Source organism: Podarcis pityusensis (genome assembly GCF_964106645.2).
Source record: "Podarcis pityusensis genome assembly, chromosome: 11".
Classification (NCBI taxonomy): domain Eukaryota; kingdom Metazoa; phylum Chordata; class Lepidosauria; order Squamata; family Lacertidae; genus Podarcis; species Podarcis pityusensis.
Window position 1 is genome coordinate 11,344,426 of NC_138036.1, and position 72,089 is coordinate 11,416,514.

Here is a 72,089-nt window from a genome sequence, read left to right on the forward strand (position 1 = left end):
GCTCCAATGACACCACTGGAGAGACCCATCAATTTAACGACACCACCATTAATCGTGATGGAGTGATGTGAGAAAGTGTTGCTGAAAAAGGAATTGCTTGTGCATTGACAAAATAACTTGCCTTTCTCTCTTTTTTTAAAAAAAGCTAATTGTGTAACAGATGCCCAGAAGCACCTTGGGAGAATGCATTAGGAATCGAGAGCTGTCATTGCAATCAAGCTTGTTTATCTATTCATGTGGTGCGCAGCTGCGATTTCATTGGCAAAGGTGGGTCTGGGGTGGCTGTCGTCGCTGCAGAGTGGGAGTCTCATAAGTTCAAAGCCCTCCACTGTTATTCTCCAGCGTGAGGTTCCTGGAGAGTTCAGCAGGCCTCAACTAGAGGTGGCTGGAGGAGAGAGAGAGAGAGAGAGAGAGAGAGAGAGAGAGAAAGAACTGGCTTGCATATATTACTGCTCCTGTTCCCTTAATGCCCAGGGTGGATCATTTCTGGAACCGCAGGCATCTAACTGACAAAAGGCAGCAGAGTTGACCTGGGGCCCTTCCACACTATCGGAACTTTGCAGGAGTGATTCAGTTGCATACCAAAAATTTAGGACCAGGCATTTAAAGCAGGTTAAAGGGATCTGTCATAGGGACGTGGGTAGCGCTGTGGGTTAAACCACAGAGCCTAGGACTTGCCGATCAGAAGGTCGGCAGTTCGAATCCCCGTGAAGGGGTGAGCTCCCGTTGCTCGGTCCATGCTCCTGTCCACCTAGCAGTTTGAAAGCATGTCAAAGTGCAAGTAGATAAATAGGTACCACTCTGGCAGGAAGGTAAATGGCATTTCCATGCGCTGCTCTGGTTAGCCAGAAGCGGATTAGTCATGCTGGCCACATGCCCCGGAAGCTGTACGCCGGCTCCCTCAGCCAATAAAGTGAGATGAGCACCGCAACCCCAGAGTCATCCGCGACTGGACCTAATGGTAAGGGGTCCCTTTACCTTTACCTAAAGGGATCTGTCACCTTTGCACAGGGGTGCTGAACCTGTGGTCCTCCATATGTTGTTAGACTCTAGCTCTCATCCACACCAGCCAGCATGGCCATTGGCCAGGGATGATGGAAGTTACAGTGCAGTGATATCTGGAGATCCGCAGTTCCCCCATTCCTGCTTGAACACAACAAACCCTCTTTAAAAACAAAAGCAGCCTGTAAGTTGGAAAGTGACAGGGGAGTGCATTGAAAAGTGTGGGATGGATGAATGACTAACAGGAAGATGTGTAAACAGCCTGCAAGGAAGAATTCAGGATGAATGTTCTGCAGAGTGGCTTTCTATCTCATGGAAGACAAGCACAGAAGTAAACTGCAAACCAAATCTTTACTTAGAATCATCAGCCATTACTTGCAGCAACGGAAGAAAAGAGTGAAGGTGAAATTAAAACCGAAACCCACAACTCAGGCAAGCTTTCTGGGCCTAAATAAATAAGCCCTTCTCAGAGTATGCCCATTGAAATGAATGGGCCTTGGCTAGTCGTGTTCATTAATTTCAATGGGTCTTTTCTGAGTAGAACTAGCATTGGATGCAACCCATTCTCATTCATCAAGCATTTTCAGAAGACCAGTTAACTCACCCGATTTTCTTGCGTCGTCTTTGGGTGCTAACAGGCTGCTGCCCTTTTGTGAGGATCTCTCACTGCCATACTCCCATCCCAAAACACAACGAGAGCAGCTCTTGCCTGAGAATAGGGAAAATGTATTTATGCAGGTTAATAGTGGTATAGCCATGCTTCCAAGGTTCACGAGCAAGGCAAGAGACGCAGAACAGAAGCAATGAAGATATCTCAACAATTGCCACACCCTTTCTACCCAGCTTGTAAAGGTGAGTTGAGGGTGAGCTCACTCATGAGATTCTCTCACCTTACAAGACCTATATGTGTTCTCTGCCTGAATGGGTGCATCTGATCTGATCTATGAAGGCAGCGACTGCTTCTCAGTGACAAGACTCTGTCCTGACCCCACTGCCTCCTGGTCATTCCCTCTCACTGGCTGGCCAAAATCTTCCACCTCTCCTATGAGGCTCTGTGCTCATCTGTGTTCCTCAGGAGGGGTGATGGAGAGAGCTGGTGCATCTCCTTCCCTCTCTCTGACATCTGGAATCGAAAGGTCCACCATGTTCCATCCCTGGATGCCAGATTTCAAGCCCACACCCCTGGTTCTTTCCAGTTGATATTTTTATTAAAGTTTTCTTGGTTTACAAAGGTAGGCGCAATGTCTCTTTTTTCAAGTTACATTTTCCATAGGTCAGTTTCATTTGTTGAGACATTAGGGTTACATTAGGAAGAAAAGGGGGGAAGAGGTGGGGTTGGGAGGTGATGTTTCTATTCTACTTAATGTATGTGTGGGGTTTTGCGTCAGCGTCACTTGTGCGGGTTCTCTTTACTATTCACTTGTGTTCCTTTGGTGGTGAGAGAGGTTGGGGTTGGTCTAGGGTGTGGTTGCTTGTTTGTGATTGGCTGTGGTGAACTTTGTTTTCATGTGTGAATGGGGTGGGTGGGTGTTTTTGGATCAGGTTAGCCATATTGATTTGTATGCAGTTGGTGGATTCTTGTCGTTGTCTTGTTGGGCTTTGTATGTGACAAAGGGGAGCCATACCGGGGTGAAGGCGTCTTCTTCTATTTGTCCCCATGTCAGTTTCAGTTTATTGGTTAATCTTTCTAGTAGGGCTGTTTCCCATACTATTTGGTACCATTGGTCCATGCTTACTCCTGACAGGTCTCTCCAGAGTCTGGTTATGATGTTTCTGGTTGCTGAGAGTAGGTGGGTTATGACACACCCCTGATTCTTCTCCTTCCTCTTCCAACTGAGGCTGCCAAATTCTGCCAGATCCTGATGGAACCAAAAGGCCCATGGCACTCACCTCATTCAAGTAGATGTGCATCTTCCGAACCTGCCGCATAGAAAGCAGGTGTGTGGTGTGTAGCAGTAATGGCTACATAGCACTCTTGTGCGACAAAATTGTTTCCTCCCCCATGGACTTTGTGCAGTAAGAAAATTGTGACAAGGGCAGATTAACAACCACTTGAAAGCAAAGTCATATGACCTCCACACAAATGTGAAACCAAATCAGCACAATTGTTCCATATGTCTGGAAGTGACTGTTGCCATCTCATATATCTCCTGTGTTGATATGTTGGATGACATCCAATATTAATCATAGTTGGTTATGAGTAGACTGGTTGAAATCATTGGACTTAAATGGCTTAAGTTGCTTTCAATGGATCTACTGCTCTGAGTATGACTTAGTTTTACACCTTCCATGCTTTTTTAACCTACTGCTTTTTTAAAAAAATCACTTTTTTTGCATGAAAAAGTATATTGAGCAAAGTCACCAATTACCCAAATAACCCATTCTCACTGTATCATCCCTGGAGTGTACCTGTCATTACCTTCTCCTTTCCCACCACAGCCATTTAAAATATTGCAGAATAGGATCTTTTGTGCATTAATTCAAGAAATCTGTTATCTCCAAAAAGCAGTGCCCCGGTAGTCATTGAAAATTGCTCTTGTATTTACAGTGTGTCATTGACAACAGGATAACGATTTAGGCTTCAATATTATAAATGATCCCTGAACTGAACCCGCACAAAGGAAGGAAGAAAACCTCTTACAATATACAGTGCCTAACTGCAATTGTATCCTAACCCTTGAATGGGGGGGGGGGGCGTCCTCTGTGCTGCCGTGATACCTTCAATTTTCAGAATGCTTTGCCATGGCAATCATAAGCACATCGGGCTGCCTTTGCACTGCCGATAGCTTTGTGCCATTTCCAGGATGGCCGCCCATCATTCTGCTCTTGTCTCCAAAGGAAATTCAATGCTAGAGACGATTTTATCATCAACTGACTGTTCAGTTCATTCCCAGATATTAGCTCTTGTCAGGGGTAGCAGTACATATGAACTGAATGGACTAGGAAAGGTGGGGGCTGCACCTGCTGGCCACACCTCCATTGTTGTGTCCCTAATGACCCAGCTCTGCCACCATCCATGCACTGGGAAAGAGTCACGGCTCAATGGTAGAACAGGTGCCTTGCCTGCAAAAGGATCCATGTTCAGTCCCCAGAGTCTCCAAGTAGGACTGGGAATGAATGAAATCCTTGAGAGCCACTGTCATTCAGTGAAGACATTGCTGAGCTAGAAGAACATTTGATCTGTAAGCCTTCCTGTGTTTCTATATTTAGGTAAGATCCTTAGCTCAGTGGATGAGCAACTGATTTCCATGCAGAAGGTCCAATATTCAGTCTCCAGCATCTCCAGCTAGGACTTGGTATATCTCCCAGCTGGAATCCTGGAGAGCTAAATGGATCAATGGCACAAAGGCATCTTCCTTTATGCCCATATTCCTAAGGTCTGAAGCAGGGAACTTGCTCTACATCAGCTTCCCTGCACCAGACCTTCAGATCCAGTGTGTGGATGGTGATGGGACTGGGTTGCTCAGGACATGATGGAGGGGTAGGTTCAGCAATCCTGGAATGCTCTTGGAGCCTTTATGGCAGCAAGGAGCTCACCTGGAGCTGTCCAGGGAGCTGCAGCTACTGGCCTGCCTTGCCTTGTTGTGCCACTTGGCATCTTCTTGTGGCCAGGTCACTGGCATTTATTTTTGTCCTCTTGCAATACTGCAAGTTGGGATCTTTTAAATAAACTGATGGGCTAGTAAGGTCAGGACTGCCAAAAGGAGGCACCCACACTTGGGAACTCCCCACCTTTTGACATTAGGGTAGGTCCTTCACTGTACTAGGACCTTGTGGTCCTGGGCCCTAAGGAAGTTAGATTGGCTTCAACCAGAGCCAGGGCCTTTTCAACACTGGCTCCAGCCTGGTGGAACGCTCTGTCTCATGAGACCAGGGCCCTGCAGGATCAGATTTCTTTCTGCAGGGCCTGTAAGACAGAGTTGTTCCACCTGGCCTTTGGCTTGGAGCCAATTTGATTCCTTCCACCTCTTTCTTTCCTTTCTCCTCCTGTGATGAGGCTGCATTTTAACATTTTAATATTTTACTGTTTCAGTATTTTAATGTTGTATTTTAATCTTGTTTTTAAGTTGTATTCATTCAACTTGTTTTATTATTGCTTGTTAGCCACCCTGAGCCTGACCTTGGCTGGGGAGGGTGGGGTATAAATAAAAAATTATTATTATTATTATTATTATTATTATTATTATTATTATTACTAAACATTTTTGTTCAGGGACGTCTACCCAGATATGTTGACATGTGTTTTAACCTTCTTTTAACTTACTGTTGATTTTGATTATTTTTGAATGCTTTACATAGCTGTCTTTCACTGCATTTACTGATCATTTTATTGTTTTGTTCTCTTTGTAAACCACTTTGAGGTTGTTGTTTTTAAAAATGATCAAGCAGTATATAAATTTTATGAAATAAATAACTATGTTCTTCTTCACACAACTAGCAATGCTCTTAAGTTTAAAATTAGGGAGTTCAGAGTATACATTTCTTCGGAACTTCCAGGCTGATTATGGGAAGAGTCCAAATCAATCCATATTTCAATCCAACCCCAGCTCTTCAACAGCTGCCCCTTCCGTTCCCCCAAAATGCTCCTGTGGCATTAATTAGGTGAAAACAGCATTCTGGTGTGCTGAAACCTCTGGAAAATAGGACTTCTGAGGGCTTCTGGGTTCTCAGTACGTCCTGTTAAATTCCCAAGGATCCTAGTATCCATGGGCATGCTGAACAGCTTTCTAGGAATTACTATCTGTGTGAATTATAATTTCCCAAGGCTCCTGGGTTCTTATGAAGGGCCCAGAAAGCTCGGGAAATGAAAATTTCCAGGGATCCTGGTGCCTGGGAGGCTGTCCAATCTGACAGCCACCACTTTTTTTTTGGAGTAAATTCCAGAGTTAACAAATCTACACGAAAGACAAGAGAAGATGGCAGAATAATACAGTAGCATTGATAAAGGTGATGCAAATAAATTCACATGCCAGCAAACTTGGATATCTAAGTAGGAATTTGCAGACAGATGGATCGAGTAAGTCATAAGGAGAGTCAAAAGGGATGGATGGAAAAATATAAAGATGACCTCAAGGTGAAAACCTACCGAGATGCTATTTCTCTTTCTTCGGTGAATGTTGTGTACCTTTTTAAAACAGCAAATTGACAATCTGGAAACTGACACCATCCATTTGTCTAGAGATTAGAAACTGCACATTGGATGATGGCAGAGATTTCACACCTGCTGCCAGGGCCACTGCCGGAGTTAACCATGTGATCTTTGGCCACTGAACTTGCGAAGGTTCAGGGCTGCTTCCCAGGTTATTTTCCATTGGCATGAAATAACAAAGTCGGAAGGAAACAAAAGGCCAGATCATCGAATGTTTGGCTGCAAGGCAAGACCTCACCCAGCCACTAATATTTCACACATGAGTCTATACAAATCCAAGTCATACTTTACCCTAGGTTTTCTTGTAAATGTCCTAAATAATTGGCCCTAGGTTATCTCAGACGGGGTAGGCCACACCTCTTACCAAACCTGATCCACAACCTCCTTTAATGCTTTTGTCATTTAGTCCAGAAAAGGTCCATCTAGTCAGAGAATCAGAGAACCTTAGAGGTGGAAGGGACCCAAGGGAAGGGACCCTGCAATGCAATCTAGTCCAGCACCTTCTTCTCAATGGCCAGAAACCTTGCAAACAGGACCTGAGTGCAACAGCGCACTTCCCAGTTGCTGTTCCCTATTTAGAAATATACATGGAATCCCTGGGACATATCTCTTTCCCAAAAAGCACAGCGATGTAAGAAGTTTATAAACAAGGCAGGCTATGTGCCCATCTGGCTCAGTATTGTCTTTATTTTTTATTATTATATTTTTATTGATTTTTACATATAATTTCCAAAAATCATATAACACATTTTCTTATCTTATACAATGTTTTGGACTGCCATCAACCACATTTGAAGATTTTTCAGTCTTTATCACTTAATCTACATTTCATTCATTTTATTCATTTCATTATTACTTTTAATAATCCTTAACTAATAATTCTCTTCATAATTTTCTCTGCAATATTTCGCATAGTCCTCCTTACAAAACTTCTTGCAGCCGTACTAGCGTAATCTGTTTATTACAATTGCTTTTCAAATAGTTCACATATTTGCTCCAGTCCTTTGAGAATCTCTGGTCCCGCAGGTTTTGAATCCTTCCTGTCATCTAATTCTGCATAGTCCATTAATTTCGTCTGCCATTCTTCTTTCGTCAATAGTTCTTCTTGTTTACATTTCTGTGCCAATAATACTCTTGCTGCCGTTGTTGCATATAAAAACGATTTACTATCCTGTCTGTTAATATCCTCCCCTACAATGCCAAGTAAAAATGCTTCTGGTTTTTTTTTTTTATTATAAATGTATCAGTATTTTCAACTCTGACCAGCAGCTGCTCTCCAGGGTCTCAGGCTCACTGTAGTTGTCCCCTGATAGCAGGAATGAGGCATCAATCCCTACCCAAGACATCCGTTGAAACAATGAATTGCAACCCATTCCTTGTGTCGTGGACAAATGACAGTGATTCCTGCTCTTAAAAGCAAGATCATGAATGTGAAGATGGCATTTGAAAGGCAAAAGCAGGGCGCCTCATTTGGCTATATAAAAAGGCAGGTTGAAAAAGATATGCAGTCAGCCAACTAAAATAAAATTTGAGACTAAGGAGAGGCCATTGGGATAAATTGGCACCGGGTGCATTTTGTTCTGAAGAATTGCGAGCATTTTTCATGAGTCCTTTTTTGTGCAGAAATTATAGAAGTTACAGACAACAAAAGCCAGACATCTGGTAACTGACAGCTACCATAAGATACCAGCAGGTAGCGGCTTTCTTTTGAAAGCCATTCAGATTAATCTAACCCAACAGGACAATAGGCATCTGATGAAGCCTTTGATATAATCTGCTTGGTTTTTCTCTTTCTCTCTTTTCCGAACCAGAAGGATGAAACAGAGACCTGAAGAGATTTTGTCTGAAAGATATCCATTGCGGCTCATTCTTCGTGGTATTACAAACAGCTCTGTGAACGGAATGTGAAATGCCGTTAATAAAAAAATAAAACACAGCCAGGCGCAAAGCTTTAAAGGACAGGGTGCCTTTAACCTGAGGAAATGACGGATTCACAGCACGGGCTGAGGTTAGACCAAGGGATGAACAGAAGGGACCACCTGCCAGGTGAGAGTTCAGATGTCCATGTGGAAAGTTTTATTTGATTTTTTTTTTAAGCAATGGCAACAACCCAGCAATGATGGTAAATTTCTGCAGGAAGCTAGTGGCCACACATCCTCTCTCACACACCCATCTTGCATCCAGGCTAAGAAGAAGCATGTTTCAGCCAAAGGAGAGTGCACATAACTACAGAGAGGGGTATGGCCTAGGCACAGTCCCCAGGGTCAGATGGAGAGACCTGGGTGGGGTGGGGGTTGCATTTGACTAATGAATCAAATAAATAATAATAAAACTATCAATAAAATTATAGATTCACTCAACAGTGCTAAAAACCAAATGTACGATATAAAATTATAAGTATGGGTAGACTTGCCTAAATGAGAAAGGTTTTAGCAGGGTCAAAACCAGTCACACAAAGTTGCCTGCCTATATTAATAGCAGCAGAGAGTTCCAGTGATCATCGGTGCCATTACTTCATCTCAAATACTTCCAGTAAAGGAGAGAGCATCCATGGCAGTCTGTACCCTGTTTGCTGTCAAACAGCTTCTCCTGTGGTCTGCTTTCTATGTGACATCTTGGTGATCGGAAGGTCGGATGGTCGAATCTCCGTAATGGGGTGAGCGCCCGTTGCTCGGTCCCTGCTCCTGCCAACCTAGCAGTTCGAAAGCACCCCCAAAAGTGCAAGTAGATAAATAGGTACCACTTTGGCGGGAAGGTAAACAGTGTTTCCATGTGCTGCTCTGGTTTTGCCAGAAGCGGCTTAGTCATGCTGGCCACATGACCCGGAAAACTGCCTGCAGACAAACGTCAACTCCCTTGGCCAGTAAAGCGAGATGAGCTCCGCAACCCCAGAGTCGTTCGCAACTGGACTTAACTGTCAGGGGTCCTTTACCTTTACCTTTTCATGTCTTCTCTTAAAATATATATTTGTTCATTTATTTTAGATATTGATATCTCACCGCTTTAGTTCAAGAGGTCCCCAAAGCAGTTTACAAATAGGTTAAAACAACAAAATATTCCTCTCCCCCCAAAACTCCAGGAAGTGATCCCAGTTACAATACAGCAAAGCCGGAGCGACTGAACAGCTGCTGAATGAAAAACAGAAGGATTAAAATAAATCAGTCCATTTCAATGGGGATTACGCCATAGGCTCCAACAGGCTACAGGTGAGTCTGGAGACACACTTGAGTAGTTAGAACATCTCCATATTCATGCCAGAGTCTTTCCCCAGCACTATTTTCTTCTTGGCTTCCATTGTATTTATTTGCTCTTTATTTTTTATTTTTTATAATAATTTTTATTGGAATTTTATTTGCAATGTAACATAACCCCCCACCCCCCCAATACACAATCCACCCTCACTAAACGTGAACATAACATACAGTGAGCATAACATGCAACCATGCAAACAACGAAATAAAAGACTTCCTTTATTCTGTATCTGGCCTCCTTATTTACTTCTTATAAACTGTTTCCTTTATTAAGATTTTTCTAATTATAACTTAAATATCCACAAAGTCTCCTGCAGACATTAATCGAAACAAGTCCAGGTATGTATGTTAAGACACTGTTTTGTGAAGTATTCGCAGCATTTCCCCCATGCTTTTTGAAACTCTTTTCTAGTGTGATCTCTAATTGCCATGCATTTGCTTTTCAGAGATCTGTCCTACACTGGCTTCGGGAGGAGAGTTTCTTAGCAAACTGACCATAAGCACTGATTTTAAAAAGAAGAAAGCTTAATAATAATAATAATAATAATAATAATAATAATAATAATAATAATAATATCTTTATTGTCATTGCCCCCTTCGGGGACAACGAAATTACTTGACTGCTCCATAAAAACGCTAATTAATCAATACAGTAAAATACAGCAAGGGAGATTAGATGACTTTCAAAGTCCGGGCTTCCCATTCAGGGCCGAGATCGCTCTGGAGAAGAAGCTGTTCTTAAGACGGCTCGTTCTTGTCTTCATCGTCCTGTATCTCCGTCCCGACGGCAAGAGCTCGAAGAGACAGTGACCAGGATGCAATGGATCTTTTACTATGTCCAGTGCCTTCCTATGGCACCTTGTGGCATAAATCTGCTCTAAGGTAGAGAGTGGGCAGCCAACAATGCTCTCTGCTGCCTTAACAACCCTGCACAACCCCATCCTGTCCTGGGAAGGTCTAATAGGGTGTTTCATTTCATGGTGACTCTGACTGCACAGCTACAGTTTACAGACCATTCAGAAACAAGAGCCTGCAACAAAATGTCACAGCATGGGATTGCAGTGTTGAAAATTCACACTTCCCCAAATTTTGCAATACAGTTCTCTGGGCTCCAGCTAAGTAAATTGTACAAATTGCATATGCTATGTTAAAACCTGCATATAAAGTTATGGAGTATAAATAACACTCCAAATGCATTATATTAGGGGAAACTGCTTTGTAGAAATGTGCATATTAGACAAATTTGCATATAAAATGTGTGCATTAGGAGAAAAACATAGCCAATTTTTCACAAGGACTTTTTAAATTATTATTATTTTAAAAAAACCCACAAACTAATGTGGAGAACTGAATTTAATATTGAAAAAAAATGAGAAGAAGAGAGAAAATGAAATTAACAGATTTGCCCATCCACACCAAGAGGTTCTTTTGGACGGAGTGAATCTAGGCCTTAGCTCCTGTTCCAAAACTGCCAACCAGCAGGATTTGACCTCTTAAAAAAGGCCTGCTGTTGAATCCAGAAGGAAAAAGGAGTCTTCAGCACCCATTTACATTTTTGCTTCACCACCTCTGCAGAGAAGTGCACTCAGAAACCAATTTCTATATACATGTTACCCCTAGCTGGATTTTGCAGGTAATCAGGAAACATTCTTAAATCTGCTCCAAAGCTCATAATATTTACTTTGCAAGCAAAACACCATCACAGTATAATGAGACTCCCAGCCGCCTCTTTTGTGTAGCCATTTGGAATGCTTTGTAAAAATAAACTTTCCCTGCAGATCACATATTCTTTCCTTCCATTCTGTTTATTCTGGATTAATGTGGAGGGGGAGGGAAAAAAACAACACTGTTTTTCTTTCTTTTTTAAGATGATGAAATGTTCTCTTTTGGCATCATCAAGGTGCGCAGGAGTGGGTTTTTAAAGCCTGAAGGGAAATGACAACATAGCGATGTGTCAGATGATGAGTAAATTGAAACTCCCTATTATTTATTGAAAACAGCGACTCAAGCCTACGCAGATTTCTTCAGCCTGACGGGGCACATTTATTTCATATTTTAAACATTAAAAAAACAGCAGTGGGGAGAAGCTGTCGTTAAGATATCAAGTCAATCGAGCCAATGAGTGAGATAATTGCTCAGCAAAGTAGAGGCACGTTCAATTTTTAATGCTTTGTTCTCTGGCCTAAGGAGAGAGAAGGTTGATGGAGTTCACGAGGCTGGTGAACTGGAAGATCTCGTGAACTTCAGGATGGATGCTTGTGATGGAATAAGATGAGAAAGGGTGGCTTGGAAATGTATCAAATCAGTAAATAAGACAACACAGTATCAAGGGAACAAATAGACTCTAGACCAGGCTTCCTCAACCTCGACCCTCCGGATGTTTTGAGACTACAATTCCCATCATCCCTGACCACTGGTCCTGGTAGCTAGGGATCATGGGAGTTGTAAGCCAAAAACGTCTGGAGGGCCGAGGTTGAGGAAGCCTGGTCTAGACCAAGGGTAGACGACTTCTTCTTCTTCTTCTTCTTCTTCTTCTTCTTCTTCTTCTACCACACCTTTTCCCCTGATGGGACTCAAGGCAGCTTACAGAATTAAAATAAGGCCCACTAAAAACATAGAAAAAATTAATTAAACATTGATAGAGTTAAAACTATATACACATATAAAATCTATTTAAAACCAATTGTAAAACAGAAAACTAAATAAAATGATAATATACAAAATTCCAGACAACCTCTCCTTGCACATTCGTGTAAATGTTAAATAGCATGGGAGAAGGAACAGAATCCCAAGCGACCCCGTGGGCAAGAGGCCAAGATGTAGAACAGAAGTCTTCCAACACTACCTTCTTGGTTCACCCCTCCAAGAAGGAACAGAGCTACTGTAAACTGTGACTCCAAGTCCCATCCCAGCAAGGTGGTCAAGAATCGGGTCCCATGGTTGACGGTATCAAAAGTTTCAAGAAAGGAGATTCCGCCTAAACATCAGGAAGAACTTTCTGACAGTAAAAGCTGTTTGACAGTGGAATGAATGCCCTCAGGAGGTTGTGGACTCTCCTTCCTTGGAGGATTTTAAGAAGAGGTTGGATGGCCATCTGTCATGGATACTTTAGTTGAGATTCCTGCCTTTCAGGGGGTTGAGCTAGATGACCCCTGGGGTCCATTCCAAGTCTACAATTCTATGATCCTGTGAAAGCTGACAAGGGGTCCAACAGAACCAATGTGGGGACACTCCCCCTGTCCAATTCCCAGCATAGGTCATCCACCAAGGTGACCAAAGCTGTCTCTGTCTCATAACTAGGCATGAGACCAGGCTGAAAAGGATCTAGCTATTCCTTCCCAGATTTTGTTGGACTACAACTCCCATCATTCTTGACCTTTGTACATCCTGGTGGAAATTAAGGGAAAATACTTTTCCAAGTGTGGTTTAGTGGTTAAGAGCAGTAGACTCATAATCTGGTGAATCGGGTTCGTATCTCCGCTCCTCCACATGCAGCTGCTGGGTGACCTTGGGTTAATCACACTTCTTTGAAGTCTGTCAGCCTCACTCACCTCACAGGGTGTTTGTTGTGGGGGAGGAAGGGAAAGGAGAATGTTAGCCGCTTTGAGACTCCTTTGGGTAGTGATAAAGCGGGATATCAAATCCAAACTCTTCTTCTTCTTCTTTTCAAAATTGTTGGGCAGAGCTGCATACAACACAGTGGTACCTCGGTTTAAGAACAGTCCTGTTTACGAGTGATTTGGTTTAGGAACTCCACAAAACCGGAAGTAGTGTCCCGGTTTGAGAACTTTACCTCAGTCTAAGAACGGAATCTGAACGGCAGAAGGGCACCGGCGGCAGGAGGCCTCATTAGGGAAAGTGTGCCTCAGTTTAAGAACAGTTTCGGTTTAAGAACGGACTTCCGGAACGGATTAAGTTTGTAAACGAGGTACCACTGTAATGGACGTATTAGGAGAAATTGACACTATATGATGATGAATTTTCTAACTGATGTCAAAATGTGGAGATCTGGAGAAATGTGAAATGAAGAAACCAAGATAAACAGATTTGGCCACTGCCCAGCCCTTTCTTCAGTGGTGCTCAGGAATTTTTGGCTTTTGACTTGCATGAGCAATAATGAGGTGATCTCCACTGGAGAAACAGCTTGCATTAGAGCATCACCTGCGTGACAAAGAGTCTGTGCTTGGCTTGCTGGAAACACCCCTGGGATGCAATTAGCTAATGACCGTGACAATAGCCACGCTTGAACATTAGCGCTGCAGCCAGCAAGCAGGTTCAAGGCTATGAGGTCACTTTCAGTTTTCTTTCCCAGCAGGGAGCTGTTGTCCCTCTCAGGGATGGCTCGTTCTCCTGCCCCTGAGCTACTGTCTGGCGTCTTCACCACCTCGGCAAAGTAAAGCTTCCAAATGACACTGTTGTTACTGCCGGCGCTGCCAATCTCTCTCCGAAAACAGAGCAATTCGCTAACGACAGACGCAGCTCACTTCTGTGGGTGGAAGTGCTAATCTGGGTTTTCCAACCAACCTCACAAGCTGCCTCCGTTCCAATTGCCAGCAATCGTTGAAGGATTTTGCTGGCTGAAGGATCTGCGAGGCAGATTTTTGGTTTGCACATCAAGGGGTTTCGTGACACCTTAAGGGAGAGCAGATTTGCTGTGGTATAGCATCCAAGAAAGTGAGGGTCTAGTCAACGAAGCCTTATGCCGCAGTAAGTCTGCTAGCCTTGAAATCTGCCAGTCTACCACAGGATTCCTTTTTGGCTTTTGCTGGAGCAAGCTTAACACGTCTATCCCTCTGAAAGGTACTCCAGGGGTTGCCAAACCTTTTTGGGCCACTGAGCAGATATAGAATTTAGAGAAAGTGTTGCGAGCATAGCACAAAATGGCTGCCATGGGGCATGACAAACACAAAATGGCTGCTGTGGGGTGTGGCGTGTTGACATGCCTAAAAGAGCAGCAAAAGAGAGAGGGAAACCAAGTCTCTTGGGCTTGCCGATCAGAAGGTCGGTGGTTTGAATCCCTGCGATGGGGTGAGCTCCTGTTGCTCTGCCCCAGCTGCTGCCAACCTAGCAGTTCAAAAGCATGTAGATAAATAACAAGTAGATAAATAGGTACCACTGCAGTGGGAAGGTAAACAGTGTTTCTGTGCACTCTGGTTTCTGTCATGGTGTTCTGTTGCGTCAGAAGCAGTATAGTCATGTTGCCGCATGACCTGGAAAGCTGTCTGTGGACAAACGCCGGCTCCCTCGGCCTGAAAGCGAGATGAGCGCCGCACCCCATAGTCGCCTTTGACTGGACTCAACCATCCAGGGGTCCTTTACCTTTTTAAAAAATGCCTCTATAGTTTCTGGGAATTGCAAATGGGGAGAGTCCTGTTGCACTCAGGGCTTGCTTGTGAGCTTCCCATAGTATCTGATTAGCCAGAGGGGACAGGATCCTGGACTCGATGGGCCTCTGGCCTGTTCGAGCAAAGCTCTTCTCATGTTAGCTAATCTCACCCAACTTGTTTCGGCTGTTCTCAACTTTCTGAAGGTGCCTTGTCAGTTTAAGACCCTCCAAATTAACTTTGACTTAGTTGCTGGCAGCTCCAGGTTTGCACATGATCTCCTGCAGCTGTCTGCATGCGGAGGGGAGCCCAACCCACGCTGTGTCCTCGGATCTGACAATCTTTGTGTTCTACCTTTGATTTTGTGCCAATTAAGTTTTTGCTTTAAGTAAAAGAGTAAGAAAAACCAAGCTTGCTATTCTGGGAGGAGAGAGAGTGTTATGCATGGAAAACTTTCATAGCTTTTGATCTATGTAGGCACAGCCTTATTCACAGTGGCAGGTCATGGATGTAGAGAAAGGAGGTGAACAATTTGCTTTTGTTGCAAACCATCAAGTTGGTTCGCATGTGCATGTTCACCATTAGCTTAGAACTGATTGGATGATACATTTCCCCTTATCTAGCCCAACACATGGTGAGGAAAGAGCAGGCATGTTGTAATGTAAGAACATAAGGGGTGTTTGCAGGATCAGGCCAATGGAACAGATGTGTGGAACAGGTCTCGGTGTTTCGATTTCTGGGGATGGAGTTGAGAGATGACCTAACCTGGGGAGAAAACAGCAAAGACCTGATGAAGAAAGCACAGCAGAGGCTGTATTTTTTGAGAATCCCCCAGAAAAACAATCTCTCAAAGGACCTGTTGATGGCATTTTACCATTGTACTGCTGAGAGTGTATTAACTTATGGTCTGTGTGTGTGGTTTGGGAGCTGCACGGTCAGGGAAAAAACAATGCTGTCCAGGGTTGTAAAGACTGCGGAGAGAATAATTGGGTGCACTCTTCCCACCTTGGATCAAATCTACGCTTCCAGGTGTCATAAGAAAGCTGCAGAGATAGTGTAGGATAGTGCGCACCCCGGAAATGATCTCTTCCAGCTTCTGCCTTCTGGAAGAAGGTACAGGGTTATAAAGACTAGGACTAGCTGCCTGAGAAACAGTTTCTATCCAAATGCGATTTTAGTTTTAAACACAGTGTAAGGTAGTCTCTATGGGAGTATATTTGCCCTTTTTTCAGTAAAGGAAGTTATGGGGAGAATGCATTGCAAAATGTGGGAAAACACTGGGCTGATGCCACATCATATAACCTCTCTGCAAGCAAATCAGGATGAATGCTCAATAAACAGATCTTCTGGAAGTAGGGATGGAAGGATCTGCCAGTTTTGCTTCTCTTACTTTCTCATTTCCCCCGATCGTAAATTCAGTTATTAACATCATCACTTTATTTGCGCTTGCACTTAAACAGTTTCATAAATACAATACATGAATACAACTGAAAAACACATAATTATAATACTAAATTATAAATTGCAATGTGAAACAATAGTTATGGATTCATGTGCGTGCGTGCACGCGCACATACACACAACACACACACACACACACACACACACACACACACACAGAATATAACATTTCTGCAACAATCTGCAATTCTTTTTTCTTAAGCCTCATGAATATTCACCAGCATTTTAGTGTGGATTTCTTCTAATAAAACACCCTTTAATGCAGTTTTGACTAATATATACATTTTTGCAAGCAATTTCTCCTAGGAGATTGCATTTTGCATGTTATTTTCCCCAATGTATTAATTTTTACCGTCATTTTTCAATAATACACACATTTTTGGTAAACATTGTTTTGTTGGAGAACTGCACCACAAAATTCAGATAAACGCGAATTTCGAACGCTGACTGTGTCTTGGTTCTCGTATTGTTTGGGAAAGCGTGAATTTGATATCTTCTCCTTTAAATGTGAACTGAATCAAATTTCTTCCCCCATCCCTTATCTGGAAGTTACCTTATTGCTGAAAATGGAGGGGGGCTGTGAGAGAGAGAGACACCATGGATTTGGGTCCAAAATTGCAGCTCTAAATCCCAACATTCTGGTGATAATTCTGATAATTCTATAATGTGAATGAATGCACTTATAATCCATGCTTAAATGAGCAAGCACTATACATAGTCTTCTAATACCTACCTCCGCGCAACATTTTAATCTTTTCGCACCAAACCATGCATACAATACATCTTTTGCAAGTTTCTTTTAAATGAAAGTACAAAAGCAAAGCTACATGATACACTACACTTAGAAATTAACCAGTATGATTATATCAATGGATATTCCGGTAAATCCATTATTATCACAATATCTTACACAAGGAAGAGCTACATCTTTAAGAACTGAAACAGAGAATGCATAACAATGTCAGTCTTGATTCATGGAATATCATAAGGAACATTTTGTTGAACATGCCTGTTTCAATACATTATGAACTGATTGCAGGTTACAATGAAAAAGCAACAACCCTGTGTAATTCTTCTCTCTTTCCCTTTTACCTGACTAGGTGGGCTACTTTGACCATAGGCACCCATGATGGCCCTCCAGATGTTGTTCTTGGACTCTGACTCCCATCAACCCCAGCTGACATGGCCAATGGTCAGGAATGATGGCAGTTGTAGTCCAACAACCTCTGGAGAGCCAATGGTTCTGCTAAGACGAAAGTCCCCTTGAATTCAATGGGGTTTGCTCCCAGGTCAGTGGAGTTAGGGTTGCAGTCTTAGTCAGGATCCAGCCAGTGGACTCTGGCCCAAGTATGGAATTTCAGCAAGGTATTTGTTCTAGGACTTGGCTTGGGGCATTACAGCCCATGTGATTGTGACAATAGTGTGTCTTAAAAACTCAACTGTGCAGATCAGTTTATTTTGCATGGCTGCAAAAGCAAATCAACAGGAAACTGCACTATTGATACCTAGCTTGTGTTGACACATTTGGATGTTGTTTGGCTGAGATGATCACTGGTGATGTAGCTCCATGGTGGACCATATGCTTTGCATGCAGAAGGTCTGGGAGTCTGGGAATGCCCATTGTCTGAAATCCTGGAGAGCCACTGCCAGCCAGTGTAGACAAAACTGAGTTGGATGGACAAATAGCATGATTCAATATAAGGCAACTTCTTATATTCCCGTATACTATAAAGAGGTACCTTCTGTAAATAATAATAATAATAATAATAATAATAATAATAATAATAATACATTTATTGTCAATGTACAACTTGTGTACAATGAAATTAACCAAGTCTCCCCCCCCCACAAACACTCAATCTCATTGCACTCTGTGTGTTTGTCGCACAACACACCAACCCCGAAAGTCAGTTGCACTATATTATTTTCCGTTCAGCAGCCTAACAGCCCACAGAAAGAAACTGTTTTTTAGCCTGTTGGTACGACTCATTATACTTCTATATCTCCTGCCCGAGGGTAGAAGATTAAAGAGCTGCTGGCCGGGGTGTGAATCCTCCCTGAGATTTTTTCTTGCTCTCCTAAGGCAACGATCCCTTGCGATGTCATCTAGTGGGCTCAGGGGACAGCCCATGATATCATGTGCTGTGTTCACCACCCTCTGTAAAGACTTTCTGTCCGTGGCTGTCAAGCCAACGTACCACAGTGTGATACAATATGAGATGACACTTTCTATTGTGGACCGGTAGAAGGAGGTCATCAATTGTTGTTTAACATTGTTCTTTCGCAAGACCCTGAGAAAATGGAGTCTCTGTTGGGCCTTCCTAACCACCTGAGTTACATTGTTTTTCCAAGTGAGGTCTTCACTAAGGTAAACTCCCAGGAATTTAAAGGAAGAGACTCTCTCCACACACACCCCCGATATACAACGGGGCTAGTTCCCCTCTCTTTCTCCGAAAGTCCAACACCATCTCCTTTGTCTTGCTAATATTTAGGTGCAAGTTATTCTCTAAGCATCATGTAGATACTTTTTGAACCTCTCCCCTGTACGCTGATTCATCTCCACCTGTAATTTGACCCATTATGGTAGCATCATCTGCAAACTTAATAATTACAGTGGATGGATCAGATGAAATACTGTCATATGTATACAACGAGTACATCAATTTGTCCTGTTGTCCACCACTTTGGAAACATTGCTTAGAATGCAGTTTAGAAATCCTTATAGAAAAGAACACTTTCCCTATATGGAACTGAAATAGATCAGTATTTCAAGCTACGTTAAGATGCTTCAGGAACTTAGGAAGTTGCCTTGTACTGAGTCAGACCATTGGTCTACCAAGCCCACTATCATCCACATTGATTGGCAGTGGCTCTCCAGCAGGGAATATTTCCCAGCCTTACCTGGAGATTCTGGGGACTGAACCCATGACCTTCTTCATGCAAAGCCGGTGCTCTACCACTGAGCTACAGCCCTGGATGGCTTTCAAAGAGGACTGGGCAAATTCCTGCAAGCTAAGGTTGTCAGTGGCTACTAACCACTATTGCTATGCTGTACCTTCCTTGTCAGATGCCATACACCAGTTGTGGGAAACCACAGGAGGGGAGAGTGCTGCTGTGCTTGCTCCTCACAGCCTAGGACCCACGTCCCTACGGGACCGCCTCTCCTGGTATGCCCCGTGGAGGACCTTAAGGTCCACAAATAACAACACTTTGGATGGCCCAAGCCTCAAGGAGATTAGATTGGTCTCAACTAGGGCCAGGGCCTTTTCAGCACTGGCCCCGACATGGCGGAATGCAAGAGACTAGGGCCCTGCGGGACTTGACATCTTTCCGCAGGGCCTACAAGACAGAGCTATTCTGCCTGGCCTTTGGTTTGGACTCGGTCTGACCCTTATGTTTCCCTCCCCTTATGGTCTTGAGGCTGCATTTTAAATAGCATTTTGACCTGCATTTTAAATTGCTTCCCCCCCCTTCTCTTTTTCCCCTATAATGTTTTTACTGTGATTTTACTGATGTTAGCCGCCCTGAGCCCAAATCTGGCCAGGGAGGGCGGGGTATAAATAAAATTTATTATTATTATTATTATTATTATTATTATTATTATTATTATTATCATCTGGTTGGCCACTGTGAGAACAGGATGATGGGCTGTTGGACGGACCGTTGACCTGATCCACAAGGCTCGCCTTCTGTTCCTATGTTCTTATACTTCTGCTCGTCTTGCAATAAATCAGTGGGTTATGATCTCTGGTTAAGTAAGTTTAAAACCAGAATCTTCGACGTCTTTCACATCTGTAAGAGAACTGTCTTTTAAATAAATTCAAATAATGCATGCAATATTTCCCAACCATTGAAAAGCAGGAGTAACATTTCCTCTGTGGCTGTCATGCTTGATTCCATTTCATACTTTGATGTATTAATGGATGTCTCTTTAATGCACTGAAGATGTCCCGAGATTGTCGTTAATCATTGCTTTGGAGAAGGAATTGGCTTTGATTGCACCTGCCCTCGTGATAATGTTTTGACTCATACTGCGTGTTCTGCAATGTCTCTTGAACAATGCACAAAAGCCGTTCTTAGAGGGAGGTTAAGAATTTAAACGTTTTAACTATAGATTTTTTGGGTGATGATATAATTGGAGGCATCAGGTCCTCTGCAGTGAAATTGCTTGCTTTGTCTCCGATGCTTTCCTCTTCACTTCCCTCTGTGAGTTACCTTTTACAAAACTGAAGCCGTAGGAGCAACTCCTTGGGGGAAAGCTAGTTGACTTCGAGGGGTAATTTTGGATGTTAAGAAAACCTTAAGGGACCCCATTGAAACATTTGTCATGAACACAACACAAGTCTCTTTTAGATGACATCATAATGGCTATTATAGATGAGCACCAGCACCCATGGAATTGTTGATACTGAAGACAATAGATGCATGGAGAGCAAGCACCACAAAGAGAAGAAAAAACATACAGTTTTGGAGTTAGGTTAGTAGTTTTCAGCTTAGGAACACAGGAAAGTGCCTTATGCAATACAGTTATGGCAACGAGCTCTATGTGGGGCTGCCATTGAAGATGACTTGGGAACTTCAACCGGTCCAAAGTGCAGCAACCAGCTGAGGCTGCCTTTAGAACTCCTGTAACCCCTGTTCCAAAACAGCTGTATTGGCTGCCATTTTGTTTCCAGGTCCAGTCCAAGGTGCTCATGTTAAGTCACTAGAGCCTTAAATGACTTAGGCTCCCAATACCTGAAAGACCACCTCCTTCCCTCCCGGGTGTTAAGATCAGCAGAAGGGTTCCTCTTTGTTATGTACTGAGTTGAATAGGATCCAAACTGCAGCAGTCTGATTAGTCCTAGAACAATAGGATCCAAAATGCAGCAGTCTGATTGGTCCTAGAACAATAGGATTCAGAATGCAGCAGTCTGATTGGTCCTAGAACAATGCAGCAGTATGATTGGTTGGCAGGAACCACCCAATCATGCTTCAGATATAAGTGAATCCACAACCTGATTGGCTTACAGTAGAATTCCAGAATTAGCCAATCATGTGCAGCCCATTGTGTAAATAATGTATATAAAGCAGATACTTTGAGGGGACATTCATTCATCCCTCCTCACCACTATGAGCTGAATAAAGAGCATGAAATCACTTTGCGACTTTTCACTCTTGGTAGTTCCGCCTCCCTCAGACCTTCGAGTTATGGTGACCCCAGGACAGGGCCTGTTGCTATTATGGTTGTTGCTTCAGGAGAGGCTGCCAAGATGAACGATATGGTCACCATCTGAACAAGGAAGTTCATGACCAACATGCTGTTTCAGTGAAAGCAGAAGGTGACTGATTATGTTGAGCTGGCTTTGAATAAAAATTCACAAACTTTTTATTGATAATAATCAGCTAAATAGTTTGAGGATCTATACAACTGTGTAACATGCAATCAAAGACTGGAACTGAGGGAAGTCGGGGGGTGGGTGTGGGTGGGTTATGTGGGGGGAGGGAGGAAAAATGGGGGGGGGAATAAGGATGGTATGTTTCTGGATAATATGTTTTGTTTTAATTTTGAATAAAAAAGTTATTTAAAAAAAAAAGATTATGTTGAGCCTGGATAGCTCATGGTGCTATCCAGCATGGTGCTGATAATGACAGGTTCAGTCCCCATATTGCAGGGACTTCCAACTCTCAATAGACTGCGATCTACTCACAGTATTAAAAAAACTGACAGTGGTCTACCCATTGTCGTAAAAAGACTGGCAGTGATCTATCCAAAGTCGTGGAGCTTTTTTTAGGAAGCCAAAGTTGGGGTTTTTTGATTTTTTGTAAGGAGATCACTGAGGGGCCAGAGGTCAACCAGGATCTACCAGAAACACCCCACGATGTACCAGTAGATCACGATCTACCTGTTGGACATGCCTGCCATATGGGACAGCTGCATATTCTTGCTTTGCAGGGGGTTGAACTCGATGATCCTCAGGGTCCCTTATAACTCTATGATTCTATGATGTTCTTCATCCTGGAAAGGCCACTGTCCCCCAGACTGAAATCCATGAAAAGGTTGGTGACCTAAGACAGAGCCTTCTGTGTGGCAGCCCCGAAGTTGTGGAATTCCTTTCTCACAGAGGTGTATCTGGCTCAGTGGCGTAGCGTGGGGGGTGCAGGGGGGGCCGGCCGCACCGGCCGCAACATCGGGGGGGGGCGCGCTCACACTCGCAGCAGTCTGCCCCCTGCTAAAATCCACGGGTTAGGGGGCGCAAATTACTTGCCTTGCCCCGGGTGCTGACAACCCACGCTACGCCACTGATCTGGCTTCCTTGCTATACACCTTTTTGCAAATACTTAAGACACACACCTTTTTACCATGGCCTTTGACACCTGAGATGCGTGTTTTAATTGGTGAAGGGCAGATCATAATTTTGCTTTTTAAAAAGTTTTTATTTATACTTTTCAAATTTACAGATTTCATTAATTTTACAATCATTTTGGCATTTCAAAGTTTCACTTCCTGCCCCCCCTTTCTGCCATTCCTTAAATTTATTTTTTTATATCTTCCGCATATCCAAATTCATTTAATTTGCTCATTTAATTAACTACTTTTAATGTATACAGGTTAAACCACTGAGCCTAGGACTTGCCGATCAGAAGGTCAGCGGTTCAAATCCCCTCGACGGGGTGAGCTCCCGTTGCTCGGTCCCTGCTCCTGCCAACCTAGCAGTTCGAAAGCATGTCAAAGTGCAAGTAGATAAATAGGTACAGCTCTGGCGGGAAGGTAAACGGCGTTTCTGTGCGCTGCTCTAGTTTGCCAGAAGCGGCTTAGTCATGCTGGCCACATGACCCGGAAGTTGTACGCCGGCTCCCTCGGCCAATAAAGCGAGATGAGTGCCGCAACCCCAGAGTCGGTCACAACTGGACCTAATGGTCAGGGGTCCCTTTACTTTTATATGAAACTGCAGGTTATTCCAATAATCCTGCCAATGCTTTTATCTGTTTGCAATTTATCTGTAAATATTCAATAAAGCATTTCCATTCTTTTTAAAAAAGTTTGTTATCTTGATTTCTTACTCTTCCAGTAAGTTTTGCCATTTCTGCATATCCCGTAAGTTTTTGTATCCATTCTTCCTTTGCTGGAACTTCTGCTTCTTTCCAATTTCGGGTGAGCAGCGTTCTTGCTGCTGTAGTAGCGTACATAAATAAATTTCTATACCAATTAGGTAGGTCATAATTCTGATGATAATGATGATCCCTGAGTCAGACCATTGGTCCATCTAGCTCAGTATTGTTCACACGGACTGGAAGCAGCTATCCAGGGTTTCAGCCAGGGAGTCTCAGCCAGCCCTACCTAGAGATGAGGGATATCGAACCTACAACCTTCAGCATGCAATGCAGATTCTCTACCACTGAGATATGGCTCTATGTGGCAAACCTCTTTCCTGATAGAAGGTGTAGTTAACAGACTTCCCAGGCGTTTTTGTGGGAAGCTATGGCTGTTTAATGTAGTATGATACTGCTTTAAATTCACAGTGAATATGGACTCTGTTTTAGGATTTGCATTTGTACTTCCAATGCCAGAGTTCTTGTTCTAATAAAGCCTTGTTGTTGTTCTTGTGTTGTTGTTGTTGTTTAGTCGTTTAGTTGTGTCCGACTCTTCATGACCCCATGGACCAGAGCACGCCAGGCACTCCTGTCTTCCACTGCCTCCCGCAGTTTGGTCAAACTCATGCTGGTAGCTTCGAGAACACTGTCCAACCATCTCGTCCTCTGTCGTCCCCTTCTCCTTGTGCCCTCCATCTTTCCCAACATCAGGGTCTTTTCCAGGAAGTCTTCTCTTCTCATGAGGTGGCCAGAGTATTGGAGCCTCAGCTTCAGGATCTGTCCTTCCTGTGAGCACTCAGGGCTGATTTCCTTAAGAATGGATAGGTTTGATCTTCTTGCAGTCCATGGGACTCTCAAGAGTCTCCTCCAGCACCATAATTCAAAAGCATCAATTCTTCGGCGATCAGCCTTCTTTATGGTCCAGCTCTCACTTCCATAATAAAGCCTATACATTAATTAAAATCTGAGAAAATAAAGCTCACCATCCTGGCTGCTCTCCTTTAGCCGCACTTCAGTTTGTCACTGTCACAGTGGTGGCACACCTGAGTCTGGGTAATACCATTTCATACTGAGGGCAACAGGAAGCTCCTCCATAGAAGACTGTTCCCCATATGTAGAAAAGCAGCATGTCATGGGGGAAAAGGTTAAAACCAAAGCAGCCACAGGCTCGCTGCCTCAGCTGCAACTAGGCTTTGTGGGCTGTCTTTGCCCACGGTTCACAGTCTAAGCTTGATCAATCCTGCACGACTGGGAAGAGTGACATTCAGCCTTCTTCCTTTCCGCATTTACTGATTTTGACGGTGCGATCTGTTGTGTGGAGCAGCACTTGGGGGTTATCCACGCAGATGGTTCCCCCCAGGGGCTCTATTAACTCTCCTGTAGAAGGCTGCCCAGGGAGATGGCACCTGGGCTTGGGCACGCCACTGGGGTTAATTGAGCCCTCTTGGCTGTGGAAGTAATTACCAACGCCATGAGTCCCTCATTACTCATCATTAGTTCTAGTTCGGGCCTACGAACCTCCTAGGACCATAAAATAGTTATTGCCACTGTTAATATCCTGTGGTGCTTCATGGCCTAAACATTCCCGACATGATTTACTAATAGGAAAGCAATAACTGCAGGCCAAACCGAGTCTCTGTATGGGGCAGTGACAAGAGTCTTCTGTCAAGGTTCATCTGGCTCCCTCAGCATTCGTTCTCTCTTGATTTTCTCAGAAGTGCTTGGAATTAAACCACCGTAGGTCCCCCTCCAGAGAAATCTCTTTGCAGAAATGCAAGATTAGGGTTCGGTGCAATCAGGTTATCAGTGAGACCGGCCCTAACATGAGGCAGAGTGAGGCAATAGCCCCAGGCAGCAGGTGCTGAGGGTAAGGATGGGGAAGATGTTATAAATACACTTCTTATTTAAAGGCAAACCAGCCTCATTTGCACTCCCCAGCAGAATTCAGGAACCAAAATGCATCCTTGGACCCAGAGGACTCCAGTGCAGAAGAGCCAGGAACACCTGAAGCTCTTTTGCTGCATTGCAATAGGTGATTACCAGATAATGCTGGCCAGGGCTGTCTTTACCTGGGAGTGCAAGGGGTGCGGGGCACCCGGGCGCCAAATTCTGGGGGGCGCCAAATGTATACCTACTGTATACCGGTCCCTCTCGATCGGCAGCAGTGAAAAGCAATGGAGCGAAAGTCCCCCCCCCCCCCGTCACTCTGTTACTCCGTAGTATCAAATATTTCTGATGAGTCAGGAGACAAAAGCAGTTTTTTCAACAGCATCATCATTACAGGTGAACAATTCCCCCCCCCCCAAAAAAAAGCTCAACATCTTTGAGTTCGCTCCCCCTAAAAAAGGTCAACAACTTTGGCTTCCCCCTCCCCCAAAAAGCTTAATTTGGGGGCACCTAAACTAAACTTTCCCCAGTAGTGATGTATGGAAGTGAGAGCTGGACCATAAAGAAGGCTGATCGCCAAAGAATTGATGCTTTTGAATTCTGGTGCTGGAGGAGACTCTTGAGAGTCCCATGGGCTGCAAGAAGATCAAACCTCTCCATTCTGAAGGAAATCAGCCCTGAGTCCTCACTGGAAGGACAGGTTGTGAAGCTGAGGCTCCAATACTTTGGCCACCTCATGAGAAGAGAAGACTCCCTGGAAAAGACCCTGATGTTGGGAAAGATGGGGGGCACAAGGAGAAGGGGACGACAGAGGACAAGATGGCTGGATAGTGTTCTCGAAGCTACCAGCATGAGTTTGACCAAACTGTGGGAGGCAGTGGAAGACAGAAGTACCTGGCGTGCTCTGGTCCATGGGATCACGAAGAGTCGAACACGACTAAACAACTAAACAACAACAACAACAACAAACTAAACTAAATTTGGGGGCACTGGGTGGATCTTTGTAGCCCAGCAGCGCATATGCTAAAGATGGCCCTGATGCTGGCCCACTATCAGATCAGCAGCACTTTGCAGTACAGTGGTTAACAATTAGGTCACATCTGCTACCAGTGCTACAGAAGGGCTTAGTTTCAGTTTGTTTGTTGCTAGAGCAACTTCTGAGCTCCATGTTGCCCAGAACCATGCCTTCTGCCAGGACCTCATCCCACCAGAACTTTGCCTTGCTTCATGCCCTGGTTGGGTCTCGCATTGCCATACTGCAGAGGGCCACTGATATTCGGAGTCATACTGACTCTGAGAAAGGAGAGTGTACATAGCTAGTAGCCTTATCACCCATCGATTTACTCTAATTCTCTTTGAAAGCCACTCTGGTTGGTGACCCTCTTGTAGTAGCAGATCTGAAAGTTTAACTCTGTGCTGCCTGCAGAAGTGTTTTCTTTGGCCTGCACCAAATCTTCAGCTTTGCGAGATGGTCTTGAGCTCCAACGTAAACAGTGTTGAGAGGGAAAGTGAAAATAAACTTTCTTCCATTCACTTTCTCAACACCTTGCCTAATTTTATACACCTCTCTCTCTCTTATATAGCTTCAGATTAAATATGTTGTTGTTGGGGGAGTTCCCAATTCTGCATACCTGGGTGATAGCTTGACTAGGCGAGATTAGCTTGGCCAACTCTGAAGACTTAAAAGGTGTGTGTGTTTCTTAAAAAAATATTTATACTTTTCAGATTTACACATTTTACTGATTTTACAATCATTTTAAAATTTCAAAACGTGACTTCCTTCCCCCTCTTTCTGTGGTTCCTTAAATTTATTTTTAATATCTTCTGCCTATCCAAATTAACTTAATTTGCTCAGTTATTCGTCTTCTTTAAATATAGGCACTTATGAAACTGCAGGTTATTCCAGTAATCCTGCCAAAGTTTTTACCTGTTTACAATTTATCTGTAAATATTTAACAAACCATTTCCATTCTTTTATAAATAGTTTGTTATTTTGATTTCTTATTCTTCCCGCAAGTTTCGCCATTTCTGCATATTCCACAAGTTTTTGTATCTATTCTTCCTTTGCTGGGACTTCTTGACTTAAAATGTACATTCATAACTCAGAAGTCGAACGGAATCCGTTCCGGAAGTCCATTTGACTTCCAAAACGTTCGGAAACCAAGGCACGCCTTCCAATTGGCTGCCGGAAGCTCCTGCAGCCAATCGGAACCCTTGGAACCTGTGTTGGACGTTTGGGTTCCAAAGAACATTCGCAAACCGGAACACTCACTTCTGGGTTTGCGGCATTTGGGAGCCAAAAGTTTGAGTTGCAAGGCATTCGACTTCCGAGGTACGACTGTATTTGTTAAATGGAGTTACAGTGGTACCTTTGGTTGCGAATGGGATCCGTTCCGGAGCCCTGTTTGCAACATGAGCAGAACACAACCCGTGACTGAGCATGTGTGGGTCGCGATTCGCCGTTTCTGTGCATGTGACGTCATTTTGAGCATCTGTGCATGCGCGAGCGGCGAAACCCGGAAGTAACCCTTTCGGGTAGTTCCGGGTCACCCCGGGTCGCAACCTGAAAAGACGTAACCTGAACCTAACGTAACAAGAGGTATGACTGTACTTTCATGGCCTGTGTAAAATAGCGCCCCCTGGCAGCCCCTGCAATACATAGCAGTCTGACAGCAATGCAAAGACATTTTACCATCCCACCATTCCAACACTGGATCCTAACCATCAGACTATCTAGATATCGGCAACACAGCACAATTATTTTGCCCTCATGACGGAATCTCATATAATTTAATGACTGGCTCCTTCTTTTTTATTTCCATTTATATGCACAATTGATCTTGCCAATCAATACCCTTCGGGGGCAAGGGACTCTGGCCTGCAAGGAGAGCTCGACTCTGTCTGCCTGAATTTTAATTGTTAGCTGATGAGGACTATTTGGGAGTTTCGAGATGCAACATTATTTTCTGGTTCCTAAATCTGGCTCAGGATCAAAATCCATAGTGTGCAGCAAAGTAATTCCTAGGCAAGCCTCTCCCAAATCACGTGAAATTAATCACATTAGACTCCCCTTAGTTCTGCATCTCCAAATCTTGGTCTTACTCAAAGACACAAGGGTGATTGGAGCTTCGGGAAAGCTTGAGTATAGTCTCTTGGGTCACGGGTGAGAGATGGGCATCGCTGTCTTCTGGGTTGGTGAACACAGGCACAGCCCACTGAAAAGGCAGTAGCAGCTTAAACTAAGCATACGAAGCTTGTGTTAGGTTAGTGCTGTTAATATTGCCTTGGATCCTCATGAACAGCACAGAATATTAATGCAAAGGTTTCCTGATACAGAGGCTCATTCTAGTATCATTGGATGGCGACAGCCATTTAGGAAGAAAAGACCCACCCTTCCTCCCCTCCCCCCCTCTCTTTTGAAATCCTTTATTATTTTATTCACATAATATACATTCTTTACAGCAAACAACTCCAAAATAAGCAGACAACTCCAAAATAAAATCATATGTAACAAAACCATAAGTCTCATGTTTTCATTTACACTGATCTCCTCTCTGATACCTTTACTTGATATTTCTTGCGGCTTTCTGCTTTCCTTATAGAATCTTTATAAAAATTTAAATCTCTTAAATCCTATAACAATCTTTAACAATTTCAATTAATCCCTTCACCTCCCTCTCCCACAACCCAGTACTTCCCTCCACCTGTGTGCGATCTTCTTTACTTACTATTATTTTTGTTATTCTTGCGTTATTCACTTTATTTGTTATTCCATCCTTAATATATTATTATCCTATCTCCTTGCGCCTTTTAAACTTTTGCATATTAATTTTTAAGCTCCAGCACCAACTTTTTTCATGTATTCCTTAACGCATTCCCACTCTTTATTAATTTTCTGATTAGAGTAGCCTCTGATTGATGTTGTTAATTTTGCCATCTCCGCGAATTCAAGAAATTTGGTTCTCCATTCTAATAATTCTGGTATTTTATCAGTTTTACAATTTTTTGCCACTATGATTCTGGCTGCCATGGTTCCTCCACTTTCTGCTCCCCCTGCTAAGTGTGAGTATTATGGTATATACACAGGGATGGATTAACCATTAAGCAAAATAAGCATGTGCTTAGGACATCAAGGGAAGGGGGGGTGCACCACAGAAATTTCCTCTTGCCAGATTTTTAACATTAATGGCCAGCAATTGCTCAGCTGAGTGTTCGTTTTCTCAGCCGAGGTATATTAAAAAACACCAGCAGAACAACTATGCAACAAGGCAGGCTGGGTGCCTTTTCTCTACTAAGTATAGAAGCAGATGTGTTATGCAAGATTAGGTTTGAGGACATGATCAAAGACTTTGCAATTGGAAAAAGTAGAATCCCCCCCCCAATACAAATAAAGAGGAAGTATACAAAAATGCAAAAATAAACATGTTTTTCCATCTTACCGTAGGTTTTGTTTCGTTTCAAAAAAATTAAAATTATTTTATGATTCATTGTTGTTGATATTTTGAATTAGATATATATGGGACACCAAAAGTGTTTAGAGCCTCTAAAGGTCTTAATTCATCTCTCTCTCTCTCTCTCTCTCTCTGTGTGTGTGTGTAAGAGAGAGAGAGAGAGAGAGAGAGAGAGAGAATACAACAAAACACCACCACCACAAACTGGCTTATAAGTATAAAACCAAATTTACTAGAATAATAGCTAGAATAGAGATAGACTTGTAACCATTCAAACAACAAACATACTAAGGTCAGGTAAGAGAGAGAGAAAACAATAATAACAACAACAGCTTGAATCCGGGACAGAAAGAAGCAGGGGGAATGATCTAAAAGATGGAATACACCTTTTGGAAGATTAAGGACAGACACATTAGCTGTCTTGAAATATAGGAAGGGTTGCCATGCAAAAGCTGGAAGTGACCTGTTCTTTGATGCTCCTGAAGGCAGGACTACAAGCGAAGGATGCAAACTGCACATTTCAGCTAAACTCCAGGAGAAACTTCCCAATACAAAGAACTGTTTTGACAGAGGAACAGGCAGCTTTGGAAGGCAATGTGCTCTCCTCTGCTGCAGGTATTTCAGCCACAGCTGGATGTTCATCTGACGTGGATGCTGGAATTGCAACCTGCCCTGTAGGTCCTGCCTTGAGCATGCATTGTGCCCTCCAGATGTTGGACTACAAGTCCCATCGTCCATGACCACAGGTCATGCTGGCTGTGGCTGAGGGGAGCTGGAGTCCCTCAACATCTGGTGGGTCATAAGTCCCCCCCCACCTCTGGTCTCTTACACTCACTACGCGGTTTGCACGTCCAATGCACAATCATCACGTGAATAGTGCAAAGGTGAGACCAGGAGGCCCAACCATGCAAGAGGGAGGCATGTCTCATTATTTTCCATATCAAATGCAAACAAGGTCCAGTGAAAAAATGAATAGCTGAATGGTGTACGTGTGAAAATTGCATTTCTCATGCACTTTCATATTTTACACCAGGGATGGGGAACCTGTGACCTACAGAAAACAACTGCTTTATAATATGATCATGGGAAATCCAGAAAGTATAAAACAATGCAGCTATATAAGATGAATCATTCCCAAAATATAATTATAAAAGAGTCTCTTACATATGCACCTGCACGGCATAGTTCATAGCTTCTCTGAGTTATTCAAGCCCCTTCGCCACGGTAAGGCAGTGATCCATGAAGGGCAGAGACATCACCTTACCAACAAAGGTCCATATAGTTGAAGCTATGGTTTTCCCAGTAGTGATGTATGGAAGTGAGAGCTGGACAATAAAGAAGGCTGATCGCCAGAGAATTGATGCTTTTGAATTATGGTGCTGGAGGAGACTCTTGAGAGTCCCATGGACTGCAAGAAGATTCCTCCATTCTGAAGGAAATCAGCCCTGAGTACTCACTGGAAAGACAGATCCTGAAGCTGAGGCTCCAATACTTTGGCCACCTCATGAAAAGAGAAGACTCCCTGGAAAAGACCCTGATGTTGGGAAAGATGGAGGGCACAAGGAGAAGGGGATGACAGAGGACGAGATGGTTGAACAGTGTTCTCGAAGCTACCAGCATGAGTTTGACCAAACTGCGGGAGGCAGTGGAAGACAGGAGTGCCTGGCGTGCTCTGGTCCATGGGGTCACGAAGAGTTGGACACGACTAAACGACTAAACAACAACAACATCATATGTACCTTAAATACGTATGCAAACTCAGTGAGAGGTGTGAGCCTGCAGTATCACTTGATGCTCCTGCTCTCATTTTGTAATAATATCTATCCATATTCTGCAAATAAGTGCAATTGTTTTGATGCTAGCCTGCACGGAGATGTTTAAATGTTTCTTTGATTCATCCTGCCACAGTTGCTCTCCTCTCCTGCTACACCAGTGTGGCACCCGGTACCCTTTGAAAACCTCTGTTTTTGGCAATAAATAAACACATTTTAAAAAAATAAAATAAAAAACCCAGAGCAGTTGTACATAAAGAAATACTCTCAAGTTCTTCTGCATTTGTGTTTTATCTACATTGCCACCCAGTGGCGACTAGGAATATGGCTTTTTTTGGGGGGGGGGGGGAGAAGATATTATGCTATATTCAGCAACACATGCTGTGATCATTCTGGGATGAAAAGTCACATTAGGATAAGCAGCTGTCCAAGCTGAAATCTTGCCTGCTGCTCCCATTTGCGTCCTTGCTTGCTGATCCAGCTACATCTTATTACAGACTCCAAATGGTGTGTTTTTCAAGAAGGAATTCATTTTTCTGGAAGAGAAAACTGATTTGAAATTGCAGGGTGGGCTGGGTGGGGGGAGTGACAGTAAAGTTTGAAAACTGCAATTTGATTATTGCAACCCCATTATTTTGAGCTTGCACCAGTGAACCTGATCTGGTCAGAGAGAGAGAGGAAGAGAAGGAGAAGAGGAGGAGGAGGAAGGCAGTGGTGTGTGCGTGACAGAAAATGGAAGAAACTGTGAAGGCTTTATATTTGCCATTAAACACTCACTGGGCATATGATAATTGGAGAGAAAATTGAATTTCATTGTTCTGCTTATTCACAGAGTGGACATTATATTAATAATGTTCTATTCCCCTTCCGGTCAGTTAAACAAGATGACCAGGAAAGACGCTGGAGTGAAACTAAAGATCTTGCAAAATGTGGGTGAAATGGTGATTTGGATGGGGGCCAGCAGTCCCCCAAGCCCATGCCAATTTGCTACCCATATGCCACTGAAGCTGGCCGGACAATGCAAAGCTGGAGACAGGATGCTTCCTTCCTGAAACATATGCTTCCTAGTCCTGAGTGCTGAGCGATTCCAGAAGACCAGTCCTAAGCCACTGCCAACTATGGCAAAGGGCCATAGCTCAGTGGTAGATCTTCTGCCTGGTATGCAGAAGGTCTCAGGTTCAATCCTTGGCATCCCCAGTAGGGCTGGGAGAGACAGCCCTGCCTGAAACCCTGGAGAAGCCTCAGTCAGTGTAGACAATAGTGGGCTAGATGGGAGATGACTCAGTACCACACCATTTCCTAGGTGGTTTCAAGGGTCTCTGCCATACACTGAAAGGCTGGTGAATTTTGCATATGGACTTTTAAAATAAAAGATTGTCAACTGATGTGGAAATGTGGGGAACTAAACTTAACAGTGGAAAACTGAGAAACGTAGGCCATATTCAAACCACAGGTGGATCTATATGCAGGAAGAAACCACTATAAATAAGTCTAAAATTAAATCATTATAACAACAACAAAAAAAACAACCCCTATGTAAAAATGCTATAGAAAGGTTTTGTGCTCTCTGGTGCCGTCTGGTGTTGCATGTTTATAATGCATTCAAAAAGCTGTATTTTGACTAATGTAGCTGAGTCCCATATGATACCATGTTAGACAGTCATCATGGCTTCCCCCAAAGACTCCTGGGAGTTGTAGTTTGTTAAGGGTGCTGAGAGTTGTTAGGAGAGACCCCTATTCCCCTCAGACAGCTACAATTCCCAGAGTTGTTTAACAACCAACTCCTCTTTCCAAGGGAACTCTGGGAATTGTTGCTCTGCGAGGGGAATAGGGGGTCTCTCCTAGCAACTCTCAGCATACCCGTCCAAACATTCCTCAGATGAAAAAGGGGGCATTCTATTCTACATCAGTATCACTGCTCAAGCACAAAAGTTATTGGAGGCAACACAGAACTGCAGTATTTCAAGCACAGAAGTCTTTGAATTTATGTATTGCATTGAGGGAAGCCTGAGGGAAAAAGAAAACCCCAAATCAATAAGTACAACTGTGTGTGTGTAGACTATGCTGTGTCATCATGCATTTATAAGCATTTTGGGAGCATGGTAACTTTGAACAACCATTAGTGTTGTGATGATGCAGGTATATGCCATGGGGTATCCAAGTGTTTATTTTGGGGTCCAGGGACATATAAAATGTTGAATTTGGGGATACATAAACGTCCTCCCCTTTTTAGTGTTTTAAACTTCTGAGCAAATCTGAGGTGAATCTTGGATGGTTCAGCTACACAGACAGCCCACAGGCACAGGGGTGAAAGAAGGGGGGCGGTCCACCCTGAGTGTCATCACTGAGGTGGGTGACACTCGGCACTCTGCCCACCCGCGACTCCCAAGTCTACCCCGAGCCCTCGGGGGAAGGGGTGGAGCTGCGCCACCTTGCCAGCGGGCTACCCCCTTCCCCCTTTGTTTTGACAGCTTGGAGGAGGCTTGGGAGTTGCAGGCGGGCGTTGCCCCCCACTCCTGGGCTGCTTCTGGGGGGGGGGGAAGCCTCCCCCGAGCTGTCAAAAGGAAGAGGGAAAGGAGGAAGACTGCCGGCAAAGAAGAAGAAGAGGAGTTTGGCTTTGATATCCCGCTTTATCATTACCTGAAGGAGTCTCAAAGCGGCTAACATTCTCCTTTTCCTTCCTCCCCCACAACAAAAACTCTGTGAGGTGAGTGAGGCTGAGAGACTTCAGAGAAGTGTGACTAGCCCAAGGTCACCCAGCAGCTGCATGTGGAGGAGTGGGGAATCGAACCTGGTTCACCAGATTACAAGACTACCGCTCTTAACCACTACATCACACTGGCTCTCAGCACGGCTCCTTCCTCCCTTGCCCAGGAAGTAGCCTGCCATGGGCGGCTCACTCCACCCCCCATAGATGGCTTGCTCCGCCCCCATGGGCGGTGCCCCCCAGGATGCTCACCGCAGGCGGTGCCCCTCTGGGATGCTGGCCCCGCCCCCTGGGATGCTGGCCCCGCCTCCATGGCCCCACCTTCGGGTCTCGGAATAGTTACGTAGCTCCGCCTCTGCCCAGGCATCCCCTTCCTCAGCTGCCCGGGGACTCCCCTTCACTCAGATGCACAAAATGGGGATTTCAGATTTCAGAAGGCACTACGAATTCGGCTCATGGGAGAGATCAATGCCTTTTCCCCCCTGTCCACAGGAGAAGCCAGGCATGAAGGGGCTTTAGAGGGAGCTGGTTTTGCTCCAGAGGGAAACTGGGCAGGGACCTAAGAGGTTTGGATACAGAGCAGACCCTCCCCGTTGGGCACGATGTTTCTGAGCAGCTTGTAAGAGCGTACAAAGCAGAAGCCAAATTAGGTTGCTTCTCTCTTTCCCTGGCCAGGAGATAGAAGGAGCAATGAATGAAAAGGTGGAGAAAAAAACGAGGGGCTTTTTTGTTGAGGGGTAGGAAAGGCTTGCATTTGGGAATTCAGAACTCTGCATGATGGAGTGAGAAGCTGGGGGGCCACTAGGGGCGCATTGGAGGATGGCCGACAATAACATTTCTCTGGCCCACACGAGGTAATTAAGAGGCTGTTATGGGAGTATGCAGCCTCCCTTGTTTCCCCAAGGAAATGGGGAACACTGCCCTTGCCTGCTGTGCCCATAAATCACCCCCGGACTCGAAAGAAGGGGGTGAGGGCACTAGGCAGAATGCCCTTGTGTGGACTCCGGTTCTCCTTGACGTTGTCTCTGATCGCGCCACTAGCTGCAGCAACTTGAAATAAACAATTTGGAAGAAGCAAATGCACATATTTCAAGTGAAGAATGGGGAGTAAAGACTGCTATTTGAAGGGACCTCAGTGAAAGAAGACCGTCGGGTTGGATAAACAGGAATATATCATGAGAATATTCATCAAAGGCTGGTATGTCGGCAGCGGGACTGGATGGGGGGGGAAAACTTTTTTTCCTTTCTTCTATGTGATTACCCAATAATCCCCCCCCACAAGTCAGAACCGTCGCTTAAAGGACCTAAGCTGGATGATTTAAGACTGTGTGGAAATGAATTCTAACCAAAAGCATGTTTTATGGAGATCTAGAAAAGTACAAGAGCTTCTGGGATGACGCAGCAAAAAATAGTGTCGCCATGTTGGCAAGTTCTGTCGAAAGATTTATGACCAGGAGGAGGAATGGATTTGTTTTCATACTGCTGGCGAACCTCCTCAAGACTAAGAAAGGTGACAGATTTGTGAAGATTAATGATGGTAGAGTGCTTTTATCTATGGAAGCGATGATATACGGAAACCATCTGAATATGATTTTTGGACGAACGGAAAAATTCACACAGGATTACAATTTGTCTTGACCTGCTTATGGAGACTATCAGAGGTCACAAAGAGAAAGGAAAAATATATGAAAATAACAAGACGAGATGTGGAAAACAACAAGAAAGGACATTATTGTGAATATTATTTGGACAGATTTGTGGACATTAAAGCAGTAGCAAGAAGATGATTGGATCCCCTTCGGAACTGGAAATATGGGTACCCCCAAGAAAAATTTAAAATTCGGCTTTGTCATTTGGAATTTATGTGATGTGATGTGATTTGATTTGATTTGATTAGTCGGTTAATAAAAATTATTTTTTTTTAAAAAAAAAGATGGAGTGAGAAGCTGCAGTGGCTTAAGGGTTTTCGTGATGGTCTTGGCATTTTCAGGGCAGCTGGAGACTATATAATCAAACATCAGGAGATGACATCCAACATTTCTCCGATGTAAATAGGGAGGTCCTGTCATCATCATCATCATCATTACCCCACCCATCTGACTGGGATGTCCCAGGCACTCTGGGTAGCTTCCAACATATATAAAAACATAATAAAACTATGAATGGCTGCCTTTAGATGTATTCGTATCTCCTTGGCTTGAAATGCCTGTAACATTTCTCCAATGAAAATTGGGATGCGGGTGGCGCTGTGGCCACAGAGCCTAGGACTTGCTGATCAGAAGGTTGGCAGTTTGAATCCCCGCGACGGGGTGAGCTCCCGTTGTTTGGTCCCTGCTCCTGCCAACTTAGCAGTTCGAAAGCACGTCAAGTGCAAGTAGATAAATAGGTACCGCTCCGGCAGGAAGGTAAACGGCGTTTCTGTGTGCTGCTCTGGTTTGCCAGAAGCGGCTTAGTAATGCTGGCCATGTGACCCGGAAGCTGTACGCTGGCTCCCTCGGCCAATAAAGCGAGATGAGCGCCACAACCCCAGAGTCGGCCACAACTAGACCTAATGGTCAGGGGTCCCTTTACCTTTACCTAAGGAAAAGCGGGACATTCCAGGATCAAATCAGAAACTGGGATGGCTTCTGTAAATCCAGGACTGTCCCTGGACAATTGGGACACTTGAAGAGTCGGAGATGACAACCCTCTCGATGAGTTTATTCGTTTAAAGAATGAAAAAGGGAATTGGGATTCATTTCATACAACACCCCTAAAAAACTGGAAGGTTGGCTAAACTTCTGTGTCAACTCTATTTCCTTTGGTATTTAAGAAACAAAGCCTTGCTTGGCTGGTTTGCCTAGACATCCTTCTGCAATTTTGCTGTGCCTCTCAGCCATTTTCAACAGTGCAAATAGCGGTTTTATTATTTCAATATGTCACTTGCAAATAAGGTTTGCACAGCACGCCGGGCCCTATGGGGTGGATGCTTTGAAGTTGTTTACCTGGGGAAACACTCCATTATGGCTAAGACCCGCAGACCCTTGTAACTCCCACGAGCCTTGCTACTTTAGCTTTATGTTGATAGATTTGTTTTGTACATTTTCAAGAACCGTATCGGAACGGGGAACAAAACAGTGAAGCCCTCAAGTAATCCTAGTTATGTTTTGATGGTATTAGATGAATGGGATCAATGCGCAGCCCAAATATATTTTCCTTCCCTGCCAGCTTGAATGTTTCAACACAGAGAACTTCTGTTGCTTAAATGACACAAGTTCTCCTCCCTCTCTCTTAATGCTAGAACATGTGGACATTCAAGGAAGCTGACTGCTGGAAGACTTAGGGCAGGTAAAAGAAAGTGCTTCTTCATGCAGCCCATAGTTGAACTGCACAACTTGCTCCCACAAGAGGCATTGATTGCCTCCATCTTGGATGGCTTTAAAAGAGGGCAGGATCATGTCTTCTCTTATTTTACCTTGGGGCAGGGTCCTGCCTTCCCTTGTTTTGTAAAGCGTGTTCTTCTTCATGGAGAGCACGTGTTGCGGTGGGGGCCGCCAGGACACTCCAAAGTTGTGGGGCAGGCTAATTGATCGTTGGCCACTGATGCGATCGGGCTTCCCTTGTTGTTGGGAAGAAGTTAATGTTGCCATTTGTTGATTGACAGCCAGAAATGCTAAAACTCCTTGCACGAGGCTAGGGCTTCCTCTTTTTGTCCGTGCATCGGATTGCCCATCCCCCCCCCTATATTTAGGGTTGTTTGCTTTGACCTTGCTATGCCTGTCATGGGGTCGTCTGCTCTTGGGGCAGGGGCCTGGTAGGAATTTTGTCCATCTGGCTGATTGGCTGGGGCCATTTGGTTTTTGCCTATTGCGTAGCAAATCGTCACAACTTGTAAGGTTGCGTTTAGGCATTGGTTTATGGTTTGGTTGGTTGAGGGGCATGGATTGGCTGTGCCTGCCCCTCTAATGCTGCTGCTGCAAGGGATTCCGTTAAAGGAATCGGGGGCGAACTATTGCTTGTCCACTCTGTCAAGGGGGCTCGGGCCACTGCAAGAGCTCCTGGCTGCATTTGGGGAGGGCTGAGGGCAGGTTCCCTGCTCCGTCGCTACCCCCAAGTGTATTCCCCTTTTCTGACTTTTGCAGGCGTGCGGAATGTCAGTCTGTCCCACACGGTGGGGGCAGATAGTCGCAACCAATACCTAAGCAACCACTCACATGTTTGTATTTTAATAAATTTGTGCCCAAAATTATGCCAAAAACCTTAAACAAAAATTTTGGTGTGATGTGTGAGTTACTGGGGTGGCCCTGGGGACCTCGACACGCAAAGAACCATTCATATCAACAGTGCTACCTTGAGGATAATATTCATAACAGTAAATCTCACCAAGACGTATCCAGCAACGTTCTAAGTGTTTGTAAGGGTTGACATTGCAGGATATCCTTCCACTATGCCATTTTCCTTCTAGCACATCTCCATTTCAAGATATTTTAATCCGCTTGCCACCTTGGTCTTGTACACATCCATCGATGCAATGGAGACACTTAGATTTCTCGCCTCCAGGGAGACGGTGTAGCGACCTTGAGCAATCTTGGCACTCGTACAATCTCAGAGAGATATTTCAAGCACCTTCTTCCTTCGCTTTTCTTGTTCCCCACACCTACAGCGCAGTAGAGCACGGTGTGTATATTCATTGCCGTGATATCTCTCTCTCTTTTTCTTGAAAAAAATAAAATTAAAATGACCCGAAGAGCAGATCACAATCCCAAGCGGAGGAAATGCATATGTATGTGGAACACAAGAAAAATAGCAGCAGCAGACCAAGGAACGATCAGGGGCAAACTCAAATGTGAGGAACTGCAATGATGCAAACAGATGAGCCACCATCTAGTTTGGCTTTCTTCCATTTTGTGTCTTCTGGATCTTTCAGCCCCTTGTGCACTGTACATTTAAAGCATTATGATGCCACTTTAAACAGTCATGGCATCCCCAAAGGAATCCTGGGAGCTGTAGTTTGTTAAGGGCACGGAGCATTGTTAGGAGACCCCTATTCCTTTCACAGAGCTGTCAGGAGCTCAGCCTACACTCAAATAGGACCCTGGCAGAGACACATGCCCGACCGGCATGTTGTCCCTCCTGGTTGATTGTTCAGGAGCTTCAGAAGCTTTCCTCTGCCCAAACATCACAGCGAACAATGCCAACAGACACCGGCACACTTAGGGATCCGCAGAGTCTTTGCAACTTGCGTGGCAGACCTCAGCAACTCAGCATTTGGGCTAATCTACTTTATTTACATATAAACACACACGGAGCACTGCAACATGGCTCCCTCTCTCTCTAGCATCAGACAGCAAAGAGAAAAAGAACAAAGGACAATAGTCCCACTTCACGGCACACAGTAACACAAACATCCTGATTCCGTCACTTCCCACTCTGTGGAAACATATACTGTCATGTGAAAGACAACAATCCCATGACTGCAAACACGGAGCAGGAATTCTAACAAGAGCTACAGTTCCCATAGTTCACTGGGAAGAGGGATTGACTCTTAAAGCACTCTGGGAAGGAAATTTCAATTAATGGTGGTGGTGCTTCAATAAAAAGGTAGCTAATGTTTGGGCCTCATTAAGGTTTGATCCTGATTTGGCAAAGCTACGAACTTGAACAGTTTTGCAGCTCCCAACGAAGGAGATTTCTCTGACACACGTCAGGCTGAATGAGCAGCTGTCAGATCAGAAGCACCGAAGGTCCTCTTCTTTTGGTTTTTCTTCCTCAGTGCTTTCTCCATCTTGTCACCTAAAAAGAAAATGTCTGCCAGGCTGCTGAGAGGGGGAGTTCTGCGGTTGCCACTACTGCTATCTGTGGCCCTATTAAAATAAAGTATTAATAAAGCATTCACGAAGCCACCACACAGGGCTGTCTTTAGCATATGCACAGCTGCTCCCAAATTAAGTTTAGCGCCCCCCAATTAACTTTAATTGAGCTTTTTTTAGGAGTGGGGAAGCCAAAGTTGTAGACCTTTTTTTCATCAGGAATATTTGACGCTATGGAGTAACAGAGCATTGGAGGTGGGGGACGGGGACTTTCACTCCGTTGTTTTTCACTGCCGCCGATTGGTAGGTATACATTTGGCGCTCCCCTGAGAATTCGCTGCCCGGGTGACCCGCACCCATTGCATCCCCGGGTAAAGACGGCCCTGCCACCACGACTAAGGATAAACCTCCCCTGCCCACAAACCCATGGCAAATTATGCCTGGAAAATCAGCAAAACATGTCCCTGTTCAGGGACCTGAAGTCACTTTCCTCGTCTACAAAAATTTGTAATAAGAATGTAAGAGGAGCCTGCTGCATCAAGCCAATGGCTCATCTAGTCCAACATTCTGTTCTCACAGCGGCTGGACCAGACACCCTTGGGAAGCACACAAGCAGGACATGAATGCAACATCACTGTGATTCCCAGGTGTTGGTATTCTCTGGCAGTGGAGATAGAACTCAGCCATCATACCTGATAGCCATTGAAAGCCTTGTTCTCCATGAAATCCTTGATCTTTTATTGACATTTGTTCCATCCTAGTCACACAACTAACTTGAGATCAGAGGTGAGGAACCTCAACGAGGCCATCCAGGGCTCTCTTTTTGACCCTTCAGACTTTTCCCAGGGCACCCCCTGTCCATTCCCCTTTCCCCAGCCCATATTTGGCCCTGTTTCATACCCTCATTTAGTGATTATGCCTTGCTAGAATATGCCGACGTGGGGATCCAGGGCACAGTCCTTCAATGGCTGCGCTCGTTTCTCTCTGGTCGGGGACAGAGGGTGGTGCTTGGGGGGGAATTGTCATCGCGCCACTCCTTGGTGTGTGGAGTACCTCAGGGTGCGATACTCTCCCCGATGCTTTTCAACATCTTTATGCGCCCCCTCGCCCAGCTTGTCCGGAGTTTTGGGCTGGGTTGCCATCAGTATGCTGATGACACCCAACTCTATCTGTTGATGGATGGCCATCCTGACTCGGCCCCAGACACACTGACCAGATGTTTGGAAGCTGTGGCTGGATGGTTACGTGGGAGCCGGTTGAAGCTAAATCCTTCAAAGACAGAGGTCCTGTGGCTGGGACGGGACGATATGGGATGGGGGGGGCAACTCCCATCTCTTGCGGGGGCGCAATTAGTGCCAGCACCGTCCGTTAAGAGTTTGGGTGTAATCTTCAACACCTCCCTTTCCATGGAGGCGCAGATTGCAGCTACAACAAAGGCGGCATTTTTCCATCTCCGCCAAGCTAAGCAGTTGGCTCCTTACCTCTCTCGCCCTGACCTAGCCACTGTGATCCACGCGACTCTCACCTCCAGACTGGATTATTGTAACTAGCTCTACGTGGGGCTGCCCTTGAGACTGACCCAGAAACTACAGCGGGTGCAGAACGCTGCAGCGAGACTCCTTACGGGGTCTTCGCTGCGAGATCACATTCACCCGGTGCTATACTAGCTGCACTGGCTCCCGGTGGAGTACAGGATCAGGTTTAAGGTGCTGGTTTTAACCTTTAAAGCCCTATACGGCCTAGGACCCTCGTACCTACGGGACCGCCTCTCCTGGTATGCCCCACAGAGAAACTTACGGTCTTCAAATAAAAACATCTTGAAGGTCCCAGGCCACAGAGAAGTTGGGCTGGCCTCAACTAGGGCCAGGGCTTTTTCGGCCGTGGCTCCGATCTGGTGGAACACTCTGTCACAAGAGACCAGGGCCCTGCGGGACTTGACATCTTTCCGCAGGGCCTGCAAGACAGAGCTGTTCCACCAGGCCTTTGGCCAGGGCACAGCCTGACTCCCTCCCTCGGCAATCTTCGCGGAGCTCTGGCCCAATGGTTGCCAGTGGCTTGAATTAATTAATTTTATAATGAATGATTTTAGAGTGTTGCTTGTGCTGTACTTTTGTACTGTTTTATTGTTGTTAGCCGCCCTGAGCCTGGCTTCGGCTGGGGAGGGCGGGATATAAATAAAATTTATTATTATTATTATTCTTGAACCCTGAAAGTGCCTCTTGCCAGATGGAGGATGGAGAAGGGTGTAGCCTCCTGTACATAGGTAAAATTCACACCCATTGCCCCACTCTCTGGCCCCACCCACCACTGACATGCAGTCCCTCAAAAATGGTCCAGAAGGAAATGTGGCTGAATCAGATTCCTCACCCCTCTTTTTGCTGGATTGCACGCTCAGTTTACTTCTTCCTAGATCTGGGACGATGGAGAGAAAACCATTGCCAAACCGTTTCTCCTTGGTTTTTGTTGGCTAGCGTTTGATAGGCTCAACTGTTGGCCGCAGGGTAGCTCCCTACAAGGAAAAGCTTTCAAGGCTATCAAAAAAGGACACTGTTAATTAGCATGGTTTAGGCTCAGTTCAAAAGCTCAAGGCACTAGCTATGTCACACCCATTGGGGTCTGTATCTATAGATGAGCATCTGCTATGGACAGCCTTATGCATGGCTCTGAATGCAGGTCCACCAGACAATTTGGCTTTGAGGGCTGGTTGCAGCAGCTTGGGTTTTCATTCTGCTTTTCACATCCTCTGAAATGCACCCCTTCCCAAGTGCTTTATGGTGCATTAAAAAGGCATGCTGTGTAGACAGTGGGGGGAATTTCAGGGCTGCACAGAACCTGTCAGTCATCTGGCAAGAGCATTATTCAGACCTCCCAGAACATGAGCAGCAGCTGGCTGCAAATGGACTGAGACAGACAAAGACCTGTAGGCACCAGGATGATCCCCTATTGTTTAGAAATTGTTTCGTAAGTCTGTGTGAGCTATAAGTCTGTTGATGCAGCCAAGAATACAGGCAGAGTGCAAAATATGGTCTGAAGCTCAACATCAAAAAAACGAAGATCATGGCCACTGGTCCCATCACCTCCTGGCAAATAGAAGGGGAAGAAATGGAGGCAGTGAGAGATTTTACTTTCCTGGGCTCCATGATCACTGCAGATGGTGACAGCAGTCACAAAATTAAAAGACGCCTGCTCCTTGGGAGAAAGGCGATGGCAAACCTAGACAGCATCTTAAAAAGCAGAGACATCACCTTACCAACAAAGGTTCGTATAGTTAAAGCCATGGTTTTCCCAGTAGTGATGTATGGAAGTGAGAGCTGGACCATAAAGAAGGCTGATCGCCGAAGAATTGATGCTTTTGAATTATGGTGCTGGAGGAGACTCTTGAGAGTCCCATGGACTGCAAGAAGATCAAATGCATCCATTCTGAAGGAAATCAGCCCTAAGTGCTCACTGGAAGGACAGATCATGAAGCTGAGGCTCCAATACTTTGGCCACCTCATGAGAAGAGAAGACTCCCTGGAAAAGACCCTGATGTTGGGAAAGATGGAGGGCACAAGGAGAAGGGGACGACAGAGGACGAGATGGTTGGATAGTGTTCTCGAAGCTACTAAAATGAGTCTGATCAAACTGCGGGAGGCAGTTGAAGACAGAAGTGCCTGGCGTGCTCTGGTCCATGGGGTCACGAAGAGTCGGACACGACTAAACGACTAAACAACAACAACAGAATACAGGCAATGTCTGAGACATTTTTAAAGTGAAATCACACATATTGGGAACACCATTGAAAAAGCCTGCAAACCTATGGAACCCCTTAAAAATCCTTTTAAAAAATGAAAAATCCACCAACTCCACCACAATCGCTCCCTTCAAACACCCTTGCTCAAACTCCAACTCTCCACATGCCTCAAAGGTTGGTGCAAAGCCTCCTGGGATTGCACTTGCAAAGGCTCATGGGATTGCTAGATGCTATTTTCACACCATTTTTGCCACTTCCTGGTTCACGACGATGCACACAGTCCCTGTTGTGCATGCCTTGAATGCACCAAATGGGGAGTTGCTTGTAGTTTTAAAAGAGGATTAGACACATTCATGGAGGAGAAGGCTATCAGTGTTGATGGCCATGTTCTACCTCCACTGTCGAAGGCAGTGCATCTCTGTATACTATTTGCTGGGAATCACAAGTGCCGATAGTGATTTTGTGCTGAGGTTCTCCCTTCCAGAGTTTCCCATTTGGGCATCTGGTTGGCCGCTGTGAGAAGAGGATGCTAGACTGGGCCTTTGGTGTGGTCTGATCCAGCTCTTATATTTTTAAACCTCTGCTGCCTTGTGGGAGATCTTTGGGAGAAGGAAAAGCTAAGGAGAAAACCCTGTAGAAATCCAGAGTGGAGTCCCTAAGATGGTTGGATGGCGCTTTGTACGCCTCCTTCCAGCAACTCCTGCAGCCAAGCTGGTGCCAAACGTATTGCTCTGCTTTCCTTTGGACCACATCAGTGAGGCTGAGAGGGGGTCCTGTCATCTGGGCATCCCAGGACCTCTATACACTTTGCCCTGGCTTGCAAGCTGGGGAGGTCACTTTGGTGTTGCTAACACAGCAGTTTGACCTCACAATCCATGTTCTCTCAATACATACACCATGGAAGCCAACAACAACTTTGTATTATGTTGTGACTCATCTTGTGACCTTCAAGCAAGGAGCAGGAAATAATGTTGGAAATAAATAAATAAATAAATAAATAACATAAGCCAAGCCAAAAATGTAAGTTTTGGTTCCTTGTAAACGGAAAAGTGAAAAACAAGGTGGGTTTTCTACTGTTGTCTTTTTTTCTTGTTATGCGGTTCTCTGACACAAAATGTTGGGCACTTACCCACCAATCCTTAAGTACTTTCCCCCTTGTTACAGAAAGAGAAAGACGTTATTATCCTTTAAATCACTTTCATGACCGTGGTTTAATTTAACAGACAAATGGTTTTCTTATTGCTAGCTTAACAAAGAAATATTAATGGTGTTTACACAGTGTAGTTTAACAATTGATGGCAGTGCCCAACCGAGGGCCAAAAATAAAGAAAGGGTTCTTAATTGGGAATTAAAGGAAGAATGAATACTCTCCAATTGTTCTCATTTACCAGGGAAAAGTCAAAGAATAATGGAACTGTGGAGCTAAAAGATATTCTAAGGGTCATCTAGTCCAACTCCCTGTAATGCAGGAATCTCAACACACAGTCCCCCATCCAGTCTGAAACCATACCAGACCCTGCTTCGCTTTGCAAATCCAGCTAGGGCCACATTCACACTGTATGTTTAAAGCACTATGCTTAAAGCATTTTAAACAGACATAAAAAAAGGTAAAGGTAAAGGACCCCTGACAGTTAAGTCCAGTCGCAGACAACTCTGGGGTTGCAGAGCTCATCTCACTTTCAGGCTGAGGGAGCCGGCATTTGTCTGCAGACAGTTTTTCCGGGTCATGTGGCCAGCATGACTAAGCTGCTTCTGGCGAAACCAGAGCAGCACACACAAACGCCATTTACCTTCCTGCCGGAGCAGTACCTATTTATCTACTTGCACTTTGACGTGCTTTTGAACTGCTAGGTTGGCAGGAGCTGGGACTGAGCAACAGGAGCTCACCCCATTGCGGGGATTCGAACTGCCGACCTTCTGATCGGCAAGCCGAAGAGGCTCAGTGGTTTAGACACAGTGGTTTAGTGCCACCTTTAAACAGACATGGCTTCCCTCAAAGAATCCTGAGAACTGTTAAGGGTGCTGAGAGTTAAAAAGAGGTCCCATTCCCCTCACAGAGCTACAATTCTCAGAGTTCTCTTGTGAAGAGGGTTAAACCCCTCTGAAAATTGTATCTCTACAAAGCATGCATTCATTTTATATTTATATTCCATTCATTTTCTGGAAGTGGCTTTTGTAGCTAAGTCGGTAAAGCAGGGTTATGGTTTTGAAACCCATGTTGGGGGAAAAGATTCCTACATTGCAGGCTGTTGGGCCATATGGCCATTGTGATCTCTTACAACTCTACAATTCTATGATTCTATGTCATGCGAAAGCTGAAATATAGTGCATAATAATAATAATAATAATAATAATAATAATAATAAATTTTATTTATATCCTGACCTCCCCAGCCGAAGCCGGGCTCAGAGCGGCTAACAACAGTAAAATGATAAAACATTCTAAAATCATTTCATTATAAAATTAATTCCAATCAGATAAATGGAAACCATTGGGCTAGAGTTCTGTGAGGATTGCCAAAGGAGGGAGTCAGGCTGTGCCGTGGCCAAAGGCCTGGTGGAACACCTCTGTCTTGCAGGCCCTGCAGAAAGATGTCAAGTCCCGCAGGGCCCTAGTCTCTTGTAACAGAGCATTCCACCAGACCGGAGCCACAGCTGAAAAAGCCCTGGCTCTAGTTGAGGCCAGCCTAACGTCCCTGTGGCCTGGGACCTTCAAGATGTTTTTGTCTGAAGACCGTAAGTTCCTCTGTGGGACATACCAGGAGAGGCGGTCCCATAGGTACGAGGGTCCTAGGCCGTATAGGGCTTTGAAGGTTAAAACCAGCACCTTAAACCTGATCCTGTACTCCACCGGGAGCCAGTGCAGCTGGTATAGCACCGGGTGAATGTGATCTCGCAGCGAGGACCCCGTAAAGAGTCTCGCTGCAGCATTCTGCACCCGCTGTAGTTTCTGGGTCAGTCTCAAGGGCAGCCCCACGTAGAGTGAGTTACAATAATCCAGTCTGGAGATGACCGTCGAGTGGATCACAGTGGCTAGGTCAGGGCGAGAGAGGTAATGAGTTGCCAATGGTAAGAAGTTTTAGGGAAACGTCAGGGAAATGGAATAAACTGCTTGTGAAGGCAGCGGATGTCTCATCCACCCCAAGTTTGGAAAAAGTCATTGGAAAGTACATAAATAAGTATGTAAAGAAGAACTTCTAGATGTTGTGATGGTCAAGGGATGATGCTTCTCAGACAGGGGCCTTTGGTTGTCCCTATGTTTGCCTGTGAATGTTGAAAAGGAGCAAAGAGATCTTCTCTATTCCACTGACTATTTAGTTGTCCCCCATGTTCTGACATCCACTATCGATGCAATGTGCTGACTTTGGGCACACGGTTTAATTTACTTCTCTCTCTCAAACCTCCCCCTCCCCATGCTAGGAAGCTGTTGTTCCAAGGAAGAGGGTTCACAGACCAAAGCCCGTTAGCTGCCTGAACTATCTTGTAATTACTTGGAACAGCTGGCGGCTATGTGCAGGAGAGTTAAATTAGGGAAGAGTGTGCAGGAACTGCAGGCTCGTGCTCGAGAGTGACGTCTGCCCCGTAGAGACAGGCAGCAATTTGATAAGTAAAGCAGAAAAGGAACCACAATGGGAGGAAGAAAACAAAGCAAAAAGTAGATTAAGTGAGTTCTGAAACTCTTTAGGGGACAGCAGGAACAGTGGGCAATAGGAAACAGTTTTGTTTGATGTCTAGTTGTATTGACACTTTCCTCTTGCACTCGTGTCTTGCTTGTAGCTTCCCAGGGGCATCTGGCTGGCCACTGTGGAAGGCAGGGAGATCGGCCAGGGGTGGGAAACTGGATCTGGCTGGTCATAGTGATATCAGGTGACCTGTTTTTGCACTATGGCTTGAAATGAAACTGTGAGGGAGAGGGGATAGCGCCTTGCAGGCCCAACACATTGTACTTTGCAAGCCCCAAACAAGATTGTGGAGAATGGATCTTTTGCTTTATGTCTAATTTGGCCTTCATTTATTTATGCCATGAACCACCTTTCTGACTCTATAGCACAGAGGTTCTTGCTGGGTTTTAGCTGCAGAGAAAGCAACTTTTTTTAAAAAATGCACAAAATCAAAAGTTTACTTTTTTTGGCAGATCTGCAGAGTCCACCCCCCCCCTTTCTCCAAGTTTTTCCTCCCTAATTATATGACTGAGCAAATTACCAAAAGTGTAATCTCGATGCCTCATGGAATTTAGGCTTGGTTGTTGATAGATTTGGTCAGCTAAAGCCTGATGTGAAACTCTTGCTCAATCATGCATAATGAAGAAAATTTGATTTGATCTGATCAATATAGTAAGGACATGATTTTTAAACAGTGAAAAAGACTGGAGCTGCTAATTTCCAACAGTTTGTTATAAGCCCTCTTCCCTCTTTTCTTTCAATATAAAGGAATTCAGAGACCAATCGGGGGATTGGATTAGTCAAGCCTGACCTGCCAAATTGAATAAGTTATATAGCATCAGATGTTCATTGCATTGACCTTTTTAATGAGAAATGGGTCTATTAGATCAGTTTGACTCCCTGGTAAAATATTTTATGAATTGGAGCTGAGCTCTCCATCATTGTGATACATATCTAGATAGAGAAGGTAGGGGACAAAAAGTCCAAGTAAAATGAGCTTTTTGATGGCCTGTCCAGGTGGAACATGTGTAATTTGTTAACTTGCTGACCTCCTCTTTTCTCTGTGCCAAAAACACACACAAAAAAGAGCAGTCTCTGATAAATACATCCTTAGGAAGAGAAGGAGAACGCTTATAGGCAGGGATAGCTATTCCAAAAGTTGGAGCACATAAATTAACGGGGGAAATTCGACAGCAGGGTGATGAAACATTTCAAAAATAATGGGAAAATTTATGTCATACATAGGAAAGATAAGGTGAAATGGGGAAACCAGTAGAACTGAAATAAACCTCATAATGTGAAATACAAAGAATTTTACCGGACAATAATAATAAGCAGTAAAATGTACAATGTGACCAATGTAACTAATAGTTGTAAATGAACATAGACAGACAACAAGAATTGTATATATAGAAGTATTTATTTGTTTACAGACACTATGGATAAATGTGAAGAATAACAATATACAAAATGGATAAAGACAATGTGAAAAATTTAGAGGCGATATAAAAAAGCCAGAAGAAGGAAGGAGGGAAGTCAGCTCCTAAGAGCAAGTATAAATGTAAAATATAATACAGTATGTGTATGTATAGTATGTAACTGAAAAACTAATAAAGATTATCCGGAAAACACACACACAAAACCCCCGCAAAAGTTGGAGCACAACCTTCACCATCCTGTGCCCATCGGCCATGCTAGCTGAGACTGATGGGAAGCAGAAGGTTCTAACAACATCTGGAGGGATACAGGTTCCTCATCAATGGATTACCGGTACATGATCCTTTTTCTTCTTCAAAAAAGTAAAGCTTGTGACCATCCCAAAGCATGCCATGATTAGTTGGATAACCGCTTCCCCACCCGCAAAACCAACCAACCAAAAGCATTCTTTTAATACAAGTACTTACAAAAACAGGAGATTGCAAATAGCATCTTAAGATAAGAGAAGGAAGTGCCTCATCTGAGATGACACATGAGATGATGGCCCTGCCCTCTGTCTGCCCCTCAGAGCCAGTGCATCTGAGGCAGAAGCCAGGAGCCAGGAGCCAGTGTGGTGTAGTGGTTAAGAGTGGTAGTCTTGTAATCTGGTGAACCAGGTTCGCATCTCCGCTCCTCCACATGCAGCTGCTGGGTGACCTTGGGCTAGTCACACTTCTCTGAAGTCTCTCAGCCCCACTCACCTCACAGAGTGTTTGTTGTGGGGGAGGAAGGGAAAGGAGAATGTTAGCCGCTTTGAGACTCCTTAGGGTAGTGATAAAGTGGGATATCAAATCCAAACTCCTCCTCTTCCTCCTCACCTGCTCTTCAGTAGCTGCTACAAGCCATGAAAAGCCAATGGGATGCTCCTTTGGAGTCAACACAGCCGCCATCACTGTCACTCAGGACAAGCGCCATCTCATCCTTCTCCCAGAGATTGGCGGAGGCAACACTTGGTGTGGGAAATAGGGACATTCCAGGATCAAATCAGAAGCTGGGATGGCTTTCATAATTCTGGGACTGTCCCTGGAAAATTGCGACCCTAGGAGGGCATGACAGCATAGCCATCATTTCTAACTCCTGGCCATGTTGACTGAACCTGATGGTAGTTGTAGTCCAAAATATATGGAGGGCACCAGGTTGGGGAAGGCTGGCATTTGTAAATTTCTTCTGCTTTGGACAACGGCCCCTTGTAGGCCCCAGCCAGCACGGCCAAAGTCCAGGGATGATGGGAGCTGGAATTTAACAATAGTTTGAGGGTACCAGGCTAGAGAAGCCTGTATCAGGGTATTTGCCTGGGTTTATAGTACCTGCTTGTCCCTTTTCTATGGGAGAAAACAGAAGCCTAGATTCAATGTATTTTAGATATTTGCCACAGTCCAATTTCCATCTCGTTTGTGGGACCCTTACAAGGCATTCTTCTGAAATTCATCAAATGGTCTAACCTAAGCTGGAAATAAAGCAACAATTCCACCAGGTAAGAAATGAATAAAAAACCTGCAATGCACTTCAATGCACTTTCATTCTGATCAGTTATCTGTAATGCACTTCAAACAAAGCTATGGAGGCTGCCGAATAATGGGAGAACGAGGGCATGAGAGGCACCGGAAGGGACATGAATGGATGCTAAGCAGGGGGGTCTTAAATGGCTAGCATGCAGGCATTGCCATTGAAAAAAAGAATCAAGGGGAGCCAAAAATATTTCTTTAAGCACACGGACAATACTAAAATGTGTTTCTTTAGTATAAAGCAGGGAAGGTCATTGTGCCTTAACATGACATTCTGAACTATTACTGCCCTTGGACTCTCACCTGCCTTAACTCGAACCCCTGCTGGTCTTCCTTAAGTCACAATAGGGAAATGGCTTTGAATTTTACTTCTCTTGAAGCTGCTCTGTCTCCTGGTGTTCTTAATGCATCACCACCACCACTGATTTCTCTTTTAAAACGGATCCTGCTGTTTCCATACAATGCGGAGGGGTGATGAGGTTTCTTCTGCTAAAATGTAATGGAAGGATTCCACACACCCAGTCCATGGGATGGGCCGTGATATTGGAGAACATTATCCAGATGGTGAACAGACTTTTTGTTAACCTCGCATTTCAGGTAAACTCCTGAGAATTAAGTGCTTTTATGGGAAAGGGGATACCGCAGAGGCTTTGTCAAAGGTTCAAGCCCCAGCTTCTCCGGATAGAACTGGGAAATGACCCAGTGAGTCACTGCTGGTATACTTAGCTGGTATAAGGCATTCCTAGGTTCATTCATTGTTCTGATTTCCCTTTCTTGGTCACTCTAGAGTGCAAAAAATGTACAGAACCCTTGGAAATGCTTTTCGTGTGTCCTAATGAAATGTTCATTATCATGATCAAATGGTCAAAGGCCTGGAAACGATGCCTTATGAGGAACGGCTAAGGAAGCTGGGCATGTTTAGCCTGGAGAAGAGGAGGTTAAGGGGTGATATGATAGCCATGTTCAAATATATAAAAGGATGTCACATAGAGGAGGGAGAAAGGTTGTTTTCTGCTGCTCCAGAGAAGTGGACACGGAGCAATGGATCCAAACTACAAGAAAGAAGATTCCACCTAAACATTAGGAAGAACTTCCTGACAGTAAGAGCTGTTCGACAGTGGAATTTGCTGCCAAGGAGTGTGGTGGAGTCTCCTTCTTTGGAGGTCTTTAAGCAGAGGCTTGACAACCATATGTCAGGAGTGCTCTGATGGTGTTTCCTGCTTGGCAGGGGGTTGGACTCGATGGCCCTTGTGGTCTCTTCCAACTCTATGATTCTATGATATGTGGGATATTTATGGAAATAAGGTTTGCACTTAAAAAGCAGAGACACCACCTTGCCAACATAGTTAAAGCTATGGTTTCCCCAGTAGTGATGTATGGAAGTGAGAGCTGGACCATAAAGAAGGCTGATCGCCGAAGTATTGATGCTTTTGAATTATGGTGTTGGAGGAGACTCTTGAGAGTCCCATGGACTGCAAGAAGATCGAACCTATCCATTCTGAAGGAAATCAGCCCTGAGTGCTCACTGGAAGGACAGATCCTGAAGCTGAGGCTCCAATACTTTGGCCACCTCATGAGAAGAGAAGACTCCCTGGAAAAGACCCTGATGTTGGGAAAGATAGAGGGTGCAAGGAGAAGGGGACAACAGAGGGACGAGATGGCTGGACAGTGTTCTCGAAGATACCAGCATGAGTTTGACCAAACTGTGGGAGGCAGTGGAAGACAGGAGTGCCTGGCGTGCTCTGATCCATGGGGTCATGAAGAGTCGGACATGACTAAACGACTAAAGAAGAAGAGAAGGTTTGCAGAGGACACAGACATCGTGGGTGAAGCGGTCTCTAAGGTGGCATGAGTGTGTCTTGCATGAAGACCGTAATGGACCTCATGATATTATAGGCATCCACTTTGAATCCGTCACAGTGGGAGGGTTCTTCTCAGTCTCCTCTTCCTTTCCTAGAGTGTTCCATTGACATGCTAAACAGCCTACAAATCTCAGAATCCCAGATGGGAAAGTGATCTTCTTTGCATCGTTTTCACTGAGGAGACTGTCCTCCAGAGCATCAGTTTCCTGCTGGAGGTTATGGGACTTGTAGTCCCCGTCAGTGAGAAAAGATGTTCTAACAGTTCCATGGGACCACTGCTGTGATCTCCACTGCCACATGTGTTTTGTGGCCAAAAGGAAGGAGGAAGCAGCAACAAGTTTCCAGCAAATCTAGGCGCCTCAGTCCTGTTTGCAAGCTACGTGAGCACTCCCACACCACTCCTGGATGAGGGTTCTGTGAAAAGGATCCATCTTTTCCAGTTGTGCTGGGCTCAGGTGACATCTCTGTGGCCAGCTTGCTTCTCTCCTTTCCTCAGAATCCTGCAAGGAAAGATTGTATATTTTATCTTACTGTGAGACTAAAGCGATAATGCAACCGTGCACTCTATAAGGTGTGTGCATAAACAGACATGGGAAATATTTTACCTGGCTACAATCAAACTCTAAGCTGCCTGGTCACTCCAGCACTGAAATACTTTGTGCAAATACCTTAGAATTTGAGGCTTCAGCCCTGCATTTGATATCATACACATTTTCTAAAATGCAAGAACTCAGAGGTGAAATGGAAAATAGTTTCCACAATGTAGGTTTCATGTAAATTGCCTTCTCTTCCTTTTTTTATTGTTCCAGTGACTGCCATTTTAAAAATGTAATGCATTCCATCTTTGGGAATGAATATTTTATACCAGCTTAGCATCATTCAGAATCCAATAGCTAATGAAACATGAGTCGGGCAAACTTTGTGATTGCAGTCGCAGGGATTACAGAATGGAGTTCGTTCTACATTATTTACATTTTAAAAGGTCCTGTCTCCGGATCCTCTTGTGACTTGAAATACATCGTTCACATTCCCCCCCCCCTTCTACAATTATGCAAGGGGGAGCCAGAGCAACATTTCCAAAGGTGGCTCTTTGCCCTCAGAGAAAGACTGTATCTCATTTCTCTGCAGGTAGAACCACAAGTTGCCACTGAAAACAGCAGTCCTCCCTCTCTCATAAAGCTAAAATTTGTGGGCATCCAATAAAGCCAAATATTGGCAGATTCAGGACAGAAAGAAAGGAATATAAGAGCTTGCTGCACCAGGCTGATAAATAATCTAGTCCAGCATGCTTTTCTCACAGTGGCCAGCCAGATGCCTGAGGAAGCCTGAACGCAGGATCTCAGCTCAGCAGTACGCTCCCCTCCTGCAGTTTCCATTAACTGGTATTCTTCTTCTAAGACCCATAGATGAAATAAATTCTGAGCTTTGGCCCACCTGACCTTCTCCTTGCATCTGTTGGCTATTCATCTTCCTGCATGATTCCCCCTTTCCTCCTGTCAAGGTCTGGTTCACGGGCAATCGAAGTCCTGGCAGGGGACATCAGGACCAGGGGCAAGATGGTGGGGTGGGAGCAGGAACGGGGGTCCAGAAGCCAGGAGTCATGAAGTCAGGGGTCCAAGGATCAAGAAGCAAGGAGTCAAGAAGTCAAGGGTCCGAGGATCAAGAAACAGGGAGTCAAGAAGCTGAGGTTCAAGGATCAGGAAGCAAGAAACCAAACACAGCAAGGCAGGAAGTATGTTGCTGTGGCAAACAGCCAAAGGGAAATGCTGACCTTATATCCCTTCCCAGCTCTTGCCAAAAGGTGCTGTGACTTACCAATCGGCCTCACCTGTGTGGCCGCACCTTGCCTCTTCAGAACAAACTTAGGAAGGCCCCAGTCCTGCAAAGTCCTATTGGTCACAGGGCCTGGCTCCTGCACGCACACCTGATACCTCCATTTCTTATACACACCCTTCTTAAATTTCAGTTCATATGTAAGCTCCTTATACAGCCACACTGGCTTCCTTAGATTCCTCCAGTCTGCAGGGACCTCACCTGTTCTCCAAGAATTCTCAAAGACTATAGACAGAGGCTCTGAGATCATGTCTGCAAGCTCCTTTAGCACCCTTGGGTGCTGCACACCAGGCCCCGGAGATCTGAATTCATTTAAAGTAGCTACCACCTCTTTTCCTATCTTACGTTGTAGCTCCCTCCCTGCGTCATTTATTCTGTTGTCACCAGGTTTGGCACTGCTTTCCTTTTGGGCGACGGCAGAGGCAAAGAAGGTGTTGAGCAGTCCTGCCTTCTATCTGTCACCCTTTGGCATTTTTCCATCTTCTCCATGCAGAGGGCCTACTACTTGCTTGTTCTTCCTCTTGCTTTGAACCTAGCCAAAGAAACCCCTTAAAATTATTTTTCACCTCTCTCACAATCCCTTCAATCTTCAGATAGGGCTGGAAGAGAACCCAGCCTGAAGCCCTGGAAAGCCACTGCCAGTCATTGTAAAAGCTAGAGGGACCAGTGGTCTCAGGATAAGACAACTTCCTATGTTCCTAAACAAGCAAACAAAGTTTATAGAGACCTACAAGAAGTCATAGCTATTCCATCACGTCCTGTCTGTAAGTCCCTCAGAGATCTGGCTGGCTTCTGCTGGAGGCAGATTGTTGAACCAGATGAATTTTTGATCTGGTGCTGAGAGCAGTTCTGATGTTCTTCATGAGTCATTCTTCGTGTGTGTGTGTGTGTGTGTGTGTGTGATTGTTCTTTTGTTTATTATCATTTCATTTTGGTGGAAAATTAAGCTGCCAATTCATATTTCATTTCCAAGGTTTCCAGAGCTGACATTTGTTTCCGTCCACCATTCCAGCCATCTATGGACCTGCTGCCCCTTATTGCACAAACCCCTTCGGGTGTCCTCATCTGTGTGTGTTGAGGAGATGCACTTGTGGAGGATGGGCACATGCATCTTTAGTGCATATCCATGGCACACCACAGAGTGAATTGCCCTTAGTAATCAGACAGCCCTCCAAGCCTGTGGCTCAGCAGTAGAACATCTGCTTTGTATACAGAAGGCCCCAGATTCAATCCACAGCATCTCCACGTTGGCCTGGGAATGTCCCCTGCCAATCATGTGACTCCAGGGGTTGCAAACCTGTGGGCTGCAGCCTGTATAAAGCCCCACAAGAGGTTTTGGGTGGTTCCAAGCTCCCCCACATTTGTAAATGTTAATTTTTTTAATATTCATGCCTCCCCATGGTACCATTTTACCAAAAAGCTTTTTGATTCCCCTCCCCCAATTCATCCATTTAATTTTTTTATCTGCTTCCATGGGTCCCCTCCTGTGATTCAAAATATATCCCGGGGGTGGGGTGGAGTTTGAAACTGGTCACACCCACTTCTATGCTTTCTCTATGGCCAGTTTGACATGGGAGTGGAGGTTGACCACTGGGAGGAGCACAGAGAGAAGAAACGCCATAGTGCATCTGCGGCAGCACAACTGGATGCCTTCATCTGCCTCAGCTGCAACAAAACATGTCTCTCCCGTAATGGTCTCTACAGCCACAGCACTGCAACCATCTAATAGCTTGACCTCACCCCCAAAGGCACCCTCCTCCAGGGTCTCCCAAGGCAGACGGATGCCAACAAGTATGATAAAAGGTAAAGGGATCCCTGACCATTAGGTCCAGTCGCGGACGACTCTGGGGTTGTGGCGCTCATCTTGCTTTATTGGCTGAGGGAGCCGGCGTACAGCTTCCAGGTCATGTGGCCAGCATGACTAAGCCGCTTCTGGCGAACCAGAGCAGCACACGGAAACGGCGTTTACCTTACGGCTGGAGCGGTACCTATTTATCTACTTGCACTTTGATGTGCTTTAGAACGAAGTGCTAGGTTGGCAGGAGCAGGGACCGAGCAACGGGAGCTCACCCTGTCGAGGGGATTCGAACCACCGACCTTCTGATCAGCAAGTCCTAGGCTCTGTGGTTTAACCCACAGTGCCACCCGCGTCCCAACTGGGCCAAAAAGGTATAGCCACCCCTGATGTAGACAGTACTTAGTTGAATGGACCAATGATCTGACTCAACCTAAGACAGCTTCTTAGGTTCCTAATAAAAGAAAGTGCAAAGCATCATAAATGGCAAAGATTAATTAATATGCTGGTTGTATACAGAAATTACATTTCTGCTCAAGGCATGGATGCCAGGAGGCATACAGAAGTGGTGGGACTGGGGTTGATCATGATTTGCTGTCCCCTCCACACATTGACCAGAAACAGCGAAACTCATGATTGCCCCCATAGATATCTGAGCCAGCTTTGATAATAAATTATCTCGTTGATTTACCCACAAAAGTCAGAAATGGAGGCTTGAAGAATTCCACATCAAAGTAACTTTGATTCCTAACTCTAAACCGATGCAAAGACTCCTTTGAAATGTTTTAAAGTAAATTTAAATAATAGATTAAATTTGCTAAGTGCATTAAAAAAGAAGTCTGGCTTAGGAGCGTGTGTATGCCCTCCCCCTTCCCAATTCATCTGCACATAGTAAGAGAAGTACAAAAGGCCAATCATATAGACTTTCTCCGGAGTTTGACAGGAGCTCCCTGCCTGGACATATGATGCCTAGATCCTTTGTGACAAATGGGAAACATTACGCATTTCTCGGAAAGTGCGCTGTCAATATTTCATTTCGTAAGTTGCCGTGTATAGTTCCCCCATCATTCAGAGAAGGTTATAAGAAGAGACTTGTTTTTCAAATATGCATAGGATTTCGTGGGGCAGTGATCTAAGGTATGGCACTCCAATATATTTTAAAACGTAAGAACAGCCCTGCTGGATTATAGCACATTTAATCTACAGCAATGTGCAGCTTCTGGAAAGCCCACAAGGAAGGCATCAGTCATTCTCTGTCTTTTGTCCCCATCAGGTTGTGTAGCCAGTGACCAGAGAAGGAATGACCACTGGGAGGAGCACAGAGAGAAGAAACGCCACAATGCATTTGCAGCAGCGCAAACTTCACCTGCCCCAGCTGCAACAAAACATGTCTCTCTCGTATCTGTTTCTATAGCCACAGCAGGCGCTGTAATTCTCCAACAGTTTGATTTCACCCCCAAAGGTACACTCTTCCATTGTCTCCCGAGACAGACAGATGCCAACAACAACAAAATACATTGTAAGCCGCCTTGAATCCCAGCTTGGGAGAAAGGCGAGATATAAGTGCAACATCAACAACCAGCCCCTTTTGTGTCCAACGGCTCAAGAGACGAACCCCACTATCTTATGACAACTTCCCCACTTGACATTTTAACTTTCTGGGCTGGAGTACAAACTTGTTGATAATGATATGGGCACTGTGATGAAATAGGCTTATAGTTATTTCACACGCGTTTATATGTCACAAGATCTGACCTTTATCTTCTGCGTTACACAGCCTTTCTCTGCGGGTAGACAGCCGACATATTGAATGTTATGTTTTCTCTTTCTTCTGAGCCTTATCTTTTAAAGAGACAACAGCTGGCGACTTCTGGTGTGGAAAGGGCAAAGAATGTTCCATGTCTGTGAGGGCTCAATCACTAAAGGGCAAGCATTTTTTTTGAACTTCGTAGATTAATCACTTTGCTCCCTCCAAGGTCTCTGGACATGAGCTTCCTTCAGCAACTGGCGTCAAGATGAGGTTGTTCACAGCAGGGGTTCCCAACCTTTTTGGGACTGAGGGGGCACATTTGAAAATCTAAGAAACTTGTCATGGGGATCACAAAATATTAATTTCACATAAGCAATGCTCGCAGCCCCTCTCAAAAACAGGCAAACCAATAAAACAGACCGAATAAGCTGGCAATACCCTCTGTGACAGACTCCATCACTAAAGATAGCAACTGGTTAACACAACCAGCTTTCTGAGTGCTTAAAATAATCAGTTCTCCCTGTTAACAGCACTAGAGAGATCTGTCTTAACTGTTTGTGGTAGGGTTTATTTATTAAACCGCAGCCAAGTGTTTTATTTATGTGAAGGAAGAACTATGTCCACTCATCCCCCACCCAGAGCTTCAAATTAAAGAGGAGGCACTTCTGGAACAAAACTAGACTTTTTATTTATTCACACTCAATGAGCATTTTAAGCTTGATGGTTACTCGTGTGAGGCACAATACTTAGTTTCAGGCAAGCACAGAAAACTTTCAAACCTTATCCAGCACTCTTATTTAAACCTAGTCTCAGGGTAGACTATTTCCAGAATGGCTACTAGTTTTACCACACTAGCAATGCTCTGCCTCTTCTGGGATTTTTATTTCCCTCCACAGGGAATCAAACTGGGTTGCCCTCGCTAGCTAATGCCTAATCCTGATCAGAACAGGTCCCTATCTGACAGACAGTCCAAATCTAACAATTTAACCATCATGTTTTGAATTTTATACCCTCACCCCTGATTGGTTGATGTTCAGCTCTGATTGGTAGCTGGGCTACCAGGAGGTTGACCAGGGCCTGTCTGTTACACCCCTCCCCACCAAAAGAGATATCACTGAACAGACAGCCAAAAAAGTCCCCCAAACTCATTAAAAGAAATTTGGAAGGGGCAAGCTGTGTAAATAGATGTCAAGGGGGAGTCTGAGGCCCATGGGCACCACATTGGGGTTCTGCCTTGCACCACATCCAACTGATCTGCCTAGACCAGTAGTGTCCAAACTTTTTTCAAAAGGGCCAGATTTGATGAAGTGAAGGGCCGTGAGGGCCGACCAAAGGACCAACCAAAGTTGTTGAGCTTTCTTTAGGATTGAAGTTGTAGGTTTGTCTAAACTGCCACAGGGGCCAGATTAAACTGACCAGTGGGACATGTCTGGCCTGGACCCTGATCTCTTGTTGGCCTTGAACACTATAGAGCACCTGTGGCGGCTGCTGAAAACAGCAGGCTTGCATTTCAGTATCTCCTCTCAGCATCTTGTAACATTAGGTATCAGGAAATGTGTGACATGACACCATTGTTCCTGGGCTTTCCCTGTTTCAACAAACAGCAGCCAATGCAGAAGAGGAGGAGTGGATGTAGTGTGTGACTATGACTTGGGGTGCAGGTCTGCTATTTTAGGCGCTAGTCATGCACCTCCTATGACAGGGATAGGGAACATTTTTTTCCTGGTGGGCCAGATCTTTATCTCTCCCCATCCCATGGGACAACTTTGACAAGTAGAAAAAGAAGAAGCATTTGGACTTGATATCCTGCCTTTCACTCCCCTTAAGGAGTCTCAAAGCGGCTCACAATCTCCTTTCCCTTCCTCCCCCACAACAAACACTCTGTGAGGTAAGTGGGGCTGAGAGACTTCAGAGGAGTGTGACTAGCCCAAGGTCACCCAGCAGCTGCATGTGGAGGAGCGGGGAAGCGAACCCGGTTCACCAGATTATGAATCCACCGCTCTTAACCACTACACCACACTGGCTCTACCATGCGGGCAGGACTACCCACATGGTTGGCCAATGGAGTGGGGGGTGGTAGTGGCCATACAGGATTGAACACTGCATGTATCAGCTGATGGGTGGTGGTGGGTTCAGTTGTGCTTTTCTGCAGAGAACTGTATCTCACATACTCAAACCAAGCAGAACTGAGCTTTCCCCCTGACGGGCAGGGTGTGGGATGGGGTCCTGTCCTGCTTTCAGCTGGTGCAAGATAGTTTCTCATGAGGAGCCCCATTGAGCATCCAAACCAAGCAAGGGGGAGGCCAGTAGTTCCAGGGTTCCAGGAAGGTGAGGCGAAACAGGATCAGCACCTTGGAGAGGGACCTAGCTGAGGCAGAGCATGCAAGTTGTCTCTGCAGCTTCCTGGAGAAAATAGCCAATCTCTATAGCCTATGCTAGGTATTCATTAGCCTCTCCAGGTATCTCTGCTGAATAAAACTATACAGTTGCTGCAAGCTATAGAAGCGGAGTAGCACTCTTGAATCTTCAAGGGGAGGGTACTTCCATAGAAGCAAATGTGTTTACTACTTGTACACCAACATTACACAAAGTTTGGATAATGCTTCCATTGTATACGCATCTGGGACCCATGGTTGAGTCAGGATCCATGTAGATGTGTAGCTATATTTTAGATGTGTAGCTGGTTTATTATTATTATTATTATTATTAAAAATTCAATTGTTTTCGCTAATAATTTATTGTTTTCCTCTTTTTGTAAACCACTTGGAGGGTGCTTTTAACAAAGAGGTATATACATTGTAGGAAATAAATAGTTGGATGGTGTCCATCTGCCTTGGGAGACAAACAAACAAACAAAGAGAATTCCACCCCCTGAGTGATGCATCTGGTCCATTAAAGGACTGGTGCCTTCCTTTGCAGGCAATGGCTTATTCTAGACCCTGGGCTTTCAAGCTTTGGAAATATCTAATTGGGGCTCTCTTGGTTCTCTGAGGAGTCTGTGGAGCAATCAGTGGAGTCTGGTGGTAAAGGCATCTCCTGCAGGTTCAGGGGATGAGATGTCAGTGAATGTGGCTCCATATAGCACAGACCAGTGGATCCCTTGGCCATCTGCTATGGATGCTTTAGCTGAGATTCCTGCATTGCAGGGGGCTGGACTAGTTGAACCTTGGGGTCCCTTCCCACTCTACAACTCTATGATTCTACGATCCATGTCCTTCTCAGTGCTGCCATCGTTGGTGGACTCTGTCTCCTGGGATCCTTGGCATGGGAACTATGGCAGATAGGCCAGGTGGCATTGCGGGTGTTTAGATGCTGGCTGCTATGCTGTATGGTTAAAATGCTGAATGATACATTGGCTATTTGATATGTTGGGTGTTTTGCTGGATGCCCATCCAGGAGCACAAAAGCAGGGAGTTTATCAAGCACCTGTCAGGCTGCACCACATGGCTGGTATGCTGAATATGGCTCAGAGGCTGCGAGTTTGACAGCCCTGACCTAAAGAGATTTTGCTTGTTTCCTTTCCTGTGTCAGATTGATAGAAACCGGGGGCAGCAACTGCACAAATCCCTGGGCCAGCTCTGGCTGTGTGCATGTACAAAAGAGGGAAACAAGAAAACAAAACCAATATAGAGCGGTATGAATCATAGTGGAGCAGGGATAACAGAAAGTGCTTATCTTTGTTAGAATTCCCTAATACATATTTATTGAGATAACAAGGAACTTATTCCTCTACAGAAAAGCCTCCCGATCCAATTTATACAGTGCAGTCCCAGAAATCAGGGAGGCACAGCTACTAAGGTCTCTCGCCAACACCGAAATGGTGGAGCTATGAGGCAAGAATCTTTCCCTATTTGTTTGTGGCATAATAAACAACAACAACAACTTATTTATACCCTGCCCATCTGGCTGAGTTTCCCCAGCGAATCTGGGCAGCTTCCAATCAAGTGTTAAAAACAATACAGCATTAAATATTAAAAACTTCCCTAAACAGGGCTGCCTTCAGATGTCTTTTAAAGAGAATATAGCTGCTTATTTCCTTCACATCTGAAGGGAGGGCGTTCCACAGGGCGGGTGCCACTACCGAGAAGGCCCTCTGTCTGGTTCCCTGTAACCTCACTTCTCTCAATGAGGGAACCGCCAGAATAATAAGAATAATAATAATAATAATAATAATAATAATAATAATAATAATAATTTATTATTTATACCCCACCCATCTGGCTGAGTTTCCCCAGCCACTCTGGGCGGCTCCCAATCAAGTGTTAAAAACAGAAGGCCCTCGGCTCTGGATCTCAGTGTCTGGGCTGAACGATGGGGGTGGAGACACTCCTTCATATTAAGACACCATCATTATTATAATTATTAATACTATTATTATGCTCTCTCCAAGATTGTGAAGCTATGAGACAAAAACTTTCTGATTGTTTGTGGCATATTTAGCCATTGTAATTACTATTACAGTACTACTATAACTACTACTACAATTATTATTCTCTCCTCAGCACCACAGATTGTAAAGTTATGAGACAAGAACCCTCCCCTCCTTGTTTGTGGCATATTAAGACATTATTATTATTACTATTACTAGTCAGGGACGTGGGTGGCGCTGTGGTCTAAACCACTGAGCCTCTTGGGCTTGCCGATCAGAAGGTCGGCAGTTCGAATCACCACGACGGGGTGAGCTCCTGTTGCTCGGTCCCAGCTCCTGCCAACCTAGCTGTTCAAAAGAACACCCAAAAGTGCAAGTAGATAAGCAGGTACTGCTCTGGTGGGAAGGTAAATGGTGTTTCCGTGTGCTGCTCTGGTTTCGCCAGAAGCGGCTTAGTCATGCTGGCCACATGACCCAGAAAAATTGTCTGTGGACAAATGCCGGCTCCCTCAGCCAGTAAAACGAGATGAGTACCATAACCCCAGAGTCGTCTGTGACTGGACTTAATTGTCAGGGGTCCTTTACCTTTTCTATTACTAGTCACCTTCCAATCCACACCTATGTCTCAAGGCAATGCAGAAAATTCAACAACAGTGAAAAAAAAACCCAATTAAAAGCAACACACACAAAATCCAGTGTCATGGAGTTTAACTGATCCTGTGCTACAGTTACCCAGGACTTGTCCACACATGCTTGCCCATCTCTTCATTTCTCTGCTCTCGAAGGATGAACAGTTGAATGTGTGAACTAACTTCACCAAGGAGCATTGTGCTTGAGGTGTCATGAAAGTAACACTGAACCTGTGGCGGCTCAGTCACACACACATGTAGGTAGCCACTTGATGGCTTAGCGGTGAACTATGTGTATGTGAACTAGGCCTCAATTAGACAGTGAAGAAGGACAAACACTCCTGTTTGCCTCAAAAAAATATCTGGCTCTTCTGATTTGCTTGTCTGGGTATTATTATTTTTTTGAGGTGGCTTGTAAATGATGTGTATGTGGAAACTAGGCAGTGGAAGGTGTGTCTAAAATTTCAACCTATTCCAATCTACTGCAATGCAGGAATAATACCGTGAGGCAATCTGCATGTGTGAACGAGTTGTTAGAGATCGGACCCCTCTTGGGTGTAATCTCCAAACTTCACATACATCACTGGTTTTCCTCAGCAAAACATGTAGGAAAACACACAACTGTTAGGCGTGTTAAGTGAAGGTGCGGATGTGTCTTTGACTACCTCAGTTTACAAGGCTGAAAAGAAGCAGCAAGTGACATTGTCACTGGTAATTCTTTTCAATTACAAGTCGTTTTCAAAGACAGCTAAATGTCAACCAAGTCACCTCGAGCCTGAAAGAGTCTTGAAAAGCTGTGCAGTTTTCATTTTGATTTTTTTGGAGATGCAATTATGACCTCTGTTTGACAAGACCATCTGGCACATGAGCTTCAGCAGAAAGCTTCATGTGAGATATCAAACCTCTCTCTCTCTCTCTCGCTCTCTCTCTCTCTGCCAATAGAAGGAAGATGCAACTGTCTATTTCACTACACCTGTTACACAACTGATGTCTATCACTGATCCTAGATGGTGATCGGGCAATTAATTTTACTCTGCAAAAGTGAATATGCTCTGCTACAGTAGCAGACAATTGCCCTGTTTAGATGTGACACAAAACCATGGTCTCCTGAAACATCACTGAGCAATGATAACTGTTAAGTTTGCACACTCCCTTTATTTCCCATGCCAGAGGAGGTGGTTGGGAGCATTCCTTTAGGTCCAGTCATGGCCAACTCTGGGGTTGCGGCGTTCATCTCACTTTATTGGCCGAGGGAGCTGGCGTACAGCTTCCGGGTCATGTGGCCAGCATGACTAAGCCGCTTCTGGCGAACCAGAGCAGCGCACGGAAACACCGTTTACCTTCCCACCAGAGTGGTACCTATTTATCTACTTGCACTTTGACATGCTTTCGAACTGCTAGGTTGGCAGGAGCAGGGACCGGCAATGGGAGCTCACCTCATCACAGGGATTCGAACCACTGACCTTCAGATCAGCAAGTCCTAGGCTCTGTGGTTTAACCCACAGCGCCACCCGCGTCCCTGGGAGCATTCCTACAGGTCGTCTAAACATTTTTATTTTAACCAGGAGCTCAAAAGAATACAGGGACCTGCTTGATACCAAGAGGCAGGGCGTTCCAATGTGTAAGTGCTGCCACACTAAAATAGGGTTTTCTTACAGAAAGAGTATTATGCGCAACTTCGTAGCGGTGCTGGTTCTGTAGGCTGAACTGGTTGAGTGGGGACATGTGAGCTAAGGCAATCCCACAGTTTGGGGCAGTGGTGTAGGATGCCAAATTTATCTGTGGAATTTCCTTGCCAGCTTCTCCCCTCCCATAAAATGACATATGATATACTGAGAGATGACAGGAAGCATCCACAGGAGCTTAATCAAACTGAAGCCCTTGAAAACTGTCCTTTTATTTTCCCGAAATAAGAAAGAAATGGTTATACCCTATGGTATATGCTCGCTGACAAATGATGCATTACCTGGGCTGTATTTCTGATAGCGGACATTTGCTTTTATAGCACAACAGATTAGGAAACGATTAATTTCAGGATGGAGAACCACAGGAAAAAAACACCTCACTATTTATTAAAGCATCCAGAAGAGTCATGACATTTAAAGTTTTCTGGCTTGTTTATCCTATTGTGCAGTTTTTTTTTTAAAAAAGGCATTGCACTTTGGTAATGGACCTCACTGTAAGAAGTTTTCAAAAAAAAATAAATGTTTTAAACAAATGGGCTGGTGGTTCTCAGAACCAGCATGTAATACAGAGACTCCATCTGGGAGGCTAGCCTGCCTGAGGAAGCCTCTTGAGATGTTGAAGTGTGGGACATAAATCTCTCCAAATGATGACACCCAAGAACTCTCCATATGCAAATATGATGTCCTTTTTAATATGCCAAACCATGCATATTAAAAGAAAAAAATGTAGCTAAATGGCTGGCAGCATTAAGGATGGAACTCCTCTGGGATGTGAGCCGAGAAAAGTGTTTGCATCTGAAAAAGAATATGTGTTCGTGTAGGGTTTTTTTTTTTTAAGAGAAGAAAAGACATCATAGAGCAAAGATAATAAATGTGTTACTTCTCACAGCTTGCTGCTAAACCTTTTGGCTGATTTAATCCTCAGAACACACTTACTTAGTCCCCCCTCCTTTTGTCTGTTACATGTCACTGACACCTTCACCATCTGTCCTATTATCCTTCCCGAGGATTGGTCTATCAAAGCTCCATGAATGGAAGAGTTTTATGGCTTGCAGAGCTTTATAAGTGGATTTCAAGATACAGTCAGTCTTCTTGGGCAAGGTAGTGGTTTGTTTGACAGAGGGTGGAAATCATAACCCTGAAACTCTCTCTTTTATGATTTTATTGTCTACATTATGTGGATAAAGGCTGAATGAATGAATGAATAACTCTGAAACCAGTTTGGTCCCCTCCCCAAACACCTCCCTGAAATATCCACTCTGTGGACCTTGAGGCCAAACATTCATTCTGTTTATACCCAGTATTCTGAAATATTTTCTTGATATTCTCTGAATGCTTGGCAACTTCATTTGCCATCTTTGATTTCAGTATTGGGTTTTCTCTATTTCATAGTTTACATGCAGTGGTGTTTGAAAGTATTTTATAGCTTATATGTCATAGTATTTGATATGAGCACTCACAGTGGTTAAGTGAGCAAAAGCATTGTCCTAGAGTCAAGGAGTGTCTCAACAGTGAACTAAGTAGGCGAGGGAGGGGCCTCCAAATGTTGTTGAACTCCAACTCCTATCAGCCCCACCCAGCATAGACAATGGCCAGGGGTGATGGGACTTGTAGTCCAACAACATCTTGCGGTCTACAGATTTTTCACACCGGCAGGAGATGGGCTGTAAATGTAGGTGCTTGATCTGTAAAGGCCCATTCACTTGATGTTTCTGTTGCTGTTGCTGTTTTATATTTATCTAATTGTCATATCTTGGTCACTGCAGCATTGAGTGATCTGCTGAGCAAGTTGGATCAGTGTGTTCATGTGTTTCCCCATGGGAGTAACTGGACTTAGAAGTGCTTTAACTTTGGCTGGATCATGGCCTTGTTTTTAATTTATAGTCCAAGCGGCAACTGCAGTGATTTTCAATAGCTTCCAGGTCTCACCTGTAGACATTGTGCAGGGATCCTATTAAAATCTGTAATGTAAGCCTTGTTTCACTTTCAGGAGAGAATGACAGGGATGAAATACTTCTTTCCATCAATCGAGTACAAAGGGCACAGAACAAGTACTGAGAGGTGTATCATTCGCCCTGATGGGGCGCAGTGACCCTTTGCCACCCAAAAGAAATTCTCTAACAAGAGAAAGAGCTTCCTAGCTGATGGAGGCGAGGAATCGTGGGAGAGTGTGGCCTGAAACGTTCTGAACTGTCTTTGGGAAGGAAAGCCTTCTCATTTGGCTGGGTAGTGTAGCAGAATTAAACTGCACTTAGGAAATAAAATAAATCCAACGATGGCATGGAGAAAATTTGCGCAACAGGAATGGACACCAAAAAATGGCTCACTTTGGAGTGGAGCCACTGTGTAGACTCCCTGGCCACTGTTGCATACTGGGAGGAAGAGGATGAGAGGTGAGGGCACAAGGAGGTTGGCATGGTACAAACAGAGGTCAATCCCCATCTTGCAACTGCAGTTTCTCTCCTGTGATGGGGGATAATCATGGTGGCCTTCCTTGTAGCTTATTTTCCCCTCCCATTCTTATTATTAAAATTGTATTCATTTTAGTACAGGCTTGCCAACCAATAAAATGTAGTTTGAAGTAGAGGTGCCAATTCGAATAAAATATTGGGGGCAGTGCTTTTTTCAAGGGGCAACTCAAGAGTACGCAGAACCAGCACCTCTTTTTGTTGTTGGTAAAAAGTGTGGGACTTACTGTAACAACTTCATGGTGATTACTGGCACCTGTTTTTCTAGGAAAAAAGCACTGATTGGGGGGCAGGTAAGCCCCACCCCGTATAATCTACCACAAAATGCTAAGTGGTATCCCTAAGATGGTTGGCTGGCTCCTTGCATGCCTCCTTCCTGCAACTACGGCAGCCCAGCTGGTGCCAAATGTATTGCTCTGCTTTCCTTTGGACCACATCAGTGAGGCTGGGGTATTGTCTGTTGGAAAATTCCATTCCACCTTTAGTTGCAGACATGGAACTGTTGCATGTCACATGTCTGTTTACATACCAGCACAGCTTGCTGGGAACTTCCGTTGTGTGTGTAGCTTTTGCTTTTCTCTGTCTCTCTGAGAAGACAAAGAGAGAGACGACATGTTTCTTTGTCCTGATTTATGATTAATAAATCCGTAGTTGTAGGATGCTTCCACAAGCCTCCTGCCTATTCTGTGTGCACAGTTCGCTCTGCTGATATAGTGTGCCTTGGCTTTGAAGCCTGGGTAGCTGATTTACGTCAGAGCTGAGGCCGATGGGTCTTCACAGCGGGACGGCTGGAAGGAGACAACCCAGCTGGGGCTAGCCAGCTGGCCTTGCGACCCTCTGCATGCCGACATTGCCATCTGGGCAGCACAGGACCTCCATGCACACTGCCAAGGCCCTGGGGAAGTCACTTCGGTGCTACTAATGCAGCAGTTTGACTTCACCCCCAGAGGCGCACGCCATTGTCTCTCGATACATACAGTATGAATGCCAACAACAGCTTTGTATTATGTTGCGATTCATCCTATGACCTTTGAGTAAAGAGCAGGATATAAATGTTGGAAAGCCGGTTATTAACATAAGCCAATGCAGCGGTTCGACTTCACCACCGGAAGCACACTCCATTGCCTCTCGAGGCAGACAGATGCCAACAACAACTGCCACAGGGCAGTAGTAGCCTGTGGAGTGGGGCAGAGTCACCCTCCTGACACCAGCATCTGGTAGCTTACCTGGATGGGGCAGGTACAGTCAGACCTGCATAGGTGTATTAGTGGGAGCACTAGATTCACTCTTCCGGTGCATCCATGAAGCCGTCACTGTGCTGTGCTGCCCTGCCAAATCCATCCCTGTTCAGTTACCTTTGTAGCAATGCTGGTGTCAAGATCTCATCTCTACCCCACCAGCTGATATTTGCGCCGTCAGTCGCAGTTTTAGTTGCATTTTTGTGCTTCTGTTGTGCATATCACAGGGTTTTATTTCATCTTGCATTATGTTAGATAAGTGTTCTATTGGTTTTCCTTTTAAATGATGCCAAAAGTTGTTTGGGAAACCTCTTTTAGTGTCAAAGTAGCTAATAACTGTATTAATCAAAAGGAGGCTTCTTTGCTTAAGCACAGATCATTACAAACGAGCAACTCCCTTAAATCTATAATAGGCCAGATAAATAGCAAATACAGTCTCCGGTTATTTTCTAGCCTTGCTTTTTATATAAAACATATGTACCAGAAATGGCATGGTCTGAGCATGGGTAGACTGTCATATATACCAATAATACACTTGTTATTCAAATGCTTATCTTTGGGTAACTAAAATGGCACCATCCACGAACAAGAGAGAGGTATCGGCAAGACAGGGGAACTGAAAACTTTGCAGGGATAAAAAGGGAGAATTTGGTGGGGGCGGGGGCAAAACTAAGAAGGCAATTCCTTCCTGCTCTCCGCAACAATAGGAGATTTCTCCTCATTACAATATTCCAGCATCCCATTCTCACAGTGGCTAATCAGATGCCTGGGAGGAAACTTGCAAGGAGGACCTAAGCACAAGAGCAACATTCTGCCCTCCTGCTGTTCCCAGCAACTGGTTGTGTTTGTGGTTGTTGCTTTTAACTAAATTTCTATACCACCCTTCATCTGAAGATCACAGGGCAGTTTACAATATAAAAATACTTACCATAGTAACAAACAGAACTAATACCCCCCCACAGTTTAAATGGCCATAGATGGTTTAATTAGCCAAAGGCCTTGGAGAAGAGTTTTTGCCTGGTGTGCCTAAAGATATGCAATGAAGGTACCAGTACATTTCCGAGCACAATTCAAAGTGTTGGTGCTGACCTTTAAAGCCCTAAACAGCCTCGGCCCAGTATACCTGAAGGAGCATCTCCACCCCCATCGTTCAGCCAGGACACTGAGGTCCAGTGCCGAGGGCCTTCTGGCAGTCCCTCACAGTGAGAAGTGAGGTTACAGGGAACCAGGCAGAAGGCCTTCTCGGTAGTGGCACCCTCCCTGTGGAACACCCTCCCACCAGATGTCAAAGAAAAAAACAACTACCAGACTTTTAGAAGACATCTGAAGGCAGCCCTGTTTAGGGAAGATTTTAATGTTTAATAGGTTATTGTATTTTAATATTCTGTTGGAAGCTGCCTAGAGTGGCTGGGGAAACCCAGCCAGATGGGCGGGGTATAAATAATAAATTATTATTATTATTATTATTATTATTATTATTATTATTATTATACCAGGTGAGCCTTCCTGGGGAAAGCATTCCACAAGTAGGTGTCAGGAACTGGCAGAGGAGGAATGGTGGAGACCGCCTCCCCATCCTGACCCTTCCAGAGAAGGAGACAGTTCAGAATTACAACAGGGGTTTGAGAGAGATCACAGCTCAGAGGCGGATGAGGGGAAAAGCTGGGAAATAATGGGAGAGGAGGAGGAGGAGGAGGAGGAGGAGGAAGCACCAGGGGAGAATCTGACAGGCTCGGTGTCTTTAGAAAGCATTCCAGACCCCCCTCTCCCAGAACCCAGCAGGCATTGAAAGTAGGAGAGCAGAGAGCTCAGAGGCAGAAGGCACAGCTCAGCCACCGTAGGGATGATAATGGGAGAGACAGAGGGGGGTGGGTGGGGTTTCACTCAGAGCAACGCCATTGCTCCAGGAGGCTGCATTTCTAAGCCCCTCTCTGTGAATATTGAATAAAAAGCATTGGTATGAACTTCCTTGTCTTATCCATTCCTGGAAACCTGCCATAGGGGGTTGGATGCTCTGAATCCTGAAGGTGGGGAGTCATCGCAGAAAAGGCCTATTCTCATGCTGCAGATGAGGCACATGAAGAGGTGAAGGAGAATTAACAAGGACACTTTATGATCTTTCGAAGCATTGCTTCCTCCAGCTGAGAAGGCAGAGCATAGCCATTGTGACTAGTAGCCAATGGTAGCCTTGACTTCCATGAAAAAGTCTAATCCTCTTTTAAAACCATGTTGGTGGCCATCACAACCTCCTGTGTGAATAAATACTTTCTTTTATCTGTCCTGAATCTTCCTCCCCCTCCAATAAATTTTTATTATTTTCTTTACACATCCATTCTTACAATGCATTAGTCAACATATAAACCTTTTGCTCTCCCAAGCTTGCCACTTCCCTCCCTCCCTCCAGTTGGTATCCCTTATCACATCCTATCACGTATTTTATCTTTTTACATCTTATCCATCCTGTCTACATTGTAGGAATTACTTCAGTCCTGCTAGTGTCTTTAAGCTTTTACAGTTGTCCTTTAAGTACAGTGGTACCTCGGGTTACATATGCTTCAGGTTACATATGCTTCAGGTTACAGACTCCGCTAACCCAGAAATAGTGCTTCAGGTTAAGAACTTTGCTTCAGGATGAGAACTGAAATTGTGCTCTTGTGGCGCAGCGGCAGCAGGAGGCCCCATTAGCTAAAGTGGTGCTTCAGGTTAAGAACAGTTTCAGGTTAAATACAGACCTCTGGAACGAATTAAGTACTTAACCCGAAGTACCACTATATACAATAAATTTACTCCAATTTTCCTGGAATCTTTGATCGTCCTGATCCCGAATCCTGCCGGTCAGTTTGGCTAACTCCTCATAGTCCGTCATTTTTGTCTGCCACTCCGCAATGGTAGGAACTTCTTGTGGTTTCCAGTTTTGGGCCAACAAAGTCCTTGCAGCAGTTGTGGCATACATGAAAAGTCTTTGACCTTTTGTCTTAATCTCCTTTCCCATCAGGCCAAGCAAAAACGCCTCTGGCTTTTTAGGGAAAGTATATTTTAGTATTTTCTTAAGTTCATTATAAATCAGCTCCCAAAATGTCTTTACTTTATCACAAGTCCACCACATGTGATAATATTCACCACCCACCTCTTTACACGTCCAACATTTTTTATCCCTCATCCTATACATTTTTGCCAATTTTGTCGGCGTTATCTGTCCTGAATCTTCCAACCATCAGCTTCGTTGACTGTCCTAGTGTTATCAGAGAGGGAGAACATTTCCCCCCTGTCCACCTTTTCCATCCCTCACACAATTTTATAAACTTCTATCATGTTACCTCTTACTTGCCTTTTCTCTAAACTAAAAAAAGCCCAAATGCTGCAACCTTCTCACATGGGGGATTTGCTCCATCCCCTTGATCATTTTGGCTGCTCTTTTCTCAACCTTGGGCAATACGATGGACCTTTGTCCTTCTCCAGGAGGACATTTCTTATGTTCCTTAATACCTGATGCTGTATATGACTTCCTGATGAGCTAAACCTGGGATCTTTGAACCTCTGAAACACAGATCACAAGTTGTCACCCCTTCTGAGGCCGTGTAACTTATTGCTGAGGAGAAGGGGGTTGACAGCTCTTGCTAGCTCAGCAGCTATGAAATGTCCTTCCAAATTCTACGAGGCAGAATGTGCAGGAGTTTTGCTATGCTTTTTGCCTTTTCCATGCAGCTTAGTACTGGCTACAAAACACTTGGTTTTTGAGGATTCAGATGTCTGTGCATTAATCTTTGCAGGTGATGCTTGCAACCCTATGATCCCCATGTTATCGTAAGATATTTCTGAAATGAGGAGTGAGGAACCATGAATACCACCATGGTATATAGAATCATAAGATCAGGAATCATAAATAAATTACAAATAAAGCATACATGGCAGATGACTATTCAACCTCTGCTTTAAATGAAGGAGAGTCCACCATCTCTTCTGGGAGTCTGTTCCGCTGTCAAAGGGTCAGAAAGTTCTTCCTGATGTTTAGTTGGAATCTCCTTTCTCGTAATTTGAAGCCTTTGGTTTGAGTTCTACCCTCCAGAGCAGGAGAAAGCAAGCTTGCTCCATCTTCCATGTGACAACCATTAAGATATTTGAAGATGGCAGTCATATCTCCTCTCAGTCTCCTCTTTTCCAAGCTAAATATACCCAGCTCCTTCAACCGTTCCTCATAAGGCTTGGTTTCCAGACTCT